The sequence below is a fragment of the Pongo pygmaeus genome, chromosome 13 (genome assembly GCF_028885625.2).
Source record: "Pongo pygmaeus isolate AG05252 chromosome 13, NHGRI_mPonPyg2-v2.0_pri, whole genome shotgun sequence".
Lineage (NCBI taxonomy): Eukaryota > Metazoa > Chordata > Mammalia > Primates > Hominidae > Pongo > Pongo pygmaeus.
The window spans coordinates 17,348,577-17,420,665 of record NC_072386.2 but is presented as its reverse complement, the minus strand read 5'-3'; the positions used below and the strand labels follow the sequence as shown (position 1 = coordinate 17,420,665).

Genomic DNA, 72,089 nt, shown 5'->3' with positions numbered 1-72,089 from the left:
TAAAACTGGAATACTTTCACTGCAAATGTGCTATTTACATTAGCATGACTACAGTGGAAAAAAATCCACTAAGCTTGAATTTTGAACTAGTTGAGTGCAGATAGTGATAATGTAAGACTGTTTTGAGAAATGCAAGTACTAACTATCCCTTAGCAAATATAAAGATGCCACATGTGGTCTAATGTAATATTAGACCTTCCCTCTTCTCAGGAGGCAGAGCCGTTATGTTCCAACCTGAGCCTCTGAGCTACCATTACTTGTTTCTATTCTTAGCCTTCATGAATACAGGTCACTTATCGGGGTTATACTATTCTAACAACAAAAAAATGTGTTTTCCAATGGGAACTACAACAAAAATAGATGAATTCCTTAAGAAACAAATTTTTATTCCTAAACAAATATAATCATATTTGTAAGACATAAGAATAAATGAAAAACAAATTAGTAATTAGGTAAAGAGTACATTTATTTTCAAATTCTGTAGTTCCCCTCAAGATACCACTATTGATGTGGTTGCAAAGCATTATTTGCAATTGTTATGTCAAAGTCGTGTTGTGTCTAAAGAAAGACTACCTGACACTTGTTTCCAAATTGTTCCACTTATAAAATTTGTGCTTTTCCTAGTGTCAAAGGCTTTCCAGCCAGAATGACTCCATCTTGAGTGAAGGCTAAGAAAATAAGGCTGGGACTTGCTGGGCTGCATTCCCAGAAAGTTAGGCATTCCTAGCCTCTAGATGTTTACTGCTAAGGGAACAGATTGATAATGTTTACTAAACAGGCCCAGACTTGGGATTGTCCTGATATCCTGGTATCTTGAGAACAGAAGCATTCCTAATTTTGCTTTAAAGATAATAATATCGATCCTTGCAAAACATAAGAAAATTAATCCTTTATCACAAACCCTTGTAGCATGGCACATCTTCCCATGATCTTTATTTATCCTATATATAAACAAGCTTTGTACCTAGGGTGGACTCATTCCTCTTCTTCCTTTTGGGAACTCCCAGCTCTGTCTATGGAGTAGCTGTTCTTTCACCACTTTACTTTCCCAATAAATTTGCTTTTGCTTTGCACCGTAGACTGGCACTGAATTCTTTCTTTCACGAGATCCAAGAACCCTCTCTTGGGGTCTGTATAGGGACCCCTTTCCTGTAACACTAGCAAGGAAGTCCCTTCCAGAGAGCTCTCTCTGGTTTAGCAGCACACTTATATTGGTGCAGGATGGGAACATTCCATAAAGACATACTCACATTTGTTCAAAGTCTTCTGCATCAACTACCCCCAGACTTTGATGTATTCTGCCTTTAAAATCACGCTATGTCCCAGTCACTTTTTGTTGCCTTCCCTTCCAATCCAGTTGAGGAATCCCTCCGGGAAAGTAAAATCTGTCTACTTGTGCTCTCCGTCCACCTCCTGGCATCTCCTGTCAATTATTTCCCCACTGTCTTGTTCTTTCAATCATTCCCATCCTACTGGAACTTTCCTATCAATGTTTCAAGTTGTTATCTAAATGTCACTTATCTGAAAACAAATAAATCGCCTTTCATGACTCTATTTCAAACTTTTTTTTTTTTTTTGAGACGGTCGGAGTCTTGCTCAGTCACCCAGGCTGGAGTGCAGTGGTGCGATCTTGGCTCACTGCAAGCTCCGCCTCCTGGGTTCACGCCATTCTTCTGCCTCAGCCTCCCGAGTAGCTGGGACTACAGACGCCCGCCACCACGCCCGGCTAATTTTTTTTTTTTTTTTTTTTTTGTATTTTTAGTAGAGACGGGGTTTCACCATGTTAGTCAGGATGGTCTCAATCTCCTGACCTCGTGATCCACCCACCTCGGCCTCCCAAGGCGCTGGGATTACAGGCGTGAGCCACCGCACCCAGCCGACCCTATTTCAATCTTTTTAGCTTTCACTGAATGTTTCTCTACCTGTGCATGAATGAATGGTCTCCATTTATTTTCCATTTATCTTTCATATATTCCAACTTAACATTTATTTCCACAACTGACATTTATTTGACAAAGGTCCTTTGAATACATTTTAGCTCTAGTATGCCTACTGTGTCTTTAATGTGTGACAATTTCACTAATGGAAATACAATCACATGTGCCCTGTAAATCTCCAAAGTTGTCTCAATTCTCCAAAGAATTACATCATGTCTGTCCACACCCACCAACGACAAAACTGAAAAGTGACCAGTTCAGCTTCAGGCTAGTGTTCTTTCATTCCACCAAAGCCACATTATATTTAATTAATGAAACTAACGCCTATAAAGTTAACAATAAAGGAATATAACACATATACCTGAATATACCTCTATTCAAAATTATTTTCCAAGAATGAATAAATGTTTACATTTTATTAGAGAAAATGAAACAATTAATCATAATATCTGAGATTTATTTCAAAACTCTTTTTTTTTACTGACACATGTTCTTGTCCAGAGGCCAATGGAAACAGACATGCATAGCATTATTTAGATGATCAACTGCACTAATTCTTCATATATTAGTCATTGACAATAGACTACAAAGAGAGTATTTCTCATCCTTGATATAAATTACAGTTTTCATCACTGAATTTACTTACTCAACAGTTTTTAGACACATGTGCTTATGGACTTATATGGAATTCCTGAGATTGAACTTGCTGTGTGATAAATCTTCTAGCTTTAAATACAGAGTCTGTTTAAACAGGGTGAGTTGTTAATTATCTGACAAGGAAATGGATTTTATGTGGAAAATGCACATATTCTCACAGGCAGGGCCCATGAAACTCATGGTTTGAATATTTTCAGATGGCAGAGCCTTTGATAAGTAAAAGAAACAAGACTATTGTAAATACTGAGCTTATTCGAAAAGCGTTTTTTAAAAATTTCCACGCTTATCAGATTACATCTATACAAAGCTAACATTTTTGTGAATTTCCAAATATGTATTTGGTTCATTCATTGTTTCTTTTTGTCCACAGATGTACACATTTTTATAATGATTACAACAAAATAATTTAAACCATCCATTAGGTGAAGCATTCCCCTTTTCCCAAGACAGTTGGATAAAATTGAATCAAAATTTAATTCCATGTCTGAAGGAAGTTTAACACCCTCCTCAGAAGTCTGGAAGCCTCCCAGGTACGACTGAGTAAAGCAGATTGCTCTCCGCATTGTAGGTGGACCTCATATCGTCCCTTGAAGGCCTGAATGGAATGAAAGTTTGAGTAATAAATAATTGTTTCTCTATGATAGTCTTTGAACAGGATATCAGTGTCCTTCTGCCTTTGGACTCAGACTGGGACTGGAGCTTACACCATCAGCTCTCCTGGTACTCAGGCCTTTGGATTTGGGCTGGACCTACATTACCAACTTCCCTGGGTCTCTAGCTTGCCAACTGCAAATTTTGGACTCCTCAGTCTCTGTAATCACATAAACCAATTTCTTACAGTAAATGTACCTATGTGTCTACATATCCATCTAAGCATCTAGTTGGTTCTGGGCTGTTTTCTTTTGGAAGGTACGTGACTAATACAGATTAGTACTGAGATTAGCATGATTTAGTACTAACAGTGGTTCTATAGAAACAAAATTTTAAGAATAAATTTCCTGAATTTGTTCTGAAGTTTCCAGAATTGGCTCTCTAATCTAATTAGAATTAAAGATGCTAGTGGTTCTGTTTCCAGTGGTAAAGAAAGCACTCACAGTACCTGGCATGATTTGGCAATAGAAATATGCAAAATATCACCCTTGGATAGTCCTAATCAACTACTTATAAAAAGCATGGATATGGATGACTGTGTATACGGTACTTTCAAACATTTCTGACAAGCTATTGAATATAACAGTTTAGGACTGATTGTTCCTAATGGTGCTGGACAAAGTATAGAAAGAGAAAGATGAGCGTAACGATTAAAATTCCCAGCTCAAATGCTACCTAAATGATCTGAAAGCTTCTATGTGTGCCCTGAATGAGACATTTATCTCCTGTAATTTCAGGTCTAAGACTGCTGAAAATGAAGCCCAGAAACTCATCCTGTGACTGGCTGAATTACAATGTAAGTTTGAACTCCCAGCCTTGTAGAGTATTTACGGGGAAAGTGAGGGCATTGACTGGGAAGGAATGGAATCTGAATATTAGAGTGGGGATGTGATGTGAGGGAAGACCTGGATGAAGCTGGAAACACTGAACCACTAAGTTCTTTTCTGCTGGAAGATGTCTCCCCAGCCCCAGGGGGAGCAGCCTCTCTACCCCCATTTGAAGAGAGTAACCTCTTAGTGACTGATGAAATTCTAGTGGCCTCCCCCGAGGAAGCTGCCATCAAGAAAATGCTGAATATTCTCAGGAACCACGCCTACCATCTTTCTTTGCTTCTAGATCTAGAACTAGACTCATCTCAGCGGGCCCCTAAAGGTGAGGTATAAAGTGTGGCCCATGAGGAGGTGTGCTACACTCTACAATAATTATTTGAGTTTTTAAAATTATACAGACAGAAACCTAAGAAACATGTGAGAATGGATATTAAGTGTGTGAGATATCGGTGGAGGAACACCAACTTCTCTCAGGCTGAAATTATTAATATGTGTTTACTAAGCATAGATTATACATTTAATGTGCATCTCAGAAGTCAGAAAGGGCTCTAACACTTTCTTTGGTTGACTAAAGCCTAGACCAAAAGGTGGCCTACAGTGAGTAAGTTAGAAATGCCAGACCTGCCTTGGTTCAATGTATAGATACTCCTCTACTCACTATAAGGTTACATCCCAATAAAGCTATCATAACTTGAAAATATTGCAAGTCAAACTGCATTTAATACACTTAACCTACCAAACATCATAGCTTAGCCTATCCTACTTTAAACATGCTCAGAACACTTACTTTATTCTATAGTTGAGCAAAATCACCTAACACAAAGCCTATTTTATAATAAAGTAATGAATAGCTGACCTAATTTATTGAATACCATACTGAAAGTGAAAAACAGAATACTTGTATGGGTACTAACCATTAATGTACACAGCTGAAAGTGCACGGAGCCTGAAGAATGTTTGAAACATTGAACTAAAATTAATTGCTGGCTGATTGAGAGGTTATAGTGACAGGGTCATTGGTTTCTTTCTCTTCTGATGAAGCTCGAGAATGCAAAATGATACAATGGGCTTTGGGGACTTGGGGGGAAAAGTGGGAGTGGGGCAAGGGGTGAAAGACTACAAATATGGTGCAGTGTATACTGCTAGGGTGATGCGTACACCAACATCTCACAAATCACCACTAAGGAACTTACTCATGTAACCAAATACCACCTCTACCCCCAATAACTTATGAAAAATAAGAAAAAATTAAAAAATTAAAAGTATAAAAAATAAAAACCACTGGCAACACAGCACACTCACAGTACACAGCTGAGTATTGGTCATTTACCCTTGTGATGGTGTGGGTGGCTGGGATCTGTGACTCACTGCAACTGCCCAGCATTGCAACAGAGTGTCATACAGCAGATCTAGCCAGGGAAAAGATCAAGATTCAAAATTCAAAGTGTGGTTTCTACTAAATGTGCATCACTTTCACACCATTGCAACAGGAACCATCTTAAAGGGGACCATCTGTAGAGGAAAGGATTCAAAGACTTAGGGAGATTGGAATGTTATAATAGATTTGCCATTTCAGATCTAACCACCCTCACTGGGAGAGAACAGAGGATGTACTTCTTTTCACTGCAATTGTGAGAAATCAATTTGTAAGGAGAGCCTCAGCATCTCTGAAGAGCTTTGTGATTGCCAGACCTTACAGTGGAGAATGCAGTCACTGTTTGGGAAATCTAGACAATGGGAGTAATTGGATCCCAGGATGGCAGGAGCCAAGGGGTAGTGCCAAAGTAAGAGTGGGTGTGGATCCTGTAAGGGAGGCAGACTCAAGGCAGCAATCAGAATCATCTCACTCGTGCAGATTTATGGTGTTGGTTAGTTGAGCATGATGTTCCTAGAGGTGAAATACTCTGAAAGACTATTAAATTCTTACTTTCTCTGTATACATAAGGCTGTTCTTGCATTGCTATAAAGAAATAGTTGAGACCGGGTAACTTATAAGGAAAGAAGTTTAATTAGCTCATGGTTCTACAGGAAGCATTAGCACTGACATTTGCTTCTGGGGAGGCCTCAGGATCATGGCGGAAGCCAAAGCAGGAGCTTCCATGTCACATGGTGAAAGCAGGAGCAAAGAGAGAGAGTTAGGTGCCACACTTTTAAACAGCCAGATCTCATGAGAAGGCACCCACTATCATGAGAACAGCACCAAGGGAATGGTGCCAAACCATTCGTGAGAACTCCACCCCCATGATCCAGTCATCTTCCACCAGGCCCCACCCCCAATACTGGGGATTACAGTTCAACCTGAGATTTGACTGGGGATATATATCCAAACTGTATCATTGGGTAAGCAGAGAATTCCTAGGTCAAGTGAATATAAGTTTAACCTAGACCAGAGTCACAACTCCTCAATCAATTCCCAGATTAGAGCCAGTTTATAGCCCCAGAATCCCCTGGAGGGGAGGCCAAGTACTCTTGAGGAAGGAGCACCATACACTGCAAAAAAAAAAATTACACTGTTAAACTTTCTCACAACTTCCCCAAAAGTAAGGTACCATTTAGCAGGGTAACTATGCAATGGGGAAAAGGAAATATTCAGACCTATTAGAAACTACTGGACACTGGCCCTGAACTGATACTAATTCCAGGAGACCTAAACCCTCTCTGTGGGTCACCAGTCAAAGTAAGGACTTTTAATGGAGATCAGGTGATTCAGGGAGTTTTAGCCCATGTCTGTCTCACAGTGGTCCCAGTGAGTCCCGAAATCCATCCTGTGGTTATTTCTTGGTTCCAGAATGCATGATTAGAATAGATATACTCAGAGGCTGGAAGAACCCCACATTGGTTCCCTAACTTGTGTAAGGGACAAGAGTTATTATGGTGAGATAGGCTAAATGGAAGCCGCTAGAACTGTCTCTGCCTTGGAAAGTAGTAAACCAAAGTTAGTACTGCATTCCTGGAGAGGTTGCAAACATTAATGCTACCATTAAGGATTTGAAATATGCAAGGGTGGTGATTCCCACCACATCCCCCATTCAATTCACCTATTTGAACTGTGCAGAAAACAAACGAATTTTGGAGAATGACAGATTACAGTAAGCTTAACTAGATAGTAACTCCAATTGCAGCTGCTGTATCAGATGTGGTTTCATTGAACAAATTAACACATCCTCTGATATGCAGCCATTGACATGACAAATGCTTTTTTCCCTCTGTATCTGTTCATAAGTCTCATTACAAGCAATTTTCTTTCAGCAGACAAGGCCAGCAATCCATCTTCGCTATCCTGCCTCACAGATATGTCAACTTTCTAGGCCGAGGTTAAAATTTAGTTGGCAGGGATCTTGATTACTTTTTACTTCTACAAGATATTACTGGTCCATTACACTGATGGCATTATGATAATTGGACTTAGTGAACAAGAAGTAACAAGTATTCTAGCCTTACTGGTAAGACATACATGTCAGAGAGTGGTAAATAAATCCAACTAAAATTCTGGGGCCTTCTACCTCAGTAAAATATCGAGGGGTCCAGTGATGTTGGGCATATCAAGATATTCCTTTTAAGGTGATGTTGCTTCTGGTATCTCCTACAACCAAAAAAGAGACTCAACACCCTGTGGATCTCTTTGGATTTTGGAGGCATCATATTCCTCATTTGCATGTGTTACTCTGACCCATCTACTGAGTGACCTAGAAAACTGCTACTTTTGAGTGGGACCCAGAATAAGAGAAGGCTCTGTAGCAGTCCAGGCTGCTGTGCAAGCTTCTCTGCTGCTTGGGCCGTATGATCTAGCAGATCCAATGGTGCTTGAAGTGCCAGTGGCAGATAGGATGCTGTTTGGAGACTTTGACAAGCCCTATAAGTGAGTAACAGCACAGGGCCTTAGAATATTGGAGCAAAGTCCTGCCATCTTCTGCGAATAACTTCTCTCCTTTTGAGAAACAACTCTTGGCCTTCTACTAGACCTTAGTAGATACAGAACTCGTAACCATGGGCCACAAAGTTACCATGTGATCTGAGCTGCATGTGATGAGCTGGGTGTTATCTGATTCACCAAGCTATGAAGCTAGGCGTGCAGAGGAGCACTCCAGCATTTAATGGAAGTGGTATACACATGATTAGGTCTGAGCAGGCTCTGAGGCACAAGCAAGTTACACGAAAAAGCGACCCTCAAGCCCATGGTCCCCACATCTGCTACACTGCCTTTTTTCTCCCAGCCTGCACCTATGGTCCCATGGGGAGCTCCCATTATCAGTTGACTAAATAAGAGAAGACTTGGGCCTGGATTACAGAGGGTTTTGCATAATATTCAGGAACCATCTGAAAGTGGATAGCTGCAGCACTGTAGCCCCTCTCTGGGACATCCCTGGACAGTGGTGAAGAGAAGTTGTCCCAGTGGACTCAACTTCAAATAGTGCACCAGGTTGTTCACTTTGCTTGGAAAGAACAAATGGCATAATGTGTAAACATAATTAGAAGACTGGTGACAAGGAAACCTGGGAAAGAGGGATGTGTGGATGGACCTCTCTGAATGAGCGAGAAAACCATGGTGATATTTGTGTCCCATGTGGATGCTCACCAAAGGATGGACTTAGCAGAGAAGAATTTTAAAAATCTTCTTATCAGAAGGATGACCCATTCTGTGGATACCTATCAGCCTCTTTCACCAGCCACTTCTATCATCTCCCAGTAGACTTAGGAACAAAGTATCCATAGCGGCAGGGATGGAGACTTAGCCTACATGGACTCCCACTCACCAAGGCCAACCTGGCCATGGCCACTGCGAGGGGCCAGTATGCCTGCAACACAGACCAACTCTGAATCCTTGATATGCACCTGGGGTCCAGTATGCCTGCAACACAGACCAACTCTGAATCCTTGATATGCACTGGGGTCCAGTATGCCTGCAACACAGACCAACTCTGAATCCTTGATATGCACCTGGGGTCCAGTATGCCTGCAACACAGACCAACTCTGAATCCTTGATATGCACCTGGTGAAATAAGCCAGGTACCTGGTGACAGATTGATTACATTGGACCACTTTCATCATAGAAAGGGCAGTGTTTTATTCTTACTAGAATAGACACTCTGGATATAGAATTGCCTTCCTACATGCAATGTTTCTACCCAAGCTACCATCCATGGACTTACAGAATACTTTAACCACAGTCATTGTTTTCCATACAGCAGTGCTTCTGATCAGGGAATTCAGTTAACGGCAAAAGAAGTGCAGCAATGGGTCCCTGTTCATGGAATTCACCGACTTTACTATGTTTCCTACCATCCTGAAGCAGCTGGTTTGGTAGAATGGTGGAATGGCCTTTTGCAGACTCAGTTACAGTGTCAGCCAGGTGGCAGTACTGAGCTGGGGAAAGATTCCTCAGGAGTCTGTATGCTTTAAATCAGCATCCAAAATATGATGCTGTTTCTCCAAAAGGCAGAATTCACAGGTCCAGGAATCAAGGGAAGAAAGTGGAAGTGGTCTCACTCACTGTTATTCCTAGTGACCTACTAGCAAAATGTTTGCCTCTTGATCCTACAACTTTATGATCTGCTGGCCTAGAAGTCTGTTTCAAATGAAGGATTGCTTCCACCAAGAGACACAGCAGTGCCTTTATAGAACTGGAAATTAAAACTGTTACCCAGTGGCTTTGGATTCCTCATGTCTAAATCAACAGGCAAGGAAGAGAGTTACTGGGCTACTTCTGGTTATTGATCTTAACTGGCAAGGGGAACTTGCCAAATGGAGATAAGGAAGGGCGTGTCTGCAATATATATATCCTTAGGGTGTCCTTGGGTTTATCATATACTGTAATTATGCTCAATGGAAAATGACAGCCACCTAATCCAGGCAGGACAACTAATGGCCCAGACCCTTCAGGAATGAAGCCTTGGGTCATCCCAACAAGTAAATAATCACGACCAGCTGAGGTGCTTAGTGAAAGAAGTGAGGTGGTTAGTGAAAGAAGGTAGCTATAAATACCAGCTATGACCACATGACCAGTTGCAGAAATCAAGATTGAAATTGTTATCAGCATTTCCCCCTTTTTTGTTATGAATACATACAAATGTGTGTGGGTGCATTAAGCAAATATTATTGTTTTTCTGCTATCTTATTCCCTTATAATTTAATGTAGGATGTATTGACTATATCATTGCATTTAAGTGTTGTTGATTTTATATTATAACATTTAAGTTACAGGATATCAAGGAGAAAAATAAACATCATTCAAGGATTATGCCTCCTTTTCTGGGGAAGGGGTAGGTGTGTCTTCAGTTGTACATGGGATCATTATATATTAGACAGAAGCATGACCTTGCTATTTTCTTTATTTGGAGATTAAGTATAGTTTAACGAGATGTGTATGGATGCCAAGTTGACAAGGGGTGGGCTTGTGATGAATAATTTCTTGTGGAAATTTGACTATGTCATGAGGTGCCCAGATATTTAATGAAACATTATCCCAGCTATGTCTGTGATGGGTGCTTCTGGATGAAATTAACATTTGAATCAGTAGACTGAGCAAAGCAGGCTTCTCTCTCTAACAAGAGTAGCCCTCACTCAATCAGTTGAAGCCCTGAATAGGATAAAAATTACTCTGACCTTCCAGTAAGTAAGAGAAAACTCCTGCCTGGCTGTTTGAGCTGGGTCATGAGTTTTTTCTTGTCTTCAGACTAAACTCAAACATTGGTGCTTCTTAGATTTTGAGCCTGCCGGTTTTCAGACTGGCACTTACACCATTGACTCTCCTGGTTCTCAGGCCTTCAGACTCAGACTGGGACTATCCCATTGGCTCTCCTGGGTCTCCAGCTTGCCAACTGCAGAACTTGACTTCTCGGCCTCCAGAATTACATAAGCTAATTCCTTATAGTAAGTCTTTCTCTTTCTCTCTCTCCCTCTGTCTCTCCTATTGGTTCTGTTTCTCAGGATATTCCAGGCACTACAGTCACCTCTGGCTGAGAATTCTGACTTCTTCACTTCATAGATTATTCTTTCTCTGTGATTCAAACATCCTAACTCATAAATTTATAAGAATTATTTCCTCCCTCAACTTTCACAAAAAAATCCACATATACATATATGTGGATACATATAACACATTAGTTTATTTTCAATTACCTTACAGAAGATATTGAGGTGAAATAAAAATTACTGTAAACATAAGCCTTACATTCTTTTTTTTTTTTTTGAGATGGATCTTCGCTCTTGTTGCCCAGGCTGGAGTGCAATGGCATGATCTTGGCTCACTGCAACCTCCGCCTCCTCAGTTCAAGCTATTCTCCTGCCTCAGACTCCCGTGTAGCTGGGATTACAGGCATGTGCCACCATGCCCGGCTAATTTTGTATTTTTAGTAGAGACGGGTTTCTCCATGTTGGTCAGGCTGGTCTCGAACTCCCAACCTCAGGTGATCCACCCGCCTCGGCCTCCCAAAGTGCTGGGATTACAGTCGTGAGCCACCGCACCTGGGCCAAGCCTTATATTCTTTAAAAGTTAATTCCTCACTGCTTGGTCAGCTAATTCCCTCTGAGCATTTCTATTATGACCCTGGCTCTCCTTCCCGCATCTCCCACCTTCCCCTCCCTTCTCTTCTGTCTTTTCTCTTCTCAGGAGCAAAAACTAAATTGGTCTCCTTTTCTCACACAAGATAGTTTTGGTGCCCCTTTGCTGCTTTAACTCTTGCCAGTGGGCATAACTTTGAAGTTTCAATTTTATCCCAAGTAGCTCATCAAGCTAGTACTTCAACATTAGGAATTCTTCTGTAATAGGAATTCTAGTGCCAGCTATTGAAGTTATAAACATCTCAACCTCTGTCACAATCAAAATAACTGCCATTGACTGAGAACTCATGCTCCAATCACTGTTATGATGTGCTTCACTGACATTCTCTCATGTTCTTACAGAAACACCACATAGTCATGCTTTTTCTAACTGTGGCAGATGCTGCTGTGTTTCTAATCAATATCCATTTTCCTCTTCTTTTAAATTAAAGGGTGCTGCTCCATTCAGTCCCACTTTACTAGGCCTCTGCATTGCATCCCCCCCATACTATTAATGTTGGTAGCTAAGGGCTCACAAGTGCCCTGTTCTCTCCTGAGCACTTCTCCAGACTGAAGGGAGCTGCCTCACCTGGACAACCTGTAGCCAGTGACTGACTGACACATGGTATAAAGGGCTATTCCTCTAGCCTCAGTGTCAGGCCAACTCCGTAATGCAATCCATGCTCCAAAACTCTGGGTGTCAGGCTGAGCCAGTCTTGTGTTGAGATCATCCTGGCTTAGGTAGATCTCACCCTTGTCGCACCCTACTTACTATTTCCCTCTCATAAGGTTATTCTCTCAAGAAAAGTGCTCAATAATTGCTACTGCAGGCTCTGCTTCTAGAGAACCCATCCTGACAGACTGACTGCACTGCAGAAAAAACAATGAAGGTAATTAACAGAAGGAAATCAATTAGGGTATCACTGGAGCTTGGGTCAGTGGCGACCTAACAAGAGCTCACTCCAAAATGGTAGCAGTGGACACAGACAGGAGTCAGATTAACCAGTTTATTTGTTTTCCATAATCATATTTTATTTTCTTTGTAGCAATTATCACTCTCTGCTATTATAGCATTTTGTGTCTTTTAAAGTTTCTTTGTTTTTTGTTTTTGAGATGGAGTCTCGCTCTGTCACCTAGGCTAGAGTGCAGTGGCATGATCTCCACTCACTGCAACCTCTGCCTCCCAGGTTCAAGTGAGTCTCCTGCCTCAGCCTCCCAAGTAGCTGGGATTACAGGCTTGTGCCACCACACTCGGCTAATTTTTTTAGGGGCGGGTATTTCTAGTCGAGACAGGGTTTCACCATTTTGCCCAGGCTGGTCTCAAACTCCTGACCTCAAGCAATCCACCCGCTTCTGCCTCCCAAAGTGTTAGGATTACAGGCATGAGTCACCACGCCCGGTCTCCTTTAAAGTATTTTTAAATATTTACCTTGTTAAAAGTTTTTATCTTCCTTTAAAGAGATATAAGAACGAGGGCCTTTCTTAGGTACTATCATATTCTTTCAGCCCCTAAAACAGTGCTGGCAGACAATTCATGCAAAATACATATTTGTAAATAAGTGAATGAAAAATGAATGGAAGAAGAGTGATTGAGATTAGCTTGAGGCCTATGTGGGATTGAGGGAGCTGATTAGGTTATAAGTTGAGAGAGATCTAGAAATATCAAAAGAACTCTGGAGAATGATCTGTTTGGTATAATAAATTATATACTGGGAACTCAGGAGAGATACTATAGGGCCTAAGACGGTATTTGGGTGACTAAGCCCTTCACTTTAAAAGCTCAGTATAGTACTTTATGCAAAACCTTGAAACTTACCGTATTTCTTTTTGGCATTTTGGGTGATGCTTAAGAATGTTAAATAATGAAAGACTCTTTGTGTTACCTGTACTGTGTGTGTATTAGAATTGTAACCTATTTCAGTTTTCGTCTTGTCACCAACAAGCTTTTCAAAGTAGTAGAAACTACTTTTTCAGAAGGTGAAGTAATGCTGTTTTGTCCAGTGGGTGATTACTTGCTGTGAATACTTAGTGATCATCTGGCTTGGAAACATGCGTAGGTGTGTATAATAAATGAGACTGCTACTACCTGTTAATTGTACTTTATAATTGCAGTTTATCTCCTCTATACACCTGCAGAGTCTTGGTTCATATCACAGAGAAAAGGTCGTTACTGTGGCTTGACTGAGAGAGCTCATTTATTAAAGCTCTAAGGGGTTGTATTATTAACTTTGTCTCATGTCTTTCTACATTATCTAATATTCTCCATTCAGATGTACACAAAAAATGTCCATCTTTTAAATGCATAACTGATGTACATATATGCTGTTATTGTTATTGTTAAATAACTTTAGTTATTTAAAGTTAGTAAAATTAAAGTTATTGTTATTGTTATGCTGTTAAAGTTATTGATGGTTAAATCAATAACTTTTAGGCAACAAATTGGTTGATCGCTTATTGTTGATTTTAGGCAGTTGCCAAGCAATACTAATGTCCTAACATTAAGATTAATGGAGTGCATCACTCATTGACTTGATCATTCCCCTCCCATTTCTATTGCCCTGTCACTTGGGGTGCTGGCATTGGGTTCGTATGTGTGCAATCGAATCTTTTCCATGGCAGATGCTGAGGAGCAACTCCTGACAGTGAATAGCCGTGTGTTTAGTCAGGTGTTTACATAGGCTCAAGTAAATGAGAATTTTATGGAAAGTCGATAAGACATCTCAATACTTTCATATTCATTTCAGAAAAGTATAGTATGAGAAGAAGAGCTTCGACAAATATTGTGTCTAAAAAGCTAAAAACATCCCGATCTTCGTAACCGAGTGGCTAACAAATAAACTAAAGAAACTCACACAATGCTCAGTTAAAGGAGTCAAAATAAACTGTCATAGAATCCACATCATGATGAGGTCTTATTTAGCAATATTATATTCCCTTTAATTGCATTTGTAATGTTGACTTAAATGTGAGAATACTGCATTCCTTTGCCTTTTCCTCTCTCTGAAGGTTTTGAGAGAAGAAACAGAAGAAGTTGTAGAAAATCAACTCTGCTTCCTTTTACTAATTGTGAATATAAGCTCACCGTACTCTGGAGTGAAAATAAAAACAATGTTTTAGTTGATTGTGTCTACCAATGCCATCTACTCCCCATTCTTGCTTTAATTGATAACTCATTTTAAGAAAACACTACGACTTGTTTGTAGAAAATGTACTTTAAGATCCCAGAAGCATTTAATTCCTCAGGAAAACTTATCAGGATGTCATATAATGAATAAAAAAGACGTTCAAAATCAGTAATTTTCATCAGCTGATCTGGTTTCTTGGTATTTTGTACTGTAATACCCTTTACTATATATGATCTCTGAATAGATAAGTCAGCTTTCAATGCTCACAGTTTTTAACATAGAGTATTTTTTAAAAACTTTGAGTATTGTATAGATTAGGGACAGTGACTTTCACTGAATAAAAACATACTTAGTTCTGGTATAAAGAGAACATATACTCATCTGCACATGCTCCACTTTGCACTACGGCTGAAGGACTCTGAAAGCACACCGCTCTGGGTTTTAGCTCCAGGGCATCCCGTGGGTGGGTCACTGAGCAAAAGCATTATAGGACACCCCGTTCTACAAGGAATGAGGACAAAGCCCAGGCTTTTCTGGAAAGTTCCTCTATATATCAAGATACTGTATTCTTAGCACATTCTACAGTTACTCTAAAACTGCAAGCCGGGAAATGGGGAAGGGGAGAAGAAAGCTGGGTCCGCTGAGGCCATCTAGGGGCCAGTCCTCCTCCGGAGGCCGTTAAATTGGTCCAGGAAAGAGAAAAATATGGCTTTGATCAGGGTGGTGACGATGGAGTTCTTAATCAGTGGTAGGGTTTTTGATAGGTTTTGTAAGTGTGATAGAACCAATAAGATTTCTTTCCAGACTGGATGTAGAGTGTGAGAGAAGAAGAGTGGTGATCCCAAAGTCATTAGCTTGGGCACCAGATGGAATTGCCATCAACGGAGATTAAGGAAGAAGGATTTGTCCCTTAAATTGCACAGTTGTAGCAATAGATGAGTTTACTAGGAAATAAAACATGTGTTTGCAAAGGACTGGTCTATTTCCTTAAGAAAACAGAAACTAGGCCGGGCGCGGTGGCTCACGCCTGTAATCCCAGCACTTTGGGAGGCTGAGGCGGGCAGATCACGAGGTCAGGAGATCGAGACCATCCTGGCTAACACAGTGAAACCCTGTCCCTACTAAAAATACAAAAAATTAGCCGGGCGTGGGGGCGGGCGCCTGCAGTCCCAGCTACTCGGGAGGCTGAGGCAGGAGAACGGTGTGAACCCGGGAGGCGGAGCTTGCAGTGAGCCGAGATCGCGCCACTGCACTCCAGCCTGGGCGAGACAACGAAACTCCGTCTCAAAAAAAAAAGAAGAAAACAGAAACTAAAATATTAGTGCTCATTTTATGCCTGTCTTTGCCAAAACACTAGGACATTAAAGAACATGTAGGGCAATACAAACCAAAAACGTAATAAGCATGCAATGCCCATATCATCTACCCCAGTAAAATAATTCATGTATTCAGCTTGTATCCAAATTATTTATTATTATTATTCTGCCAAAGTGTTTCACACAGGTTGCCATTTTAAATTTTGTTTTTGATGAAATGTCTGTTGAAATGTACTTTCTCTTGATTCCTTGACTAAATTTTCACAAAATCAGTTGATCGGAAACTATATAGAAATGTGTTCACTATTATCCATTAGAGTTTATTAAGCAATGAAAGAAATGAAGGCATAAGGATTAAATGTCTGCCCAAATTTCTGGGCAGTCACTTTCTCATTAGAGCTCTTGTATTTGGGGACTCTAATGTGGAAATACCGTAAGAATTTAAAGAACAAATAGTACACCCTCCTCCCTTAGAAGGTAGAGACAAAAGAATTCACAATTTTGAAATTCCTTCATATGACATTGTTCTTATCAGGTATCAGAAGTTTTAATTTTTATATTATATTATATTATATTATATTTTAAGACGGAGTCTCGCTCTGTCACCTAGGCTGGAGTGCAGTGGCGCCATCTGGGCTCACTGCAAGCTCCGCCTCCCAGGTTCACGCCATTCTCCTGCCTCAGCCTCCCATGTAGCTGGGACTACAGGAGCCCACCACCACGCCCGGCTAAATTTTTCTGTATTTTTAGTAGAGACGGGGTTTCACCGTGTTAGCCAGGATGGTCTCGATCTCTTGACCTCGTGATCTGCCCGTCTCAGCCTCCCAAAGTGCTGGGATTACAGCTGTGAGCCATTGCGCCCGGCCCAGAAATTTTTTTTTAATGGTGAATCTTAAATGGTGAATTTAGATAATAACCTAAGATAATTTTGTAGAAATGCAAAATTTGCAAAATAATTTCTGATCATAAAAGGATAGGTGAAAGCTTTTCCCAGGTGGTGTCTGACCTGCTCTTGTATCTCTGAATTTTCACACTAGAGTGCAATTATGTGGCATATCCACTCTGATTTTTGCAAGTTTAAGAAGTTACTTTAGACACATCGTAATGTTTCTTTAAGCATATTTCACTCCCGTAAATGGGGCAACAACATTCCATATTAAAGTTAGTAATATATTACAATTAAAGTGTCTAATTCTCAGATCCTTTGTAACACATGGGCTACAATAAATCACATACAGAAAAAGTCTTAAATTATTAGAATCTATTATGTAAAAAGTGACTAAGAGAATCATGGTAGTGTTCAATTTATTGCCTCTGATCTCCAAATGCAGTCTTCAATACATGTTCTGTATTAACGGACAGGCATCTTTAAGCATTTCTGCTTTCCAGTAAGGATACCAGTAAGCAGGAGGAAGGGCTGTTCTGCTCTTTCCAGCTGCTGCATGGTGGGCCAACAGTGTGGGTATGAGAACATCTGGTGTCGTTCTGCCCCAGTGACATGTTCAAAATACACCACTCCTCAGTCCTAGCCTGTCCTAGTGACCACCTTCATGCAGCCCTCTTGAGAGAGACGCTATGTGGTCCAGGTCTCTCGCCCACACTGCCACCCTGATTCCCTCTGCCTGCTTGTCCCTACCTTCCAGAGTTGCCTTTTGAGGTTCCCCTGATGCAGCGGCCCTCCTCTCAGGGTTACCATATGCTCTAAGCTTTGTGCTGCACTGGCATTGCAGGGAAGTTTACATTTTCCCCCTGAAGTTTTGATAATGTAAGCCTATAAAACAAACTGATAATAGGCAGATTAACGGAAGAAAAGGCATACAAATTTATTAACATGCATGTGGGCTTGCGTATCACATACAAAGTATTAATAAACTCAAAGCGAGGGTCAGATGGTTGAAGTTTTTATGCCATCTTGAGGCTACAGAAAGAACTGCAGCTCAGAGCATGGCCAAAACCAGGTTATGGTGGTGAATCAAGTTATGGTGGTGGGACACGTTATGGGAGGGAGAGAAGAGGAGGCCTGGCAGCAAAGCTGGTCTTGTTATGTAGCTGAAACCTCACAGGTAGCAGCCATCACAGCAAATAGATGATAAATGTTTATTTGAGAAGTTTAAAGGTGTCAGACTAGACTCAGATGAGGAAGGGCCCCAGAGAAACCTGGCTGTATCAAGGCAGATTCTCTACGGATGCAAACCTCCCTCCTGAGGAAAGACAGCTTTTCAGGGCTACTTCTATTTGCAGGCCCTCTGAACAGCCATCTCAAAAGATGTCAAAGAAGGATATTTGGGGGTGAAATATTTTGATTTTCTTCACAGGCATACATTTTACATGGCAGAATCATAATACAAGTATAATTAAATAAAACTAAAGTACAAGTATAATTAAAGTGAATACCTAGTCCTATAACAGATATATTCCACAAAAATGTAATGATTAACACCAGGGGCAGTTATATTTCAAGCTCATGCTTCTCAGCTTGTCTGTTCTTGTAGCAGTGTAGGTCAAATCAGGAGATAAAAACCATAGAGTGATTTCAACAGAAATTTAATATAAAGAATTATACCATGATAAAAGATTATAGGATATAAGTGAACTCTGTAAGTTAATCTAGAGCTGAGGGAAGATATTCATGGCAGAACGAACTTGGAAAGATAAGCCCTTCCCCAAAGCTGTGGTTAAGACTTTATTGGAGAAGGTGTTTTATCCTACTGAATTACAGAGAAATCTATCTGTTTACCTGGGTGAGAGCGGGCCTGGAGTCACAGGTGAAGCCGAGCTATGGACTGAATTGCAGTCCATCCCAATTCATATGTTAAATCCCTAACCTCCAATTTGGCTACATTTGGAGATACAGTCAAATTGTACGTTAGGGATTTAACATGTGAATTCGGACGGGCTGCAATTCAGTCCACAGCTCAGCTTCACCTGTGACTGCGGACCAGGTTAAGCCAAGCTAGGGACTGATTGCTATGAACTGAATTCATTTAGACTACATTTGGAAGTAATTAAAGTGACATTAGGTAATTAAAGTTACACCCCATCAGATTAGGTTGGGCCCCTAATCTGACAGGATTGGTGGCTTTTTATGAAGCCTATAAAACAAACTGATTATAGGTAGATTTTTTAAAAGGCATACACATTTATTAATGTGCATATGGATTTGGGAGTCACATGCAAAGTATGAGGCTCAAAGTAGGGGTCAGATGGTTGACGTTCTCTCTCCCTCTCTCTCTTTCTCTCTCCTTATACACACAGTTAAACAAGGCCATGTGAGAACACAGCTAGAAGGTGACCAGCTACAAGCCAGGAAAAGATCCCTCACCAGAAACCAGAAACCAATTGGCCAAAACAACATAACTTTGGACTTCCCAGCCTGCTGAACTGTGAGAAAATAAATTTCTGTGGTTTAGGCCACCTAGTCTACGGTACATCGTTATGGCAGTTCAAGGAAACATATACAAGCAGGAAATAACCCTCTGGAATGAGGATGGGGTGCAGGTGAGCAATAGCGAGTGGCTGGGTGCCTGATATACAAAAGGAGTAAAGGTATACAAACCTTACCTTTGCTAAAGGAAACCAAAAATATTTCACCCCTATAGTTCTTTGATGTGTCTTGAGGTGGCTATTCAGAGGGCCAGCAGACAGGAATAGAGCAGAAAAGCCGACTTTCGTGGACTAGATTTGCGTCTGTGGAGAAAATCTATAAAGGTGAAATAAACAGCCAGGTTTTCTCTGAGATTCCCCTTCCGCAACATGGCATAGAGGCTTCTGAACCCCACTAAGGTATTGACAATCACTCTGTGATTCTCTTTGTGCACACTAATAAATTTGCATGCCATTTCTCCTGTTAATTTACCTTTTTTGAGTTGATTTTTCAGCAAACCTTCAGAGGGCAAAGGGGAAGCTTTTCATTGGCCTCTACACCTGGTTTCCACTTGATTAATTGGCCTCCTGAAACTGCCCAGCTGTTCACAATGATTTATGCATCTATGTGGCATGGATCACTTCACCACGTCCAGTACTAACCTAAGCAATGCAGGCTCTTGCCCATTCGAGATGAGACTCTAATAAAGCATGAACGTTGTCTAAGCCACCTAAAACTTTCATAGAGAAGATAGTCGTTGATTTCACATATTGGTTCACAGAAAAAAAAGAATGAGATTAACCTTACCATTGTCATCTGAGAAGTCTTTTTCTATATTTTAAAGTAAATGTCAATTTAGATTGTGAGAACTATAAACTACATTAAGTTGAAATGAAAATGCTGACCATATGTTAACAACTTCATGTTAAGGAAATATATGCACTTGCTGAGAAGGTCTATCATTTTATGACATCATGAGCAATTAAACATTTTGAATTATTTTTCATTTTATATATATACTATTTGCATTTTTTGGTTTGCTTATAATATTCTCTTTATATACAACCCCCAAAATAAAAATAATTTGGAAAGACATGAAGAAGAACTACCTACCACCAAGAAACTACCACCAAGATATCAAAGATATACAGAACCAATATTTTGCTGAGCAGTCTTCCATATATTTACATGTCCATATACATGGACTTAGGACTAAATAAATTGTCATTAGTGGAATCACACTGAATCCTTGCTAGATCATGCTAGGCCATGAGTGCAGGACTTATATATTGAGAAATAAAGAGAATCCTAAGCTCCCCACTTGACTGAACAGACTTCCTCTTGGTCAAAGGGACCAGAGGTTTTTAATGTTTCTCTAGAGAATGGCTAACCACCATAAGGCTTTCTTCCCTAAGGGTGAAGGCAGAAAGCAGCCCTTTCAAAAGTCTTGCCCAGTGATTTCAACCAACTGCCTGACACTTCTCCTCTCTCTTGCAGCTTTAACACAGAAACTGACCAGCATTCCTTCCCAATAAGAGACCACCCAGCACAGCATGGCTCTGGCCGGTCTACAAAGGCTGTGTACTAAGCGCCTTCGTATCCTCCACTTCACCTTTTGATGTACAAGGCCTAACTGAAATACATTTAAATGCTATGTCTCCACCCCAAAGTGAACATGGGACACATGTTACATACATGTTAGCCTTTCTTATTCCTCCCTCCCTGGAAACACTTATTTTCTGCTCAGTTCAGAGGTTCAGAGTTTCTGCGTCCTGCCTGCGGGTTGTGGTAACCTGCTTTAGAAATATGGCCCTCTTCCCAAATGTATGAACCATGATTCTTCAAGTGGACAGAATGATTTATGGACTTCCATAAGCATGTGCATGGTGGGCTCACAGTATATATTTCTGGAATCACTGAGTAAATGCTACCTACAAACTATATTTTTTCAGATTAATATTATGTCATGGAGACTTCCCAATTCATCAAGGTGGCTGGCTAAGATAACTTAAAAACAACACCTAACTTTTGTAATTAAAAACACCTAGAGACACTAGATAATACATAACAATTCTCCTTTCCATTCTCTGTATTTAGAGTTTGGGGTGTTGATAGCATTGCAGATATCAGAGATAAAGCCTTTGACTTTTGTGATATAATGAATGGGAATAGAGATGCCTGCACTCAGCCAGCACATAGAAAATAGGGCACATTCAAACAGTAGACTGATTTTTTTAAAGACAGAAAGGATAGGGAACTTTGCTATTCTCTAGGTGAAAACAGAAATTTCTCCTTAGAAATAAAGCACTATACTTATTCCTTGCAGGTATTTAGAGACTAAATATACATAATCAGCTTTGTAAGTACTTAAAATGCTTAAAATAATACATTATTATAAAGTAAGAAGTAATAATAAAATTCACCTTTATGCATATAAAAAGCCTCAATACATATGATGTAAAAGTTGACAAAATCATGATAAGTGAACAGATATTCCAGACAGACAGTTTAAAATACCTCTCTCACTGTGGGGAGGGGACAAGTTATTTAATGGATGTAGTTTCTGTTTCACAAGATGAAAAAGTTGTGGAGACTGTGTTCTGAAGGCGAATACGCTTAACACTACTGAATTGTATTTAAAAATGGTTAAAATTGTAATTTTATGTTGTATTTTGCCACAATTAAATAAAACTTCCCTCAGATACTGGTTGAGCAATAAACCAAAAACAAAATCTCAAAATAAGGATATTTGAAAACACTATTTATGAAAATTTTATAAAAAGGGTATTAACAGACCCTAATACTCAAAAATGACAAAATATACTTTCCTTTCAAGTTGATATGAAACACTTATAAAAATTGCTGTGTACTAGGCCACAGCAAGTATCAATAAATAATAATCATCGGGCCAGGCGCAGTGGCTCACCCCTGTAATCCCAGAACTTTGGGACGCCTAGGTGGTCAGATCACGAGGTCAGGAAATTGAGACCATCCTGGCCAACACGGTGAAACCCTGTCTCTACTAAAAATACAAAAATTAGCTGGGTGTGGTGACACGTGCCTGTAATCCCAGCTACTCGGGAGGCTGAGGCAGGAGAATTGCTTGAATCCAGGAGGCAGAGGTTGCAGTCTGCTGAGATGGCGCCATTGCACTCCAGCCTGGCAATAGAGTGAGACTCCGTCTCAAAAAAAAATAGTAATAATAATAATTAATATGATCATATTCTTAGACCACAATTTGACAACACAGATTTTGTTAACCAGAAGATCACAATACACTATACTTGGCGAAATTTAAAAATACATTTGAAATAAGAAAATAAAGTTATGTTTAGAACAGAAAGGCAATAAAAACACTACATATCAAAGCTTGAGGGTGCAACTAAAGCATTCTTTAGAAGGTGATTTGTATTTGTAAATATATTTATTAGTAAAGAGAAAGCCTAAAAAAAAAAATCAGTGGGGTAGGTAACTCCATCAGAAGGGAGACTCCTTACATGACTACAGAGTTGTATAAGAAAGACAAACAGCTCAAAATGTAGAAATAGCCAAATTATAAGGGAACCCAGTGCATGAGATCTTCTGCTTCAGGTCCATTGGGAAAGAATGGGCAACTCTAAATATTAATAGTACTGGGACATTAGTTACAGATGAGAAAAAATATAAAATTGGACCCCTGCCTGTCACTTGACACAAAAAAACAAATGTAAGTTCTAATGAGTTAAAATAAAAAATAAAAAACTTTAAAATTCAGAAAATATGAAGAAATAGTTTATGCCTTCCAGTGGACAAGGATTTCATACCCAAAACACAAAACAGTAAACTATGAAGTAAAACGTTTGTTCATTTTACAACAATAATATTAAAATTTTAGTTTATCAAAAGACTTTATAAAAAGGGAATAGAAGCCATTAGCAGAAAGAAGATGATTTGCAACACCTATGACAAAGGAGTAGTGTTTATGGAATATGAAGAATTTATACAAATCAGAAGAGAAACGAATACAAAACTGGACAAAGGAAACATATAACCTGGCATTTCATAAACAAAGAAAATCACATTACTTATAAATTTAACAAAGATGCTCCACCTCCACATGTGGAAGTCAAGAACAACTGAAGTTCAGCAGAACACCCTGAAGTCAAGATTTTGTCATGTGTGTATGTGTGTGAGAGTGTGTGTGTATTTTTTATGTTCTGAGTCTGCATACTTTATTGTATACTTTATGGACATTTTCCCATGTCATTAAGTTAAGAAAAAAGCATTGATGACTCATTCAACATATATTTAGAGAGTTGTTACCATGTGCAGTATAGTTTTCTAATTACTGGAGCTAGATGAATGAACGAAATATAAACAAAAATCTCTGCCTTCATGAAGATTCTATTCTGGGAAAGGCAGACCATAAACAAGAAAAATATAGTATATTAGACAGAGATGAGTGTTAAGAAGCAAAGTAAAATAGAAGGCTAAAAAGCACTGGTCGGGGGAGTGAAAATTTTGAAGTTCAATATGTGAGTAAAGTTCTAACTGAATCAATCAGCCATACATAGGAATATTGTACAATTCAATCATCTCTCCATAGTTCAATATTTAGGTATTTCTATACTTTGACATTGTAAAAAAAGAAAGTGAAAACACTGTCACATGTCTTTGCTAGTGTCTCCAATTATTACCTTAGAAAGGTTTCTTTTTTTTTTTTAATCTTTTTTATTTCTTTCTTGAGACAGTCTTACTCTTGTCGACCAGTCTGTGATGCAGTGGCATGATCTGAAGGAAGTTGCCAATGACAATAAGACAGTTCACTCAAATGTTACCTCTAGAGGCAGACAGTAATTCCTGCCACAAATATATTTTAAAATCCTAAATTTATTGTTAAAGATCTGGTAATGGTTAGTACAGTAACAGAGATGGAAGGGGAAAGAAACATATCAATGAGAAGAGATGTTTTTCTATAAACCATATAGACAAAGAGAATCAAATGTTCTGTTATATTAGACAACACAGCCACTCATGTAATCTCAATGTATGATTCTATACGGAAAGAGCAGCTGATTTTGGAAAACACATCCCCCCAAAAAGCTGTCTAAAGCAGTAGAAAGGAAATCTTTTAGCCACCAAGTTGTAAACTGAAGAGCTCCCCAAAGGCTCATGACATGTGACACTGTATCTGGTCCTAAGTCCAGCAGCTTGCCACCTAAAAGCCAGAGTCAAGAGACATGGATGGGTGGAAGGAAAAAATGGTTTTAATCAAGGTGTGAGAAGGGCAGGAAGGAAGATAAAGAGAGTGGATGACTAAAGTATATTTTTAAAACTGAGGTCCTTAGGTACAATACCCTTGAGAGTGTGGGGGAATAAGGCTGGAGGGATGACCAGCTTCAAAGGAGGCTGCTCACAGGGTTTCCTATGTGAGCACTACAATCTGCAGTTATGTAACTTGGAGGATTAAGGGGGGCTGGAAACAGGAGGATTTATTGAATGTCTGTTTTAGTGTTTTAGGAGTGGTTGAACACGGCCCCAGATGTCCATTTCTGGATAAAGGACAAAATGTTCATTTTCCGTAGAGGATAAAACAGAGAGTCTCTGGACTGGAGACCACTGAGACCAATTGAGGAAAGGGTACAATATTGAAAACAAAGCACACACTGAAAATTGAGATTCCCAGCTTTTCTCATTTCCAGCTTTTAGGATGCTGACAACAGGGCTTCCTTCCTCCAAAAAGAGAAATAAATAAATCAATAAATATTCATCTGTGGGGATTAGACCAGGTCAGTAAAGATAAGCCAAAAAATCCTGACATTGGCCTGGCACAGTGGCTCACGCCTATAATCCCAGCACTTTGGGAGGCTGAAGCGGGCAGATCACGAGGTCAAGAGATCGAAACCATCCTGGCCAACATGGTGAAACCCTGTCTCTACTAAAAATACAATAATTAGCTGGGCATAGTGGCACGTGCCTGTAGTCCTAGCTACTCGGGAGGCTGAGGCAGGAGAATCAGTTGAACCCGGGAGGTGAAGGTTGCAGTAAGCCGAGATCACGTCACTGTACTCCAGCCTGGTGACTGAGCAAGACTCTGTCTCAAAAAAAAAATATCCTGACATTAGGCATTTCCCCCAAAAATAGATCTAACAGCAAAATAATGGTCCTAGTGGTGAGTTTCTAACACTAAATAACTAGAGGGATTTCAGGGCAAGCATGTGGGGCTTTGACTAGTAAGTAAAGATATTTGATTTAAATCCTGGATTTAAATCACAATGTGAGTTCTGGAGATCTCACAGTGTGAGTTCTGGAGAGCTCTGAGCAGTGGAGAGATGGAAAGGGCTTCATGGGAGACTCATCCAGCAAGGAAAGAGGACTTTAGGAGTTGAGCCTGAAAGCAGGGAGCTCACTGCGGAGGTGAGAGGGGTTGGGGGTTGGGGGTCGGAGGGGCAGGGGGGATGGAGGGGAGGTTGGCATTCAGTCCACAGGGCTCCTGGGTTTTTCTGAACCTAGAGACTTCCTAAAATATTTAGTATTCCTGGGATTAATGTCTATTACCTATTTTCTGAATGGCATGCTTTGTAGTTCTTCTTATAGGAAAGTTCTTGTTCATTATAAGACAATTACGAACTTCCTGAAACTCTAAAGAAAGCTGAATGTTGCAAAGTAAGCTCATGGCTGAAAATACTCTTCCATTTTCAACAACCTTGTTATAAAACTCGGCAAAGAGAAGACTCTTAGTGAACACACAAAGGGGACCTGAATCAGGAGAAGCTCAGGCTCTCCCAGGAGCTCCCCTAAAGCTCCTGTAGTTTATGTAAGTCTCATAAACTTGTAGTTTATGTAAGTCCTGTAGTTTATGTAAGTCTCATAAGCTCCCCTAAAGTTTATGTAAGTCTCAGAGGAGCTTCCACAAAATGGAGTTCTCCTAGAAACAATCACTGACTAGTTGTTTTCTCTTAAAATATCAATTTCCTAACAGTAAGAGAAAAATTAAAACACATTTAAATTTTATAGAGTTTATTTGAGCATTTGGAGATTCTTTTTGTTTTCTTTTTTCTTTTCTTTTCTTTTTTTCTTTCTTTTGAACAGAGTTTCCCTCTTGTTTTCCAGGCTGGAGTGCAATGGCTCCATCTCGGCTCACTGCAACTTCTGCCTCCTGGGTTCAAGCAATTCTCCTGCCTCAGCCTCCTGAGTAGCTGGGATTACAGGTGCCTGCCACCACGCCTGGCTAATTTTTGTATTTTTCGTAGAGACGGGGGTTCACCATATTGAACAGGCTGGTCTCGAACTCCTGACCTCAGGTGATCCACCCGCCTCGGCCTCCCAAAGTGCTGGGAATACAGGTGTGAGCCACGACCCCCGGCCCATTTGCCCTAGCAGATTATTCTCTACTCATGTAAGGGTGGAAAGTATATGTCGTTCGTTTACTGTGACTCCTCCAGTTTCTTTTTTACAGAGAACCCACAAAGCTAGAAGATGGCTACTATATGAATTATGTGGGCTCTCCAGAGTTGCAAGTAACTATACCATAAAAAATTGAAATGCATGCTTTTCATTTAAATTGTCAAATTTCTTGCCATAAAGTTGTTCAGCATATATATTATTATAATCCTTGTAGTATCTCTAGGGTCTATAATAATGTCCCATTTTATATTCTTGATATTGGTGATGTTTTCCTTTTGCTAGGTGTTTTGCAGTTTTTAATAATCTTTTCAAAGCATCAGCTTTTGGCAGCACAGATTTTATTATTGGTCTGTGTTCCATTTCATTGGCTTTCATTTTATTTTTAATTTTTTCTATTTACTTTTAATGCTTAATATTTTATTTTCAAATTGTTAAAATTTTATAAAAATCAAAGGTGCATATAAGGCTTTGACTTTAACAAATTAAAGCAAAATGAGATTTTTACAACTTCTGCAATGCTAATTTAGTAATAAAATGTTTTTTATTAGCTAAAATATTTCTGCTTTTTTCAAGATGAATGATTTCCCAATGAAGGAGCTTTGATTCTAAGAAATTGTTCTTGCCTCTTCTTGACTAAGATTTTTAAATGATGAAATCAAGCACCATTCTTTAAATGTCTCATGTAATATTTACTATAGACTGCTGATAATCTTTTAAAGCAGCTAAGGATGTTAAAATGCTGCCTTTGAGGTAACCAGCCATTTTACAGGAAGTATGATACTATTTGATGTTTTAAGGATGTTAAAATTAATTTCAGTCCTTGAAAATATGTATATAGATATGTATATAATTTACATGAGAAAATAGCCTTGGTATTTCAAGAGGAAATAAAAATTGTGGTGCCAAACTGTGCTGGGTTTATTATCTATATTCCAGTTATGAATTCATGTTATTAAGGTCTTTTAATTCAAGAGATGAAGAAATAGTTTAAATATTTCACTCCAAGTGAATGCTCTGTCTCTTAGATGATTAAAGAAACAGAATAGTTCTTCTCTACTTTTTATCATAGTGACTAATACTAGCAAAGCACTTCAGTCCTTCTCTAGGAAAATCACACCTTGTTTTTCTACACGATTTATCTCTCAGTTATGCACATGTTCTATTTCCTGGGCAGGGGTGGAAGAGGAGTTGCTCTGGAGAGTCTCTGGTCTCACGGCAGACCCTGTGAGCAAGAAATAAACTTTGAGGAGGCCAGCCACTGAGACTCGGAGGGTTTATTTGCCATTACAGCACAGCGCATCTTATCCTGGAAAATGTACCACATGAACACAAACATAAAAAACAAGACATTTTGTATTTTAAAGATATAACTCAAATTAAAAACAACAAGCTTTTCTAACCTGATGTTAGTATAATCATTTGCAAATAGTACTGGAGATTGTGCTAGCGGCTGTAGTTGGGATGAGGGTCACAGCTGTGCTGCAGAAATATGACCTGGACCTTGGGTCAGGAGAAATCTTTGGCCTTAAGTCTCTTGGCCATCAGAGGCAACCGCAAAATCAAAGTGCACCAAATACTCCCATTCCTGCTGCACTTTGTGATGAGCTATAGAAATTCAGAAAACGCCAGCCACCCAGGATGTTGGTTGGACCTTTGCCTTCAGAAGGTTTGCCCATCTGGGTCATCATAGAGGAGATGGTGGCTGGACTGAGGCTCTGATAATCTGCTCCTAATGTTCATCTTTCTGGTGCAATGCCCATTCATCAGGACAAAGAGAGAAGGAGCCCTTTACTGCCTCTCCCTCCTGAGGGCCATGGGCTGTTAGGGCTGGCCTCCGTCATCGATGCAGTGTGCAGGTTATTATGGATGATCATCTTGGTACTGGGCCTCTCCTGCCTGCTGGGTCAGGCTTGGTGGATAAAGAGACTGGTTCACCACTGCAAGAGTCTTCTGGGCTGACATATGGTGAGTGAGGCATTTGATGGGTGTAATTCTGGTCTGCGGGACTTATTGCCATAAGTTGGTCAGTGCTGCCTGGTGGTGAATGTCTGCATCATTGCAGACATGATATTCTATATCTTTTCTGGTGCTGACCCTCTTCATACCCTGCAACAAGTTCCAGAAGTGGAAACAGTAAAACATCTGCCTCTCTGTCACCACCTTTTTTCTCTGTGATCATCTGAAGAGACTGTATGACATGAGCCTCTTCATCAGAGCTGAGCTGAGGCATGGAGACCTGTGAGGTCACCACATTGTGCTCATCTTCCTATCATTACTGGGCAGGACTTTCTCCTCTCCCTTTTCATCTTCCATGTCATCTTCAGTTTTCAGTGAGCCATCATGCCACCCTGCGGGCAAACACCCAGGAACGGAGGACATGGAGTTAGAAGTCAGTGCATGGACAGCAAGACCTTCCAGATGCATGAGCACAACGCAGCTCTCTGAACGGCACGATTTCCCAAAGGCGCTTTAGGATAACTTACCTGATTTTCCTCTTAGAAGAAACAGGTATCGGCCAGCTGGGATAGCGGTGGTGCTCCACGAAGAGACTATCCCACATGCTACATCAAGTTATACTGGAAACAGCTCCAGTGAAAGACTTTAGCTCCATAAGGAGAACTTATTAGTGGGATACATAGCATAGTTCTTCCCTGGGAGTCTCTAACCTGGTCAGCCCATTCGCACATTTAAAATTAGTTTACTAAAGACTGCGGGAATAAACCTCAGAAAACCAGTAGGTGCAGGAGAGGGGCTGAGGAAAGGGAGTTAGTTAAGGATAAAAGAAACAATCATTTGGACTCTCTCACACACATTCCATTTCCTGGTTTTATCTTTTTTGGTGATGAAATCAATGATAGCTGAATAAGGCTCACAGCTGGAGGCCTGAAATTCTAGATAAGAAATTTCATGCCAATTTTAATACAACTGGATAGAAAAACTAACACCAGGTGCCTCAAGCTTCACCTACACACACACACACACACACACACACACACACACATCAACTAGCTTACAATCCTTGCAACTAAAGCAAATCCAATTGCAGACAGTGCTGGACTCACTGGAAAAGAGCTGGTGATTGTTTCTCCACTGGGTGTCAGAAAGAAGCAAATTTGCACCCTTTGGGCTGGGCTGGTATTGGTTGATGGGTGTGGAGTCCTCTCCCAGGTCTCCTTTAGAAAAGCTTTGGATTCCAGGTATCACCTCGGACAGCATTTCTTCATAGAGGATGCTGTGTTTCCTTCTTACCTGATCACCTGTGGTAAGAAAGCCAAAGACTCCACCCTCTTCACCCCAGAACAGCCATAGAAATTCTCTGAGGCAGCAGGCTGACATTTCTAGTTAGCAGTTGCTTCTGCTTTGACTCAAGAAAGGTAAGTATTTCACTAGAGCTTATATTAGAAAATCTGGAGTTTGGGATTTTCTTGTTTTTCTTTCAGGGATGTGAGCACATACTACAGGAGAGCTGACTTTGAAGCTTCTTAGGTTTGTTTTTGTACTCAGGCCAAGCTGGGTCCCCTGAGCACTTTTCCATTGCTGGTAAGGAAGGCGAGTGCAAGCCTCTCTCTCACACACAGATGGACTTCATCGTGATGCTATAGAAATCTCCTAAAGGCTACAGTAACCAAAACAGCATGGTACTGGTACCAAAACAGAGATACAGATCAATGGAACAGAACAGAGCCGTCAGAAATAACGCCACATATCTGCAACTATCTGATCTTTGACAAACCTGAGAAAAACAAGCAATGGGGAAAGGATTCCCTATTTAATAAATGGTGCTGGGAAAACTGGCTAGCCATATGTAGAAAGCTGAAACTGGATCCCTTCCTTACACCTTATACAAAAATTAATTCAAGATGGATTAAAGACTTAAACGTTAGACCCAAAACCATAAAAACCCTAGAAGAAAACCTAGGCAATACCATTCAGGACATAGGCATGGGCAAGGATTTCATGTCTAAAACACCAAAAGCAATGGCAACAAAAGCCAAAATTGACAAATGGGATCTCATTAAACTAAAGAGCTTCTGCACAGCAAAAGAAACTACCATCAGAGTGAACAGGCAACCTACAAAATGAGAGAAAATTTTCGCAACCTACTCATCTGACAAAGGGCTAATATCCAGAATCTACAATGAACTCCAACAAATTTACAAGAAAAAAACAAACAACCCCATCAAAAAGTGGGCAGAGGACATGAACAGACACTTCTCAAAAGAAGACATTTATGTAGCCAAAAAACACATGAAAAAATGCTCACCATCACTGGCCATCAGAGAAATGCAAATCAAAACCACAATGAGATACTATCTCACACCAGTTAGCATGGCAATCATTAAAAAGTCAGGAAACAACAAGTGCTGGAGAGGATGTGGAGAAATAGGAACACTTTTACACTGTTGGTGGGACTGTAAACTAGTTCAACCATTGTGGAAGTCAGTGTGGTGATTCCTCAGGGATCTAGAACTAGAAATGCCATTTGACCCAGCCATCCCATTACTGGGTATATACCCAAAGGACTATAAATCATGCTGCTATCGAGACACATGCACACATATGTTTATTGGGGCACTATTCACAATAGCAAAGACTTGGAACCAACCCAAATGTCCAACAATGATAGACTAGATTAAGAAAATGTGGCACATATACACCATGGAATACTATGCAGCCATAAAAAATGATGAGTTCATGTCCTTTGTAGGGACATGGATGAAATTGGAAATCATCATTCTCAGTAGACTGTCGCAAGGACAAAAAACCAAACACCGCATGTTCTCACTCATAGGTGGGAATTGAACAATGAGAACACATGGACACAGGAAGGGGAACATCACACTCTGGGGACTGTTGTGGGGTGGGGGGAGGGGGGAGGGATAGCATTGGGAGACATACCTAATGCTAAATGACGAGTTAATGGGTGCAGCACACCAGCATGGCACATGTATACATATGTAACTAACCTGCACATTGTGCACATGTACCCTAAAACTTAAAGTATAATAATAAAAAAAAAAAAAAAGAAATCTCCTAAAGGACGCAGTGGCAGGACATACCCATCGTAGTAACACTACCCTTCACATTGGTCATTTGGCATAATTTCAACATTCATACTAGTGTATTTAAGACATTTTATAGTTATCAAGCAAATTTTACACTTTAATGCTAATAAATAATTTATCCTTCAAAATCTTATGTATACATGGGATAGATTAAATATGTAAGAAAGCATGATATATGTATGCTGTTCAACTATAATTAATCAGCACGTCTGACTAGACCTGAATATAGATAACCACTCATTTCAGTCATGAAGCTCCAGGTGGAGTAGAATTATGTGAAGAGCTTGCAGAAAAAGGATTTTGTTTGTTCGAATTTCTCTATTCAGCCAGATGCCAGCATTCATCTTGCCTGCACAGTCTGGTCTTACCTTCATGGTTTTTGTCATGCCCTCCAGCCATCTTATCTGAGGGCGCTCTGGTGTTTCTTCCATCCTCAAGGCATGGTCATGGACCCAGGTCAGGGCAAACCATAGCCTGCACATTCGTAGTCATGTCCTTATCTGCATCATGGCAATCTTCACATGACATGAGTTAGGACACCTCTGCATTTCTGTAATAACAGATCTCCCAGAACCCTCATTTTCTGGGCTTATACAGTTTGTTTAATGTCCATCAAGTTAATTGAATGAAATCAACTTTGACCACAGCCTTTGTCATCCATAGTGAGAGATAACTCAAGAGATACCATGTTTGATTTGGGTCCTTCCAGTTAAATTTCATTTTTACTTAAAAGCATGTGAAAGTACTGGTTCATTTAACAAAAGTGTCATCAACTAGTTTCCCCTGATATCTCCAGGGCACCCAGATCCCAGAGCAGGGTCCTGCTCCCTTCCTTCTCTCCCCGACTATGGAGGCGCTCTCCTTTCCTTCTCCCTCTGCCTGGGGAGCTAGCCTGAGCACCACATTGAATTCCATCAGACCCCAAGAAAGAAATCAAGAATGGCAACTGAAATTAGTCATGCTTGAAGCAGCACCTCCTGGAAGACCTATGAGTTTTGCTCAAGAAACTTTTGGGAACCAATAAAACTAAACTATAGTGGTGAATATATATACATATTTTTGAGCAGGATAACATTGCCAGGAAACTTGAATGTTACTCTTCAAGTATGGGATGTAGGGGGTGCATACAATAGGCGGCAAGAAGGTGGGTGCATTTATCTATGGACCACAGAGAATCCTCTTGTTACAAATTAGCAAAGCTTGGAGAATTTAAAAGATCGGTACATTGTACTGAAGAAAGGGAGCGAAGAGTCAGAAGCTTTGCTACTGGTTGCCTTGGTGTGCAATAAAATTGATTTGGTGCACATGGAAACAGTAAAACCTGAAAAACACTTGTGGTTTTGCCAGGAAAATGGTTTTAGTAGCCACTTTATCTCAGCCAAGACAGGAGACTGTGTCTTCCTGTATTTTCAGAAAGTTGCTAATGAAATCCTTGGAATCAAATTAAACAAAGCAGAAAAATAGAAGAGTCGCAGAGGGTGGGGAAGGCAGATATTGGAAACTACAACCAGGCCCCCAGAACTGTTACTCTTCCTGCAAGCTCTATGTCTGCATCTGTGAGAGCAGTTTTTTTTTAATTGATGGTTCTGGCTGCACCCCACCTCTGTGTGGGCCTGAGCGTGTTTGGAAACTTGTTTTACAGGCAACCATCTCTGTAGTTCAGTTAACACTTTCCTTTAGCTCACTTCATCATCAAGTGTTGCCTCACAGGCAAAGGCAGCTCCTAGGACTGGTAAGAATTCAATTTGGGGACCACAGTCTTTGAGTTCAAAATGGAAAGCTCATTCTCTGGAATTAGGCTGCTTCATCCAAATAGAATACTGGCTCTGTTTGTATCCTCCCCTCTTTTCTCCTTCATGTAAATACACAAAATATTGAATGGCTGCATGAAAGATGAAAAGTTTCCGAGTCTTCATCATCAGCCAGGATTTTGCTACAGCAGCTTCATTGTCCTAACTGAACTCATACATGGCAAGTCATACTTCAGAATGCAAGCATTTAAACACATAATATATTTTACCTACAGAAGGTCTTTTGCTATTTTGAGTGAAAATATATAAACCTGTATCTAACTGAAAATGCTTGAAATAAAGTTGTAATCAAATTTCTTTTATTTTTTTAAAAAGAGCCTAAATTGTTTACACCGTAGCTTGTAAAAATAGTATCAGATATTGTATTTTTACTATTGTATGATGGTCACTATGTACTATCTAACACTCAGGTTAAATGGCTTTATGAATTTTGATAAATGTTCCCCTATAGCTCCACATGTGATTTCTCTTGCAAACTGTGTAAGAATACTCCTAGAATGAGTTATGACAGATTGTTGGATCATTATGGATCAGACCATACCTGATGTTCAGATATTTTTTCTTCCACAAAAAAATTTATTTAAATGACTTTTTAAAAGTGACATAAACTAATTGGGCACACTGTAATAATCTCAGGCACACTGCCTGAGAACTGATGTTTCTGCTGCTTTTCCCTTATCTTGACCTATTTTTCAGCTATATGCCCTTTTTCATCTATAATTCAAGTGTATTCCTTTCTCTGGGCTAACATGGTTATTATTTCTTTCCATTTGTTTTCAGAAAACAAATTTTACTTCCTTACAATGAACTGAGCATGCTTATTTATTTTAATAAGTTGTCCCTGTATAATTTCATTGTGCTACCTTTTTTACTATCCATGTCTTCAGAAAATATTATTTATGTAAGAAAGATACTCATAATACTGATGTATCATTATATTAATCTTATTTGTAATCCAATCATTTTCTTTTCTATTTCTTAAATAAACTACACTAGAATTATGTCACAAGTAAAGTTTTGTAGATCACCATCTTCTTACTGTTACTTTGTAACTGGGGTATTCTGAAATAACAACATTATTGTAGCTTAAATTATTTTTCTGTTAATCAAAGATACATTTAATTAGAATTTTTTCCTTTTTGTACTCAAGTTCTACCACTCTTCTATTTTGCATTAGAGAGTTCTTAAAGAAAGCTGTTGATTGGATATAGTAAATAATTTAAAAATCAATGTTTAATATATAAGGTTTTTCTTACTAAAAAAAAATCACCCAATTAAAAGTGGGCTAAAGATGGGAATGGACATTTTGCAGAAATAAATAAACCACAAATGACCCATAAATTTTTTTTTCTTTTTTTTGAGACCGAGTGTCACTCTTGTCACCCAGGCTGGAGTACAGTGGCACAAGCTCGGCTTACTGCAACCTCCACCTCCCAGGTTCAAGCAATTCTTATGCCTCAGGCTCTCGAGTAGCTAGGACTACAGGCACACACCACCACACCTGGCTAATTTTTGTTTTTGTTTTTGTTTTTAGTAGAGACAGGGGTTTCACCATGTCAGCCAGGCTGGTCTCGAACTGACCTCAAGTGATCCGCTGGCCTCGGCCTCCCAAAGTGCTGGGATTACAGGCGTGAGCCACCAGACCTGGCCGATCTATAAACTCTTTTTTTTTCTTCTTATTCCTTGAAACTGCTCGTATTGCAAGTTTTTCATAGATGAAATATCGAATTGAGCAGATTCTTTTTTTCTACAAAATTATGGTATAAACTTGCTCAATTTTCTATCTTATTGCTAATACACCTTACAGGCACACAGTTTGTAAAATAAACCCCTTAAGGGCTGAATGCATACAGTGTGCTGCAAGGTACAAGAAATAAGCTAAAAATGAGCATATAAACCTACATCTGGACCAACACGATACTGAATGCTGGAGTCTGAGCAAAGAGGGAGTGATGAAAACAGCAAAGCTGGAAAAAAATGCTACTAATAATAATTTCTGAAAAGTCTATTAATGAAAACTTTTTCAAAACAGCCCAGGAAACCAGAAAGACAATGTTCTGTATGGAAACACTGTAGGAAGTTACAGTTTTGCATTCATAAGGTACTGTGGCTCCTGTTTTATGGGACAGTAAAAGCTTACCACAATCTAGAGGTAGTTTTTACTCTAAGAAGGATGATTGTATTACTAGACTGTGCCATGTAATATTATGCATGTGGTTCCTGTACTAAATGTAGCCCAAAGAGTCTGCTGCAATTTCGAAGAATCCAAACAAAAGCATAACCAAAGTTCAGGAATGAAAGCAAGGTACAACTGGCGAGTTTCGCATGCAAGGCCAACATACAAACCTGAATGCAACCAAATCTCAACTGAAAGGAAAAGAAACATTTTCTGAGTTAGGAGAAATTTGTGGAGATGCTCAGTATTGGAGAAGAGAAAACAAACAAAAAAGGCAGAGAAAAGAAAAATAAAAACACAAGTTACATTTGCATTTTATAATCTTACAACTGTCTGTTTCTAAAGTACTGTCTTCCAGCTAATAAAAGCATCTTATGTTTTAAGATTACAATGATGTTCTGGCCTAGGCTACCCCCTCCAACACCCCCAAAAAGTAAAGTTAATAAAACATGATTTTGCTGAGATCTTCCTCATGCTACCATAAGAGCACCATCTCCCAACTGGTAGCAGATGCTTCTCACGATATTTTTTGTCACTTGCCAACAAGGCAGAAAATACTCTGCCGAATGAAATCACTGGGAACATTCCAAGTTCAAAATTAAATGTTTAACTTATACGTAATACAAGTTATGTACAAGATCAGGAGAGGGGAAAAACCTGAACAAATCCTGGAACACACATAATGTATTTATGTTATGGGAAAAGGGGAGAGAACACTTCAAATATCAACATGTTCTGCGCCATTAACTCGTTCATGGCTAAACGGCCACACCAAATTGCATGTGAATGTTCGAACCTCTTGGATAACCGCTATAAATACTTTTTTTTAAAAAAAAGGAAAATGCAGAAATAACTACCAACAGTGTCTGAGAAGAGAGACTAAGTTAACATACATTGCATGTATTGCAGGCAAGGCAGAGGCAGCTTTTTAAAGCTTTTGCACAGACTTCACATAATCTTAAAAAAAAATGTAGGCCTTCACAAGATTTGACTTGCTGAAATCCAAACAATTTTGACTCACGAAAAGTCGTAAGACTTCAGCTGGAAAAAAAAAAAAAGCTCTAGCCTCAGACCAAAAAAAAACTTGGAAGAACATGATAATTAGATTAAACGAGCATGGCCAGGCTTGGAACCTGAATGTATTTTAAAGCAAAAGCTCAAAGGTGAGTGGGGAAGAGAACAACCTCTTTGGTAACAAGATGTACTATAATACCATGATATAAAAAAGGGTATGGTGAATATGTGAAAATGTACCTTTTACTAAAGCTTATACAATATACAAGTTCCTTGGTCCATAAAAACTATGTTAGATTTATGTCTTCTAGTTTGTTCAACTTGTATTCCAGCCACATTATTTACTTGTTGCCCACTTAAACAAAACCAAACAAAAACCAACCAACCAACCAACCAACCAACAAAACAGCTGAAAAAATTAATTTCTAATAGTTTGTACATTTTGATGTTTTTTTGTTTTGCTGTGGCTTCTGCATTTCATATCAGCACTTGCAGATAGATAGTGGGGTTTTAGAATAGTATCACCTGGTATGAAAAGTTTTCCCAATAAACCACAAAAGACTGTTCATTTTTTTCTCCTTTTTTGTCAACTTTCTGCTGCACTCAAGTCCGTTTAAGTCCTAGCAAAAAGACGGTAGTTAGGATACCACTGTTGGTGTAGATGATGTGACACTGGTTGAATTTGTGCTAGCGTTTGTGTAACTTCCCTCGCTGTTTGTGTTTAATTTATTAGGGGGCACGTGGCTTGAACTGGCTTGAAGGATTGCGCCTGCTACACTGCAATGTGGCCGCGGCCCTGCTTCTGGTGGGTAGGTAAAGGTAAGGCTGGTGGAATATATGATTCCATCATTTTGGACCAAAGTTACTGAAACCTGGACTGGTTGCTGGACCTATCTCCAACCTTCTCAGAATGCAGACACGTCTGGGACAACACGGAGCATACTCTCTCCACACCTGTACATAGCTTCAGCTTCTACATCCCCAAACCACACTCTTAAATTTGGAGTGATTCTGTCCTGTAGGTTCAAGCATTGCTTCATCCCCACCACCATTCAACTTAAGGCTCTCTACGACAGGTGTAGGCGTGACCAGGGCAAGGACAGGACCCATTCTCTCGTAAAATGTATACTTCGTCTTATGTGTGCTAATGATTGCCCAGGAAGCACCATCATTTATCATCTCTTTATTTGGTTCTTTTGGGCATGGAGTGGCCTGAAATTGAATTATTCTTTCTTGAGAAAGGCATAAGTACTTTCTTTCTGTATCCTCAAAGTAAAATGCACATTTATGGAGTTGTGACACAGGATCATCTGCATCCAATAATGTGGTCTGCTTATCAACTTTCCTAATTATCAATCTTGGGAGTGTCATGCCAGTAACTGAGCAAACAAGTTTGACTGTTTGTCCACAATGAATGTAGCCATCTCAGACTGTGAATTCTTCTCCTTCTGATCCATCATCACCCAAGAATAATGTAAAATGCTCCCCATTGCTGTGAACTAGCATGAAAATTACCTCTTTCTACGTGCAAGTATCTGGTACTAACTGTCTGGGATCGTAGTCGATTAAACAGAGCCACCTTTGTTCCTGAGGCAATGCATAAGTCAGCATTTTTCAATGACTGCTTCTTTTTGGAAGGTTTGGACGACTTGCTGAGGAATACACCAACGTCATCACCGTTGCCATAGAACATCTTTACAGACAACATGAAGTGCTTTTGCTTGTCTGAATCAGATATGCACAATGTTTTGGCTGTGCAATAGTTCTTTCCTTCCAAGTTTAGCTGCTGCATTTCTTGGTCACTATTTCCTATCCCAATAAATGCACATGGTTGAGACTCCTGTTCAGAACAACCATCGCATTTCATTTGTTATTTTATTTTCTTCCATCCACTGCCCATAAGATATACACAAGCGGGAGGGCAAAAAAAACTTTTTTCATTTCCATATGACTTCTGTACAACTTTTGCATGAAGGATAAGTACTATTTGATCTCCTTACCCTTTTAAATAATTTCACATAGCTTCCCTAGTAAGTCGTTTAAGTGGAGGCCGCTCACCAAATTTCCTTTTAATCCATGCCATGGTACCTCAAGAACATGTTAAGGTAAATAACAGCTTGGAACATTTCAATGCACCTCAAAACACCTCAGCCAGTGTATCTGTATCATTCTCCTTCGTTCTGAGACTGTAATCGTTCCAAAGAACTATAATGCTTCCATTTGAATGATAGTCTTATAATTTCAATGACGTTCCACAGGCTGTACAGGAAGCATGGCAGCATCTGCTTCTGGGGAGTCTTCAGGGGGCTTTTACTCGTGGCAGACAGCAAAGCAGGAGCAAGCAACTTACATCCCCACAAACTCTTAAATGATTAGTAATCAGAGACCATGATAACATACTAATTTTTATGTACTGGAACAACTAAAATTAAGAAGTCTGATAAGAGAAAGAAAATCCGATGTTACAAGCCTCTGAATATGATTCAATAGGAAGCACACTGCACCACCTTTGAAGTATTCTTGCCAAAAAAATATAAAACTAAAAGAACTTAAATCAACTTCTTGTTCTATCAGTTTATATGTGTTAAATTATACCATAAGGCTGCACTAAGCCAAACATAAAATGTGGGAAATTCTACAGGCAAATGACCTAGTTTTATCTGCAAATACATGGAGTCGGGTGGGAAGAAGATATTGTGATCGATTAAAACTGTAAAAGTTAAAGAAAGAGAAAAGAAACATGAAAAGTGGCTTAACAGTCAAAGACAGGTTTATTTTGGAGAATAAACCTGAGAGGGGCTTCTGGCCGATTTCGGTCAGGAACACTCTCTCTTACAGAGTAAGAGTATTTATTAGTGAGAGAGCTTATTACAGGCTTGGAATGTTTCTGTATGGGGGAGAAGTTTATGGCGGGGTTGGAATGTCTATGGTCAGAGGAGAGGTTTTCTTGGGGCTGGCATCTCTCCAGCTGGAGGGGAGATTATCTGGGGGCTGGCATGTCTCTGGTCAGGGAGGGGTTTATCCTATGGTTGGAATGTTTCTGGTTGGAAATGTCATTTGTGGTTTATGGTCATGCTGACCTTAGCCATTAGGCTGATTCCCTTTGGATTTAGGTGGTTTTTGATCAAGGGGAACTTTACAATGGTGGTACTTGTCCATGATGGTGATGCTCCTGCTCTGTCAAAAACCTCTGTCAACTGAATGCAGTGTGCATGGACTTGATTGGATTCTGATTGAAAAAGAGATCTGTGAGACAATCATGAAAATTTGAACACCAAACATTAGATGATATTAAGGAATTACTGTTAATTTATTTAGTTGTGTTAATGGTAGTACTATTATGTATTTTAAAAGTCCTTTCCCTTAAAGATACATAGCTATATATTTAAAAATGATATAATATGATGTCTGGGGTTTGTGCTAAAATTATGCTTGAGTGCGTGTTTGTGGGAGGGATATATATGAAATTTTAAGACTACTCCATATAGTTATAATTATTGAAGTAGAGTGTAAGGAATACATTGGGTTTTATTACTTTTGTCTCTACTTTCGTGTATGTTTGAAAATTTTCATAATAAAAATTGTAAATAAAAGTCTAATAAAAATCATAGTTTTAAAAATTAGGATGAAAAATCATAAATAACAAATAAGATCTAATAAAAATATTGTACAGTGTCATAGTGTAAAAGTATTTTATGAAGACACATATTGGTAACTGTATTTTAAAACTCCATAAATTGAAAAGTTCAACAACCATACTGTAACCTCCTGATGGGTTCTTCCTGCCTGCTGCACAAAAAAAATCAATTCACAGAGACCAGGGCATTGCAGTAAAGGAACAATTTAATTGATGCGAAGCCAGCCACACCACACAGAATATGGAGTTATTAAATCAAACTCATCGAAAGCTTGTAGGTTAGGGTTCTTTCAAAGGTAATTTGGGGGAAGGGATGAGGGTGGCTAGCAATGGACGCTTTCTGTTGATTGTTTGGGGGGTGCAATCTTAACGTGGGAAAAGATCCTGCTCTGTGCTGAATGGCTTCTGCTTCTGCATGGGGCCACATGAGCAGTTGGTGGGTTCAGAAGGCGCCGTAATTGGTGCCAAACATGCAAAATAACTGAAAGGCTATCTCAAAAGGCCAATCTTGGGTTCTACAGTAGTGATGTTATCTGCAGGAGTAATTGGAAAAGTTGTATATCTCGTGACCTCTGGAATAATGGCTGGCAGTCTTTTATGTCTACACCTTTGCTGAATTCAGGCTCTTCTCCTAGCCTGGTGGTCTCTCATTAGCTTTATAAAGGTGGTTGAGTTTTGGAGAAGGAATATTATCGTTTAAACTGTAAACTACATGTCTCCCAAAGCTAGCCCATCCTAAGCCCAGTAATAATTAAGGCAACATGAAGGTAAAATATAAAAGGGAATTTGGCTATATTAGATCTTCCCTACTGCCACGATTTTCTCACAGTTATAATTATTGCAAACACAGTTTCAATACGAGTTGTTTTTCAATTCAACCTCTGGCTTTCTAATTAAAAACGATTAGTTAAACACATGTGCATCTTCCTATTCTACCAACATCCTACTGAAATGACCATGTGATGGACAAAAGCGAAGATACGTGTCCATGCTGAGAACAGGATGAAAAACCTTCAGCAGACTAGAGGGCAGGAGATGTGAACACACCGTGATGTGTAGCCCGAACGATGCAAAGAACAGAGTTGAGGGTGAGATAGAAACCCCTCACAAAAGAAAGACACAAACCTCGAATCCCAGGCATCACAAGCAACTGCAGTGCTATTAAAACAAACCTAGAATCCCAGGCATGCATCACAAGCAACCGCAGTGCTATTAAAACAAACCTAGAATCCCAGGCACGCATCACAAGCAACCGCAGTGCTATTAAAACAAACCTAGAATCCCAGGCACGCATCACAAGCAACCGCAGTGCTATTAAAATAAACCTAGAATCCCAGGCACGCATCACAAGCAACCGCAGTGCTATTAAAACAAACCTAGAATCCCAGGCACGCATCACAAGCAACCGCAGTGCTATTAAAACAAACCTAGAATCCCAGGCATGCATCACAAGCAACCGCAGTGCTATTAAAGGGCTGTTTATGGATCAGCTGGGCCAGTCAGCTTCCCTACCTCCCGTCCTGCAACTCCTGGCAGTAGCTGGCAGCAGTTATTTAAAAGAGACCAGCCAAGCCGGTTCCTGAGTGAGTCCAACCACAGTCAGCCCACGACCAGCCTCGTGGCTCCCAATCTATGGTACTGAGGGTCACGTTCATTAATTACATTTCCAATGAAACAATAATTGCCTTTAGTAAACTACAGGAGCATAAGTAGAAACGATATTGTAGTAAATGTCTCATATCATTACTTCTGCCAGAAATACCTCTGCCCTTGCATTTTCAAAAGATATTTGCTGCATCCTTTTCTGAAATATATTTTTATAATCCCAATTCCTTCAAAACCTAACTTTATTTTATTTATTTATTTATTTGAGACAGGGTCTCTTTCTGTCACCCAGGCTGGAGTGCAATGGTGCCATCTCTTGCTCACTGCAACCTCGGCCTCCCAGGTTCAAGCGATTCTCCTGCCTCAGCCTCCTGAGTAGCTGAGATTACAGGCACCCGTCACCACACCCAGCTAATTTTGGTATTTTTAGTAGAGACGGGGTTTCACTGTGTTGGCCAGGCTGATCTCGAACTCCTGACCTCAGGTGATCCAACAGCCTCGGCCTCTCACAGTGCTGGGATTATAGGCGTCAGCCACCTTGTCCGGCCCAAAAACCTAACTTTAATTATTTCCCTAGCCACTATACTGATTATTTTATTTAGTGCTTTTTTACACCATTACATATACATATAACGAAAACTGGCATCTTTTACATATTTATTTATTTTTATCCTATTTTCCTCTAAAAACTATTAAGGCAACTTCCAAAATATATTCTACATAATGAGATTAATAAACAAGCAAAGTAACTAAATCAGTAAGAAAATCTAGCTTGGATTGGTATGAGTTAAAAAATAAATACACAAAATATATCATGATATTTGGTGTAATATCCAACCCCCGCCCGAGAGGACACGGATGCCCGGGTCTGAAGCCATGGCTGGGCAGCTGCGGTTGCGCCTGGGACTGCAGGGCTCCTTCCCCACCAGCTCAGAGGCGGGCAGGGCTCCTTCCTGCCTGTTCTCAGCTCCCGCCGGCTCCACAAAGCGCGCGGCTCTGCGGCGCCTCCCCTGCTGCAGCCGGCATCTTGGCAGCAGCCTCTCCAGATGGGCGGCTGCGGCCATCAACACCACCCAAACCAGTAATGTGGTTCAGCCAGTTCTGCCATCCCACCCAGGAACAGAAGGCAGCAAGGAAACCTCACTTTGATCCACCTGTGATTCCATCTCCAACCTGACCAATCAGCACTCCCCGCTTCCTGAGCCCGTGCCATATTATCCTTAAAAACTCTGATCCCTAAACGCTCGGGGAGACTGATTTGAGCAATAATAAAACTCCAGTCTCCCGCCCAGCTGGCTCTGCAAGAATGACTCTTTCTCTATTGCAATTCCCCTCTCTTGATAAATCAGCTCTGTCTAGGCAGCGGGCAAGGGGAACTTGTTGGGTGTCTGTGTGTATATATATTATATATTATAATATATATTATATATATATAATATAAATTATATATATATAAGCACTCACATACACAAATATATGTAATATTTGCAACTGGAAGTAGAACAGGACCTCCTAATCCAGAGACCAGCTCCTACAGCATCAGGAGTCAGCAGCTCCCTGCCAGGTGGAGCCTCCGTTGTGGTCATACTATTGAGGGGGCCCCCACCTGAACACCAGATCCCACCCCTGATTCAGCCATTCCGCAGATATTTATTCAGATGTTCCAGGAACTATTCTAAGGGCATCAAGTGCTGTTCTTGTCACAGGCAAAGAAAGTCCCAAAGGGAAGGTGTCTCTTCCCGCGGTGCCTGCCCCACCTCCAAGCCTGGCACCTTTCGAAATTTATCTTAGGATATTTCCAACAGGTGTTGCTCTTCTTCAGCTTTGTCCTGGCATAATTTTATCTCCCAGGAGCCTTCATTTTCTTCCTTCATTGATCCTACATGTGCTGTCGCTAACAGGAATTCCTCAGAGTTCGTAGCCTTTGGATAGTGTGGTTTCACGGTTGTCAACACTGATATGTTTATCTATACTTTGAGCTTCGTGTAGTTTTCATTAAGATTTTGTGAAATGCACAGGATGATGTAGGCTAGAATGGTAGGTTCGATTAGCTATGTTCCTTGATGATTTCACAGTGTTATATTTAAATAACCAAACTATTCAGATTTATGCTTCTATGATAAGAGATTTCAGTATTTTTGAATCAAACCATTTTAAGGGTATTTTTTTTAAATGAAACACTTATTTACTTAAAATGATTACATAACTCTCCCCTTGCATGGCACATTTTAGGCAAAATTAACAGCATATTCCTAAAACCCAGCTTACTAAATTGCTTCTCTTTATAGCTTTTTTTTTTTTTAACCCAGGAAGAATTTCTAATTGGAAGCTTTAATCGTAGTGAAGTGTGTACTAGCCAAGGAAGGCAATAAATTGAAAATATGCTGTTTAATTTTGTTGTTGTTTGTGTGGCTGGAGAACACTACAGTTTTATTTCTATTCATAAACCAGTGCTTGCCAGCCAGGGCTGTTTTTGCCTCCAGGGAAGAAAATGTCTAGAGACATCTTGGGTTGTCAAAACTGGGGGTTGCTACTGGCACTTAATGAGTACAGGCTATGGATGCTGCTAAACATGCCATCGTGCACAGAACAGCCTATACCCTCTCTTCTCCTCTGCAAGAAGAATTAAAAATTATCTGACTCAAAAGGTTAATACTGCTAAGATTAAGAAACCCTGCCATCGACCAGTGGAAGTAAAAATTGTAAAGATTTATTATTTCAAATCTATACAGCTTTACCTCACGAGTTTTACTTTTTCTAATTCTCTTTAGGGAAGTTTCTCTTCCCTCTCATTTTCCAAACCAAGTTGTGATTTTTGGCATGAACTACTCCACCCCCACAGCCCAGATTCTGTGCTATAAGATGTTGTAGATATGGGCTCCATGCTTGTAGTGGCGAACTTCGAGCCCTGTCACATGTCCTGCTACCCCAGACCACTCCACCACATGACCTGTGCATACACTCTTCCAGAATATAAAACATCTTCCTTGCATAAATACTTCCAAGGAAAAGCTGGCCACACTCTGACTACTTAAATCCCTTGAAGTTTTGTTCTATAAAAAACATAAATGGTGGTTCAGCTGGCAGCATCCTCAGTAACACTCTTGATATTTTCTACCCTCTAATTTTCTCCGTCTGTTTGAGAGAACACACTTTGGGTTATCTAGGGCCTATGCCAAAGGAGGCATTATGGGTAAGTGTGGCTCAGCCTTCCTCAACAAAAAATTACCTTTCAATTCAGGACAGAAGCTTATGATATTAAAACTCATGTGGTTCCTCGAGAATCTCCTCAATACACTTTCCTCGTGAGCCAGGGGTGAGGGTAACTGGCAAAGCAATCAGGTCTTGGCGCCAACAAAATCCCATTTCATCCCCGAAATACAAAGCCCATCAGGACATGATATCTGTCTGTATTACTTCCTACTATATAATCCCCAGTAACTAGAACAAAGCAGTTAAACAATATTCAACAGTCAGAAGTATATTTATCATATGCTGCTAAAAATGCCCTCCATTTTCTAGCTCTCTGATCAGTTAATATGTGCACATTTAAACTACTTCACAGCATTGGATTTGTTCTATCTGTCTGTATGGACACAATTGTGCTGCTGACAATTTAGTCAAGTGTTTCATCTCTATGTAGACAACAGTCATGTAAGAATTAATGAGAATTCCCTAACATCATGGCGGCAGCTGGCAGCCATTGTTCTGAAAATTTCTAGCTCTGAAAAATTTTAGGCCAACCTGTTTACGGTAATGTTTTAGTTTAAAGAGCTTGGAAATGGGGTTTCCTGGGATGTATTGGAATAAACCATGTATTTTATTCTCAGTTTTGGGAGACATCTGCTTTCCTTACATTCCCCAGGCTACCACCATCCAAAAGCAGAAAAGCCATTTAGGGAACCAAGAGTTTTAGTCAAGGTATTTAACTGTCATCAGAAATAAAGAAAACAAATCACCTCTACAGCCTTCTGGGTTGATTTTTATAAGGTGGTTTGTCTTCATTCAGTAGAAAAGAATAATCTTAACTTCAGGTCACTGGCAGGTCAATAAAAGCTCTAAAGCTAAATTTTCACCAAAATCTCAGTTGAGATAAGTAATATTTAAGGATTATTTGGAAGAATAGTCTCCACTGATTTCTGTAATAACCAGAGATTTAATACTTGATTAATCCAGACCATCATATAACTCCATACTCAAGCCATATTGTCTTGATTGCCCAAGAAATTGCTTTTAAGAAATTGTCATATATTTATTGTCCAAAACGTGTTTATTATAGGGTTATTGTTGAAGACAATGTCCCCTTTATCGCTTGGTGACTCCAATTAAAGGCCCCAATAAACATTGCTCTCAGACTTGATTTTGACAACAAAACCTCTCACATAAAATACTGAAAGTATGAATGTTAGAATTCTTTTTTATTTCCAGGAAGCTGAGATACAAATATAGAACCAAAAATTCAGTGACATAGATCTTTATCATATCTTGCATAGTCCTCTGAAATAGGAAGAAAACATTAAATTTTAACTTTTGACTTTAGGGTAAAAAATCACTTTTATACAAATCAAAAACAAACAAGAAAAGAACCCCATTCAAATTATAAAGATAAAGGCTGACAAAATTGACCATAATAAAATAAAATTTCTGTGCAACAAGACACTGGGAATAAGTTTGTAAGAAAAGCTAGTGGGAACAAAAAGATATTTACAACATTATTGAAGATATAAAGATTGATATCCAAAATAAAAACCTCTTATTAAACAGGAAAGAAAAAGTAAACGAAAGTACAAACAGATTAAGAAGAGAAAACATGGCTGGGCGCCATGGCTCACGCCTGTAATCCCAGCATTCTGGGAGGCCGAGGCAGATGGATCACGAGGTCAGGAGTTTGAGACCAGCCTGGCCAACATGGTGAAACCCCGTCTCTACTAAAAATACAAAAATTAGCTGGGTGTGGTGGGGGGCACCTGTAGCCCCAGCTACTCGGGAGGCTGAGGCAGGAGAATCACTTGAACCCAGGAGGCAGAGGTTGCAGTGAGCCGAGATCATGCCACTCCAGCCTGGGCAACAGAGCAAGACTCCATCTCAAAAAACAGAAAAAGGAGAGAGAGAAAACATTAATGACTAACAAATGTATCTAAAGATTCTCAGACTCATTAGTAGTCAAAAAAGTGTACATTATAGCAATGATGAGAGTGCAATTCTCTTTATCTGAACTGGTAAACATAAAAAAGTCAGACAAAATCAAGCATTACTGAAGTGACGATAAAGGAGTTATCTGGTGATGCTGGTGGGAAGATACAGTGGCTGTGCGAGGTGATTCTACAACATGACTTACAGGCGAGTACTCATGCGCACCCTCTGCCCCAACGACCTGACAGCTCTTCCCCTGCCGTCTTCCATGGTCCACACAAACATGCATGAGTGTGTCCTGAGCAGCTGCACCCTCACCTTTGTGCATCACAGCAGGGTCCATCTGCTCTGAGTTCTTATGACATGACGCTATTCTCAGTGTCCTGGTGTGTTCCCGACACTGTACAATGGCTCCAGTCAGTCCTACTGCTGCCTGGAACAAAGGGAAACTTTGGTTATATAGTGTGTATTTGCATAAAGACCGTTTTCAAAGAGCAAGAAGAATATAAAAGAAATAAATCTGTGCCTGTATATAGACTCCCTAAAGCTGTCCCTGGCCTCCAATTTAAAAACATCTAGAATCTAGCCAGGCCCTTGCCTTTCCTTGAAGCACACTTATCTGCCTAGAATTGGGTGTAAATAATTTTGCTCTATTTCCTGCCCCACGATTCTGAAGAGCTGGCTCAAATGTACCCAAACTCTGGTACACATTTTTCAATGCTGCCTGTTACAGGACAAAAAAACTGAGTATTTTCTTTCAGACCCTCATACACTTTCCACATTGAAAATGTGGGATATTCTGTATTTCCACAAGCAGTTCTTTCTGTCTCCTCTGTCTCTCTCCTATTGTTCTTGAAACCCCTACTCTCTCACTCTGTGATTTGTCTAAATATAATAAAGATATAGGTACAAGAAATATTTTACTTTCCTCTTAATTCTACTATGAGAAGAAAGCATTAAGTTCAATGATAAAGGGCAGTTGGTAATTGACATTAGGTGTAGGGAGAAAGGCACTGGTAGGGATGAGGCAAACAAGAAAGTCTGTTTTCCATATAAAGGGTGGAACAGTTTCTCAGCAATTGCTGAGATCAAGGATAAGCCCTACGGGTTTGGGCAGGAAAGAGGACTCCTATTACTCTGAGAGAATGCAGAAATCTCTCCGTTTTGTTGTTGTTTGTTTTCTCTGAGCCCTTGTGATCTGGCCCCCAAGAATTCTTCTGGTGGCAGCACTAGGTGGTGCCTAGGAGAAACAAAACCCTGAGGCCAGGGCATCTTCCTCTCCAGTTGGTGTAGTTGTGATCCCAAGAGGGTGATGCAAACTTTTTTAAGTCTTTTCTCATTTTGCCACCTGTCACCTGGCTCCAAACATGGGTGCAGCCATGAAAAACTGTAGCAGAGTACAGTAATCAAAGACCCAGCATTCTGGCCAGAAAACAGAAAAGAGGAGCTCCAGGGAACCAGAAAATATTGGAGACATTGTGGAGAGGAAGGAGTATGAGAAAGTGACACCATAAAGTTTTTAATGAACTGAGCACATCCTCAAGCTGCATGTGTGTGGATCTGCTCCTAATTAGTTAACCAAACATTTTGAGAACGAAGCTAGCAGATTATCATCCAAGTTCCACACTGACCACCAGGACATATCTGAAGAAAACTGGAAAGGCTTTGAAAACTCAACTGATTGTTGGAACCACAGCTCACAAAACAGAGATTGGAACTTGCAGCTTGAATGTAACAAGGTCAATTGCTTCTAAAACAAAAATAGCATCAATCCGCCTAATATTTTATGAAGACCCAGAGCCTAAAAACTTAATGTGCATGACACCATCCAAAATTACAAAAAACCAGATAAACTGCACCCCACATGAGAAAAGACAATCAGTACTAAGTAGCTACCAATACTGAGAAGAAACAGAAATTTGAATTACATCACAAGGATTTTAAAGCAGCTTTTATAAAAATGTTCCAACAAGTGGTCGCAAACACTTTTTTTTTTTCCCTTGGGACGGAGTCTCACTCTGTTGCCCAGGCTACAGCGCAGTGGCGCAATCTAGGCTCACTGCAACCGCAGCCTCCTGGGTTCAAACGATTCTCCTGCCTCAGCCTCCCAAGTAGCTGGAACTACATGCATGCACCACCACATCCAGCTAATTTTTGTATTTTTAGTAGAGACAGAGTTTCACCATGTTGGCCAAGATGGTCTCGATCTCTTGACCTCATGATCTGCCTGCCTCAGCCTCCCAAAGTGCTGGGATTACAGGCGTGAGCCACCATGCCCGGCTGCAAACACTTTTATACCAATGGAAAACTAGAAGTATCAGAAAATAAATAGAAGATGTAAAAAGGAACAAAATGAACATATTAGGACCAAAAAATACAATAACTGACATAGAAAATTCTAAGTAAGCTTTTTATTACAGTAAAACTAAATAGGTAAGAATCTGTTATCGTAAATATAAATCAAGAGAAATTATCTAATCTGAACAATAGAGAGAAAGAAAGATGAAAAAGTCTTGATTAGAGCCTTAGAGACTTGAGGAACAATGACTAAAGTTCCAACATACATGTCATCTGAGTCTCAGAAGGAGACAAGGAAAAGGAGCGCAGTGCTGAAAGAATTTTGAAAACCTAACAGGAAAAATTACCCAAATTTGGCAAAAGGCAAACATTAATTGAACTAAAAGGAGAAATCAACAAATGTACAATTATGATTGGATAACTCAACACTCCTCTCTCGCTAATAATTAGTGAACATTTGAAATTAATTGATGGTAAGTTTGATTAAGTCTGAGATTTTTTAGCAGTATTGTTTATCACATAGAATTAACAGATCATTTCCGTATAGCAGACAAAAATGCATTCTGAGCCATATGTAATAGTTCATCACACAAAATGTTGAGTTAATGCCAGTCAGAATGTCTTTCTTCTTCCAGTACAGGGATTACAAAATAATGGCAAGACCTAAGGTCATGTATGCAGTGATGCACCAAGTACCTTAAATAATAGGACATGAGATTGCAAGCACAATGCAGTCACTATGAATGAGAAAATTATGTAAGAGCTCAAATTCATGTGTTGAGGAGGCTTCTGAGAAGCCTTGAAGGATATCTGGCCAATTCAGCTCTTACTGGGTTAGACTGTTAATTGTCTTATTGCCTTAACTCTCATCAAAAAAAAGCTGCTCTGCAGGCTTTTTTTTACTGTGGGAAAGTGATTAACAACACCCCAGCTAGAAAATTCTTCCTGATGTCTGTCCTGAGTCTCTCCTGATCTAACAAGCAAGGATGTACAAGAACTTATCAACTCCATCATCAATTACAAAAAAAATTAAGTTGTCATAATCATGGTATATGATTTAAGGATTTACTAAAATGAAATGGTAGTCAAGCTATCAGAGGATGGAGGAACCTCCGTTTCACCATCTGGTTGTTCCTCTTTGTTCCCTTTAGGTTAGTCTGAGCCAAAAGACCCAACACTAATCACAATGCTTTGTCCATTTCAGTAGGCATAATTCCTTACAACAACAAATAAAATAATTCCTAAGCATTTATTTCATAAAATAAATGTATTAGATATTTTGTCCTCACAAAAATAAGAGATAGAGTCTACTCAAAACAGTGTTTTGTGTACCATTTTCATAAATTTCAAATTAGAATGTAAAGTTTATCATATGTCTTCCATTTGTTAGGATAGTGTTAGTAACATTTACAAAATCATTTTCTTTCTCCTGTACTTATTTGACATAAAATGTATCATTCTCTGAGAATATAAGATGAAATCATTCCACAGAAGAATTACTTATATCCAGAGTTATTTATGTGTAATAGTACTCCATAAATTCCCTTTGAGGGCCTTGTTCCATTCAGCAAGAAGAATGTCTCGATGCTAGGCAAAATTGTATGTAAGTTAAAAGCATGAAATTTGAGGCTGGGCGCGGTGGCTCATGCCTGTAATCCCAGCACTTTGGGAGGCCGAGGCGGGCAGATCACGAGGTCAGTAGCTCAAGACCAATCTGGCTAACACGGTGAAACCACATGTCTGGCTAGACATGTGCCAGGCATTGTCTAGGTGTTGGAGAAACTAAGACTGACTTGAAGGAGATATTTACTTAAAAGAAATAGCTGTAATGGGTATAATTTGCAGACAGGGAGAACCCTGTGTCAAAGAGAGTAATTGGAAAACTTCATTTTGAATATAAAGGGAAAAAACTTTTCTGAGTTCATAAAAGAATTATTGATATCATCAACAATAAAGAGCATTTGCTAATATTTATATTTCCTATTATACATACATATATTTATATAGATTTCAGCTAACAACTGGGCCTTGGTTCTACTATGACATGTTGCTAAAAGCATTGATTATGTAAGTTCCTGTTATATGCAGTGTTTGCATGAGATAAAACTTTAAGACAAAAAAATCTGCTCAAAAAAGTGCCTTGGTCTTCGTAGCTTATTCAAGACATTTATTTTATATTCTGCAGACTGTGGAACATCTGTTTATTAATGCAGCTTTATGATATGTTGTAAATTGCCTTAACATAAAATATGAAATTGCACATTCGAGCCCAGATTTTCCTTTCATCCCCTTGTGTTCAGCTTGGCAAAAGGCTGATACTGCCAAAAAAAGAAAGAAAACTTTGTTCAAAATTGAAGTTAATACTTTCTTGGAGAAATAACTACTAACTAAAGGCAAATACTTGATGAGACTATTTTAATGTATCTATTGTCCTCGTTATGTAGGATACAATTTCTTTCTTTAACATATGATGATTTTATTTCAAAGCCATTTTGACTGAATGACTTTCAAGGTTATTTTGCAAATCATAGTAATTTAAATACTTAAGGAAGCTAGTCAAAAATTTGAAATTAATTGATGGTAAGTTTGATTAATTCTGAGACTTTTAGCTGTATTATTTATCACACAGAAGAGAAGGTCATTTCTATATAGCAAACAAAAATGCGTTCTGAGCCATATGTAATAGTCCATCACACAAAATGTTGAGTTAATGCCAGTCAGAATGTCTCTCTTCTTCAAGTACAGGGATAACAAAATAATGGCAAGACCCAAGATCGTGTGTGCAGTGATGCACTAAAATACCTTGAATAATAACAGATGGGGCCGGACGCAGTGGCTCACGCCTGTAATCCCAATACTTTGAGAGGCCAAGATGGGCAGATCACAAAGTCAGGAGATCGAGACCATCCTGGCCAACGTGGTGAAACCCCGTCTCTACTAAAAACACAAAAATTAGCTGGGTGAGGTGGCAAGCACTTGTAATCCCAGCTACTTGGCAGGCTGAGGCAGGAGAATCGCTTGAACCCAGGAGGCGGAGGTTGCAATGAGCCGAGATCATGCCACTGCAGTCCAGCCTGGCGACAGAGTGAGACTCCATCTAAAATACTACTACTAATAATAATAACACATGAGATTGCAGGCACAATGCAGTCTGTGAATGAGAACATTATGTAAGAGCTCAAGTCCATGTGCTGAGGAAGTCTCTGAGAAGTCTTGAAGGATATCTGGTCAATTCAGCTGTTACTGGGTTAGACTCTTAATTGTCTTATTGCCTTAACTCTCGTCAAAAAAAAAAAAAAAAAAAAAAAAAAAAAAAAGGCTGCTCTGCAGGCTTTTTACTGTGGGAAAGTGATTAACAACACCCCAGCTAGAAAATTCTTCCTAATGTCTGTCCTGAATCTCTCCTGATCTAACATGTGTATTCCTAGTTCAGCTTCCCTCAATGGAAACAAAGAAGAATTGCTTAAAAGGGAAATTATTCTATGGCTTTTGTTTCCACAACAAAACAGGAGATAATGTGCCCTATTTTGTAAAACAAATTATTTCACTGAAAACTCTTTTTGAAACCTCTACTCTGAGCTATGTTAAGTTGTTTAGTGAAATTAAACCCGCTTCTTTGTAGATCTTCTGACTACAAAATTCTGGCTAAGTTGATTCATTTATTCTCTGCCTCTTTCTTTCCCCTCCTCTCTTAGTTCCAGCTGTATTGCCGAGCCCTACGAAGGTGCTGTCCTGGGCTGCTGAGTTCTCCTGAGCTGCAGCAAGGATGGGCCAGACTCAGGGCAGGTACTGCCGAATGACAGTGAGCCCTACTTTCTGGGGGTTCTCTGTTTAATTAGGTGAGGCTGCCTTTAGTCATATTATCACACCAGGGAACTGAGGCTCTCAGTCTGATGGAAAATAGCAGAAGTCTACAGGATGGTTATGTAAAGAGGCAGGACTGAAGGGTGAGGGAAGGCTGCCCTGAGATTTAACTGTTGAGCCTTGCAAGACAGGACAAGGACAAGATCAGCATAAAGAGGTGGGTGGAGGGGGGAGGGTGGGTAGAGAATTCTAAACCAAGGTCAACACAGTAGTTCTTGTGAAGAGAGGAAGCAGGGAGTGAATGAACAACTGAAAGAGGGCCCACAAGACTGGGATGCCAAGCAAGGGAGAGGAACAATACCTGGCCCCGCACTGGAGGGCACAGTGAACCAGATTCCACTGGCCAAGAGTCACTCGTGTAGGTGTCTCTGAGCTAGGAGATGTGTACTAATTCCTAACAGGAAAGAGTTTAGGCCAGCCTTGGCCATCAGAGAGGATGAAAGAAAAAATTTGTCTTATTTATGGAGCTAGCATAAGAGGAAGCTAGAGCTTTACTAAATGTGAAAATTTAAGTTGATGCATATTCTACATCCTGAACACCCAGTGACAAACTGATGTTCCAATATCTGTTTATACAATGTGTGTGTTATCATTACATTGGCAAAATGGATGATATGTTTGCCTTATTTCAAATCACTAAGTTTTGTATTATGGTGATATACTCATACTGCTTTCTTATCAACTCAGAAATCCATTATACAAAATCCATTTTTTATGGCCATCTAAATCCTTTATTCAATATCATCAGCCTGGGACATGTTAATATATTTCTGCTAGACATACCACCCAGACTTCAAATGCATAGGACACTAAGCATATAGTGTTAGCAGCATGTTTTCCTTTAATAAAAAGACATTATTTTTGGAGGCAGTTTTACATTTACAAGAAAATTGAGCAGACAATACAGAGAGTTCCTTAAACCCTCCCTAGCTCATCATGCCTATTATTAAGATATCTTGCATTCGTCTGGTATATTTGTTACAATTAAGGAGCCAATATTGATACATTATTATTATTAACTAAAATTAACAGTTTCATTAAGGTGCACTGTTTGTGTTGTACATTCTATGGGTTTGGAAAATGTGTAATGTCATATATCCACCATGACATTTTACAGAATGGTTTCACTGTCCTAAAAATCCCCTGTGCTCCACCTATTCATCCCTCCTTCTCCCCGCAAATCCCTGGCAACAACTGTACTTTTCATTGTCTTCATCATTCTGCCTTTTAAAGAATGTCATATAGTTCGGCTTACACAGTATGTAGTCTTTTCAGATCGGCTTCTTTCACTTACTGATGGGCATTTAAGGATTTTTTTTCCATGTCTTCTCATAGTTAAATAGTGTGTACCTTTTTATCACTTAATAACATTCTATTGTATGAGTGTACCACAGTTTGTTTATCCATTCACTTACTGAAGTTGCTTCCACCTTTGGGCAATTATGAATAAAACTCCTATAAACATCAATGTGCAGATTTTTGTGTTGACCTCAGTTTTCCATGTCTTTGGTTAAATGCCAAGACACAATTACTGGGTCTTATGGTGACAGTATACTTAGTTTTGTGAGAAACCACTTCCCTTCCAAAGTGGCTGTATGGGGCTGTATGGGAAATATTTGCATTAACATCCAAATCACATAATCTTTTTGTTACACTTTAAGCATTAAGAGATTCGTTGTCATAGTTACCTTGGGAGTTAATTGCTTCTGAGGAGTTGACAAGGGCTCTCGGTAATGTGGTGCATATTAACACAGGTTATATTAATGAATAAACAATGCATGAACTATGAAATGTAAGTCCATGCAGAGTATATTATTAATAAATAAATAATGATTATGTACTACTTATTTATCTTTTGACAGAGAGGTGCGCAACAAAAACAAATGTTGTTGTTCTTGAAAATTTTGAAGTCGAGCCTCAACAATTAAATATAAATTTTGTCTTTTCATGTAAGTGATAGACTAATGAATCTACAGATTTGCAAGTTTATAAGCCAAAGTGAATGAATGCCTCCTTCTGAAAATTATTATTGGGCTTATGAGTTTATAAGCGCATGCATTTCACCCTGGTTGGCCTAAGCTGGCAATTTCCTCCAAGTGGGCATATTAGGAATACCAAATGTCACGAACAGACTGCAAAGAGAGAGAGGAAGGGAACATTTAGCTTCTGACAGCTGAACACAAGAAAAGGGTCCAACCAGTTTCCTGGGAAAGCTGAGAGCTGGAGGTTACAACCATCAGATGACCAGTGACCAGCTTCTCTTGCTTATTTTAATTCTTCTGTTTTAATAGATAATATTTCATTTTGACATTTTAAGGAACATTTCTGTGTCTCTGTTCTGGCCCCTGATGTTACCTTTGGAGACTAGGGGGAAGAGAGAGGGAGTAATTAATATATTTATAAGAACATATTTTTGAATAAGAAGAATATGCATGAGTTAATATTTATTAATATTTTTTATTAACAAAATATATTCACAAGAAATTATTTATATTTAAGAATATACTCAATAATATATATGTAAGATATGTTATTCAGGAGTGCATTCTTAATTCACATGTTCTTTGTGCCACATGTCCACTGATCTCTGTGGAAGATTCATAAAAATGATATGTAAGGTATCCAAATTGCTGAAAACCACAGACAATGAGAAAAATCTTGAAGGCAGCTAGAGGAAAAATTAAGCATTTACATCAAGCATTTATCAATGAGAAGAATATATTCATCGGAAGAATTGTATTAGTCCATTCTCACGCTGCTAATAAAGGCATACCCGAGACTGGGTAATTTGTAAAAGGGAGGTTTAATTGACTCACAGTTCAGCATGGCTGGGGAGGCCTCAGGAAACTTAAAATCATGCCAGAAGGGGAAGCAAACATGTCCTTCTTCACATGATGGCAGAAAGGAGAAGTGCTGAGCAAGTGGGGGAAAAGCCCCTTATAAAACCATCAGTTCTCGTGAGAACTCACTCACCATTATGAGAACAGCAGCATGGAAGTAACCGCCCCCATGATTCAATTACCTCCCAGTGGGTCCTTCCCACAACATATGGGGATTATGGGAACTACACGTTAAGATGAGATTTGGGTGGGGACACAGCCAAATCATATCAAGAATATATTTTAAAAATAAATCATTTTATTCAAGAATAAACTCATATAAATATGTTTATCTTTTTCACCATCAGTTTTTCCTTTTTTCTTTTAGCTTCCATCTGTCAAAGCAGAAAGCCAGGTCAGAGATAGACCAGACATCCCTTCACATTTGCTGTGACTATGACACAAGAAAATTAGTCAATCTTAAATAGTTAGCAGAAACAAATTTAACAAAATAGTCATCAGCAAATTGGCCACTCAGCAAAGTGGCTTTGTCGGTGGACCTGGTCGAGAGAGCTAGGACCTGCTGCCACAGAAACTGCCTTGGTCAGGTGAAACAACCCCAAAGCAGAAAGTGTAGGTAGAAAATCAGGACTGAAGCAGTTACACATGTTGTCAATGATCTTCCCATCTACAGGGGATAATGCAGTGAAACCCTGCCACTTTTCCACAGGCTAACTCTCAGAGGAATAAAAAAAAAAAAAGTCATGTGCAGGTTGATTTGGGCTCATGAATACTCTTTCATCATTCAACTTTTGATGTTCAAAAGTGTATGTTATTATATTTGTGCACATGTGAAATGAAAGAGAAAGGAGCTTGGACACATGAAAACTAAGGAAAGAAAAACCTAATTTGTCTTACTAATAAAGAATAACAGAAAAAAGGGTAATACCAATTTCACTTGCTTCTATGTCTCTTTTCTATGCCCTCAGGAAGTACAATTTACCACTTTGGGAAGCTTAGGAGGGAGCATCACTTAAGACCAGGAGTTCAAGACCAGCCTGTGCATCATATTGATGTCTCTTCTAAAAGCACTACTAATGCAATAAAATGTATTCTCATTGAAAATTACATCTGCAGAGAATAAAACAGGAAAAAAACTGCTGTCTTTCACACTCAATTGTTTATCTTCTGATCTGATTCATCTTGCCATTGTATGTTGCATATAAGTTGTAATAAACTAAAATGTAACATATTGTGGTACGTATACACCATGGAATAATAGAATACTATGCAACTATAAAAAAGAATGAGATCATGTCCTTTTCAGGAACATGATGAAGCTGGAGGCCATTATCCCTAGCAAGCTAACACAGGAACTGAAAACCAAATACCGCATCTTCTCACCTACAAGTGGGAGTTAAACGATGAAAACACATGGATACATAGAGGGGAACGACACACACTGGGGCCTACCTGAGAGTGGAGGGTGGGAGGAGGGAAAGGGGTACAAAAAATAACTATTGGGTATTAGGCTTAATACCTGAGTGATGAAATAATCTGTACAACAAACCCCTATGACACGAATTTACCTATATAACCAACCTCCACATGTAACCCAAGCTTAAAAGAAAAGTTTAATATATAAATATATGTATAGTGGCATTTTGGACAGACATTTACATATAGAGATGCATGAATACATAGATCAATAGATGTATGTATTCATGGGTTATTATGAATGCAAATATGCATTTCAAACTAGGGTTTCCAGCACTTTGGGAGGCCGAGGCGGGCAGATCACGAGATCAGGAGATCGAGACCATCCTGGCTAACACAGTGAAACCCTGTATCTATAAAAATACAAAAAAAAATATAGCCAGGCATGGTGGTGGGCGCTTGTAGTTCCAGCTGCTCAGGAGGCTGAGGTAGGAGAACTGCTTGAACCTGGGAGGCGGAGGTTGCAGTGAGCTGAGATCGGGCCACTGCACTCCAGCCTGGGTGACAGAATGAGACTCCATCTCAAAAAAAAAAAAAAAAAAGGATTTCTGGACATTTTTGGTTGTCATTTTGTCTGTTTTCTTTTTATCTATTGACACTAGCAGGAAGGCTTACTTTTTTATAGTAGGTATATATTTCAAACCATAGTCTTAGGTCTTATGAGATGGTTAAAGGAAACATCATATAAGAGCTCAGAGATGTAAAATAGAGCCATTTATGATGGTTTTGAGAACCTGTAATGATACATCTATGTTAATTTTTAATATGTTAATTTAATTTAGGTTTTCTGCGTTTGGAACTGTGTACAGGTAAGATGCTCTAAGCTACCATATAGCAACATTTAAATGAAAATTACCATTACACTTATTTAGCGCCAAATAATTTAATATCTATTACTGGGTTGTTACTAGAAAGAAAAACAGCTCACTGTACTTGTTAACGAAGTAAAGCAGTCCCAGTCAAATCTTGCATTGCTCTGACACGTGTTTTGCTAAAGGAGAGGGAGAGGCATTTTGTTGTATTTCCCGCTGGCTTCCTGGGGAAACAGAACACATTTGGAGAATGTGTTCCCCTTTGTTAATTGTGACACATGTGTCCAGTGATGCCTGATAAGAACTCTTAAAGTGATATGGAATGTGTTCAAATTGCTGAAAACCAGAGACAAAGAGAAATCAACACAAAAACTGAAAATCTCTCATTTTTCTCAAAACAGAAACATCTTGAAGAAGCTAGAGGAAAAAAGACATTATCAACCAAGAAACAAGGTTAAGAATGGGAGCTGACTTCATATCAGAAACCGTGCAAGCAAGAAACGAAGTGACATGAAGTCATAAAAGAATTTTTAAAAACCTATCAACCCAGAATTCTATAACCAATGAAAAATTATTTAAATATTTGTTAATTACTGTGGTGATTTTGAATGATGGTGAAGTTGAATTCCCCTCATGTGGCTTGCAAGTTAGTCTTGTTTTTGTGGTTTTGGTTTTTGTTTTTGAGATAAGGTCTTCTCTGTCATCCAGGCTGAAGTGCATTGGCACAATCACAGCTCACTGCAACCCCAACATCCCAGACTCAAGTGATCCTCCCACCTCAGCCTCCCTCATTGCTGAGACTACAGGTGCACTCCACCACACCTGGCTAATTTTTGTAACTTTTGTAGAGATGAGGTTTCACCATGTTGCCCAGGCTGGTTTTGAACTTCTGGGCTCAAGCAATCTGCCCACCTTGGTCTCTCAAAGTCCTGGAATTACAGACATGAGCCACTGTGCCCAGTCTTGCAGGTTGGTCTTAATGACTGACTTTTAAGAAATGGAATATGGAAAAGTAAAAACTGTAATTTTGTAGTGGAGGAAACCATCAAGTCACCAACATAGCCAAGTAATCAAGGTTAACATCAACAGTGAAAAGTCATATGGCTACCTCACACCACCGTGACACAATGGGAAGTTCACTTCAACTATGTGAAATTCTTCCTCAAAATTTACACCCCACTTTAATCAAGAGAAAACATCAGATGAACCCAAATCATTTGATGCACATTCTAAAAAATATCTGATTGGTAGTCTTCAAAGTGTCAAAGCCAGGAAAGACAGAGAGATTGTCCCTAATTGAAGTAGACTAAGGAGACATGAAGACTAAACACAATATGAGATCCTGGATGGTACCTGGGAACAAAGAGAAGAAATTAGTTAAAAAACAACAACAACAACAACAAAAACAAAAACTGGTGAAATGTGGGCCGGGCACGGTGGCTCACTCCTGTAATCCCAGCACTTTGGGAGGCCGAGGCAGGTGGATCACCTGAGGTCAGGAGTCTGAGATCAGCCTGGCCAACGTGGTGAAATCTCGTCTCTACTAAAGATACAAAAATTAGCCGGACGTGGTGTTGGGCACCTGTAATCCCAGCTGCTTGGGTGGCTGAGGAATGAAAACCACTTGAAACCAGGAGGTTGAGGTTACAGTGAGCCAAGATCGCACCACTGCACTCCAGCCTAGGCATTAGAGTGAGACTTCCTCTCAAAAATGAAAAACTGGTTAAATATAGCCTGTCATTTAGGTAATAGTATTGTACAATGTTAATTTCTTATTTTTAATAAATGTGCCATGGTAATGTAAGAGGTTAACATCAGAAGAAACTAAGTGAAGAGTGTATAGAAACTGTCTTTACCATCTTTGCAACTCTATGTAAATCTAAAATTATTCCAGAGAATGACTTCACAAGGTGGCAGAATAGAATTTCTCCAGCTCCACACCCCCACACGGAAATCCAACTAGCAACTATCCACAGGCAAGAATACCTTTCTGAATATCCCAGAACTCAGGAGTGAGACTGAGACACCCAATTGTACTGCAGAACGAAGAAAAGCTGTGCTTTGAAGGGTAAGAGGAACAGTTCATTTTGAGCATGCCACCCCTCCACCAAGCTGGCACAGCACGACACACAGAGGATTTCACCGGACCCACAATTTCTACAGTGGGAAAAGAAAGTTGGAGGTGGACGTTCAGCTTGCCCACCATTCTAGGACCCTTCACAGGAGGCTCACTCTTGTCTTATACCACAGGAAACATTAGGAGTGCCATCGGGGCTAGACCACCTGGGGTCAGCTAGAAACAAAGAATGGGAGTAGATCTCACAGAGACTAGCATGTAGTTAGTCTGCATTCTGGCTAATGGAGGCATCATATGAGAGAGACTAGTCAACAGCATTGTACCACAGGAAGTACAGCTCACAGGTGTACCCAGCTCGAATCCCTCACCAGCTTTCCTACATAGACCTGGTGCTTTCTACAGCATTGCCCAGGCTAGAAGGCAAGTGAAAGTCAGTACTTCTCTGCAGAGGGTGCATCTGGCCCCCACCCAGCACCAGCAGCTGACCAGGGACTCCACTAAGCTTCATTTAAGCCTACCGTAGGCCAGGAGACAAGATCAAGTCCACACATATGTGTGGGGCATAATGGCTTCTAGCCCTGATCAGCCCTGTGTAGCTGAGCAACAATACCAGAGTCTTTAGTTGACCATAGAGCTCAACCCAGAGGCCTGCTCAACTATAGATTCTAAACAACAATACCATCCAACCAGCGGAGACAGCCTACAATCCTGCCTGCTCAGAGTGAATTGCAGGGTCCAGTTAGCAGTACCATTCAACCTTAGGGCTCAGGAAGTGACACAGCCCAACTAGAGAACCTGACACCAAGCTCTGCCCATCCAGGGTCATTGCCAGCTAATGCATCTAGAATCCCTTCCTTCAAAGTAGTAAAGATCTGTCAAAGCCTGGAAGAGGTGGCCGTCTCCTCAAACACAGAAGCATCAATGCAAGACAGAAGTATTATGAAAAGTCAGGGAAATATAACACCACTAAAAGAAAATAATAAAGATCTGATAATAGATCTGGAATATAAGGTGATCTATAAAATGACTGACAAAGAGTTCAGGATAACCCCCTTAAAGAAGTTCAGGGAACTCCAATTAAATAAAATTAAGTTTGAAACCAATTCATGAACAAAATGAGAATTTGCCAAAGAACTAGAGATGATAAATAGAAACCAAATAGAAATCTGAGACATAAAGAATACAAAAATTTAACTGAAAATGTCAATGGAAAGCTTCGACAGCAGACTTGATCAAGCAAAAGAAAGGGTCACTGAATTCAAAGAAAGGTAACTTGAAATTATCCAGTCTGAAGAGCAAAAAGAAAAAGAATAAAGAAGGCCTACAGGAATTATGAGATACCATCAGGCAAACTAATATTCACATAATCGGAGATTCCGAAGAAGATAGAGAAGAAGACCCAAAAAGGATATTTAAGAAAATGGCTGAACATTTCCCCAATCTGGAGAAAGATGACAACATCTAAAATACAGGAAGCTCAAAAGTCTCCAATCAAATTCAACTCAAAAAGGAATTTACCAAGATAAAACATAATCAATTTATCAAAAATCAAAGACAAAGAAACAAAACTGAAAGCAGCAAGAGATAAGAAACCTATCACATTCAAGGGAACCACAATATGACTTTCAGTTGACTTCTTAGCAGAAACTCTGCAGGCCAAGAGAGATTGGGGTGATATATTCAAAGTGCTGAAGAAAAAGAACTGCCAACCAGGAATTTTTTACTTGGCAAAGTTGTCCTTAAAAAATAAGAGAGAATTGGCTGGGCGGGGTGGCTCATGCCTGTAATCCCAGCACTTTGGGAGGCCAAGGTGGGTAGATCATGAGGTCAGGAGATTGAGACCATTCCGGCCAACACAGTGAAACCCCATCTCTACTAAAGATACAAAAATTAGCTGGGTGTGGTGGCATGCACCTGTATTCCCAGCTACTTGGGAGCCTGAGACAGGAGAATCACTTGAACTTGGGAGGGAGAGGTTGCAGTGAGCCAAGACCGCACCACTGCACTCCAGTCTGACGACAGAGCAAGAGTCCATCTCAAAAAAAAAAAAAAAAAGATAAAAAAAGAAATAAGAGAGGATTCCAACTTCCCCAGACAAACAAATCCTAAGGGAGTCTATTACATTATCCCTGCTTTACAGGAATGGCTAAAGGCAGTTCTTTAAGCTGAAATGGAAGGTTTCTACTTAATAAAAAAAAAAAATGCATGTAAAAAACTCAATAACTCGATGGTATTAAGTAATACATAATCAAACTCATTCTCTAACACTGTATGGGTGATATGTAAAGCAATTGTAGCCTTACTGTGATGATTAAAAGGAAAAACTATTAAAAGCAATCATAGCTGCAATTGTTAAGGAATACAAATTACCAAAACAAATAAAAAATTTTACATCAAAATTGTAAAAGGGGGGAGTGAAGGTATGAGATTAAAGTTCAATTGTTATCAGCTTAATGTAGCGTATTATAAAGCTCAGATATTTTATGTAAGCCTCATGGTAACCACAAAGCAAAAAGAAAACAACAAGAGAGAAATAAAGAAACAGGGACTTACAAAAAATTCAGAAAATGAATGACAAAACAGCAGTAGCAAGTGCTTACCTATCAATAATTACTTTGAATGTAAACAGATTAAATTCTCCAACCAAGAGACTCAGGACAGCTGAATAAATTTCTTTTTTTTTAAAGAACAATATGCTGCCTACAAGAGACTCACTCTACTAGTGAGGACACATACAGGCTGAAACTGCAGGTATGGAAAAAGATACTCAATGCAAATAGACACCAACAGAGACCAGGAGTATCTATATTTATATCAATCAAAATCATCTTTAAATCAAAAACTGTAAAAAGAGATAAAGAAGGTCATCAAATAATGAGAAAGGGGTCAATTCACCAAGAGGACATAACAATTGTAATTATATATGCACCCAACATCAGAGCACCTAAATATGTAAAGCAATTATTAAATACATGAAGGGAGAAATAAATGGCAATACTACAATATTATGGAACCTCAACACCCCTCTTTCAAAAATGTCCATACTACCCAAAATGATCTACAGTGTCAATGTAATCTCTCTCAAAATTCCAATGTCATTTTTTGCAGAAATAAAAAATAACCTTAAATTTGTGTGGAATTACAAAAGACCCTAAAGAGTCAAAACGATCTTGGGCAAAAGGAAAAAAACTGGTGTCATTACACTCCCTAATTTCAAAATATCTTATAAAGTTATTGTAATGAAAATAGCATGGCACTGGCATAAAAATAAACTGACTGATGAAACAGGATGGAAAGCCCAGAAATCAACCCATGCATGTATGATCAATTGATTTTTGACCAAGGTGCCAAGAACACACAATGGGGAAAGGACAGTATCTTCAATAAATAGTGTGGGGAAAACTAGCTATCCACATGAAGGAGAATGAAATCAGATCCATATTTTATACCACATACAAAAATCAACCCAAATGGATTAAAAATCTAAACATAATACCTGAAACTGTGAAACTACTAAAAGAAAACAGAGAAAAATCCCCACAACATTGGCTGGGGCAATGATTATTTGGATATGACCCCAAAAGCACAGGCAACAAAAGCAAAAAGCAAAAAGCACAGGCAACAAAAGCAAAAAGCAAAAAGAGAGAAGTAAAATGGCATCAAACTAAAAAGCTTCTTCACAGCAAACCTTTAAAGTGAAGGGACAGCCCACAGAACAGGAAAAAATATTTGCAAACTATACAGCTAATAAAGGGTCAATATCCAAAACATATAAGAAACTCAAACAACACAAATAACATCAGTCTAAATTGGTGAGCCCTTTCAAACTGCAGCTCACTTTATTTATTTATTTATCTTTTTTGAGATGGAGTCTCGCTCTGTCGCCCAGGCTGGAGTGCAGTGGTGTGATCTCGGCTCACTGCAAGCTCCACCTCCCGGGTTCACGCCATTCTCCTGCCTCAGCCTCCGGAGTAGCTGGGACTACAGGCACTCGCCACCACGGCCCAGCTAATTTTTTGTATTTTTAGTAGAGACGGGGTTTCACCGTGTTAGCCAGGATGGTGTCGATCTCCTGACCTCGTGATCTGCCCGTCTCGGCCTCTGAAAGTGCTGGGATTACAGGCGTGAGCCACCGCGCCCGGCCTTTTTTTTTTTTTACTTTAAGTTCTGGCATACGTGTGTAGAAAGTGCACGTTTGTTACATAGGTATACATGTTCCATGGTGGTTTCCTGCACCTATCAACCCGTCATCTAGATTTTTTTTTTTTTTTTTTTTTTTTTTTTTTGAGACGGAGTCTCGCACTGTCATCCAGGCTGGAGTGCAGTGGCCCGATCTTGGCTCACTGCAAGCTCCGCCTCCCAGGTTCACGCTGTTCTCCTGCCTCTGCCTCCAGAGTAGCTGGGACTACAGGTGCCCACCACCACGCCCGACTAATTTTTTGTATTTTTAGTAGAGATGGGGTTTCACCGTGTTAGCCAGGATGGTCTCAATATCCTGACCTCGTGATCCGCCCGCCTTAGCCTCCCAAAGTGCTGGGATTACGGGGCGTGAGCCACCGCACCCGGCCCCATCATCTAGGTTTTAAGCCCCACAGGCATTAGGTATTTCCCCTAATACCCCCTCCCCTTGCCCCCCAACCCCGTAACAGGCCCCAGTGTGTGATATTCCCCTCCTTGTGTCCATGTGTTCTCGTTGTTCAGCTCCCACTTAGGAGTGAGAACATGCAGTGTTTGATTTTGTGTTCCTGTGTTAGTTTGCTGAGAATGATGACTTCCAGCTTCATCCAAGTCCCTGCAAAGAACATGAACTCATCCTTTTTTATGACTGCATAGTATTCCATGGTGTATATGTGCCACATTTTCTTTATCCAGTCTGTCATTGATGGGCATTTGGGTTGGTTCCAAGTCTTTGCTATTGTAAATAGTGTTGCAATAAACATACATGTGTATGTGTCTTTATAGTAGAATGATTTATAATCCCTTGGGTATATACCCAGTAATCGGAATGTGCAGCTCACATTTTTAATTTGCTCAGAGTTTTCTTCTCTTTGGATGCATATTCATTGTCTCTGCTTCTTTTTCTTTTTCAGAATTTTCAGATTTGTGTAAATTTCCTCTATCGATTACCACGTCACTTTTATTTTCCATCCCAACTTGTCTCTTAGTATTTTTGCTCTGAGACTTGAAATGGTCCATCTTTTCCTTTGCTGGTCTCCAAGCACTCCTCTAGCTTTGAGGTAGGAAAGCCCACTATAGCTCTCCTACCACTCTCAGGCCTTCATCTGCCTGCTGATGGTCCAAAAACGTCTTGCTTCAGGAGCACAGGTTGGAGTTAGAAGTGAAATTAGAGGCAAATTAGAAGATTTTAAACTATTATTTCCCCAGAACCGCACAAAATCGGCAGCTACATTAAATTTCTTACCCACAGAGCTGATTTTAGAAATACATAACTGCAAACATTTTTAATGGTGACTGTCCCAAGAAAGGTAATGGGGATGCATGTGTGTGTGTGTACGTGTGTGTGTACATGTGTTTGTGTTATTATCCATCAAAAAGCAGCAAAAGTTTTTTATATATATTTTACAGAAAACAACAGGAGAAGGGTTTTGTCATACTATACTTAGAATTCTGAACATCATAACTTTTATTACAATGTATGTTTTAAGGTTAAAAACAGTATTATTTAATGTGGAAAACCTTGGTAAATGACATTCTACTTATAATATATATTTTATATTCATAATTATGTTATATTCTTATATGCAATATTCAACACTAATATAATTTGTTTTATGGTACACCTGGCATGTAATTCTCTCATATCTTGGAGATGTTTCACATACATTTTTCTAATTCTGTCCTGACTAGTCTTCCTATTAACTGTTTAAAGAACTTTATACTCCACTATGGAAATCCTTCTTTTTAATAAATAAATGTGCTTTATGTAATGTCTCCCATAAATAGTTTTAAATGACACCTGGACCATGATTGATACAGAAATATGTACATACACACATATCTATATCTATATTTATATGTATAAACATATGTACACATATCTATATAGAGAAATGTATTTCTATCTGTCTTTCCTATTGGATGTCTTGAAACTCCATCTTTGGGTTCCTTTCTTTTAACTTAAAACCTATTTTTCCTACTAAAATGTAATGAAAAAAAATAAAACCAACTGGGAGAACTAATAGTTGGCATTTTCTTACTCATTTATGCCTCAGTGGGACAATATTTTATCAACTGTTAGCATGGAAAAACAAATATACTTTGTTTTGACAGAAAAAAGAGAAAAAACATTAAGCATCTCAGGCAAGAAAGGGATTGGAAAAGCGTGATTTGGGTGAAGCTGAGTAGTGAAGTAAATGTCAAATGGTAGCCTAAGAAGCTGAGGACAATTTTCACTTGCATCGCAATTTTTAGTAGAGTTGCTTAGTCACTTTAAAAACAGATTTAATACATGTTTTCTCTTAAAAAATCTACAGCAAGAAATCTAGAAACCAATCAAATTTCTATCATTTCAAGCCAGAATTCTTTCAATTGTTTCAGGTTATGGAGGCATTTGCCCATAAAATATTTTGCCTGATAATGTTTTCCAAAAAGGGAAATATTTTCTGCTCTCATCAACAACAAAATGTCTGGAAGAAAAAGGAAATATTAAGGAATAAAAATTTGGCTGAAGAGCCTCTCTACTTAAAGGAATGAAAGGTGTTTCAAAAAGTTACTAACAATAAGCACAAAAACAATTAAACATTAAATATAGAAACAATTAAAAGAAATATTTCATGATTTTCTGTAGCTCTTATTGGCAATCAAAAACCAGAAAACAAAAGCAGCAGGGGGGAATGCAAGAATAAATGAAGTGCAGAGAAAGGGCAAACATGAGTAAATAGTAATGAAAGCTATTTAAAACTACAATAATAATAATATCTTGTAGAAATATAAGATGCAATAAAAAGTGTATTACAACAATGGCACAAGGGTGAGAGATACACAAATACATGGAAGTAAACTTGTAAGGATCTTGCATTCTTTGGGAAGTGGCCAAAGTACTAATAACTTAAGAGAACGTATTGTGATCTTGAGGGAAATGACTAAAAGTTTCATTACAGCTGCAAAGCTAATACAGGAGATTCATAGCCAACAATTGGAAATTACCCAAAAATTTGTCAATAAAAGAATGGATAAACAAATCCCATGTTAATATAATGGAAGAGTACATAACAATGGAAAGGAATGAACTAAAAATATCTACCAAAAATTGGAGGAATATCAAAACATTTTGCAAAGGGAAACGAGAGAGACACAAGATGACATACTGTATGATTCCATTTATATGTTCAGGAAGAGGCAAAACTAATCAATGTTGATAACAGATTGTTTTGGAAAGGACACAGGAAACTTCCTAGGTAATGGAAATGTTCTATATGTTGATCCGAATGAGGGTAAAGAGAGAGAAGGAGGAAGAGAGAAAGAGAGAGTCATTGACCAATATGGAAGATCTGAGCTAAGAGTCCTTAATGGATATAAAAATATTAAAAGGAGGCTTCTTAAATTGTACCACACACTTTAACCTGGATTCATAAAGCATCAAAAGTAGAAAGGATATAGAGGGATCATTTATTCCAATCTCCTCAATTTTACAGATGAAAAAACAGACAAAGAAGAATAGATGCTCTATTAGTCTGTTCTCACACTTCTATAAAGAACTGCCTGAGACTGGGGAATTTTTTTTTTTTTTTTTTTTTTTTTTTTTTTTTTTTTTTTTGAGATGGAGTCTCATTCTGTAGCCAGCCTGAAGAGCAGTAGCACAGTCTTGGCTCACTGCAACCTCTGCCTTCTGGGTTCAAGTAATTCTCCTGCCTCCGCTGCCTGAGTAGCTGGGAGTGCTGGCACATGCCAACACACCCAGCTAATTTTTGTATTTTTAGTAGACACAGGTTTTCACCATGTTGGCCAGGATGGTCTCAATCTCTTGACCTCATGATCCACCCACCTTAGCCTCCCAAAGTGCTGGGATTACAGGCATGAGCCACTGCACCCAGTGAGACTGGGTAATTTATGAAGAAAAGAGGTTTAATTGACTCACAGTTCCACAGGCTGTACAGGAAGCATAACTACGAAGCCTCAGGAAACTTACAATCATGGTAGAAGGTGAAGGGGAAGCAAGCATGTCTTACCATAGCAGAGCAGGAGAGAAAGAGTGAAGGGGGAAGCGCCACACATTTTTAAAACATCAGGTCTCATGATAACTCACTCATTATCACAAGAACAGCAAGGGGGAATCTGCTCCCATGATTCAATCAGCTCCCACCAGGTCCCAATTCAACGTGAGATTTGGGTGGCAACACATAGCCAAACCACATTATGCCACACCTAGTCCCTGCCAAATCTCATGTCCTTCTCACATTTCAAAACACAAGCATGCCTCTCAAAAGTCCAAGTCCAAAGTGTCTTCTGGAACAAGGCAAGCCCTTTCTGCCTATGAGCCTATAAAACCAAAAACAAATTAGGTACTTCCAAGATACAGTAAGGGTACAGTCATTGTGTAAATGTTCCCATTCCAAATGAGAGAAATTGGCCAAAACAAAGGGGCTACACGTCCCATGCTAGTCTGAAATCCAGCAGGGGAGTCATTATATTTTAAAGCTTCAAAATAATCTCCTTTGACTTCGTCTCACATCCAGGATACACTAATGCAATGGGTGGCCTCCCAAGGCCTTGGAAAGTTCTGCTCCTGTAGCTTTGCAGCATACAGCCCCCATGGCTGCTTTCACAGGCTGGAATTGAATGCCTGTGGCTTTTCCAAGCACATGGTGCAAACTGTCAGCAGACCTACCATTCTGGGATCTGGAGGACAGTGGCCCTCTTCTCATAGCTTCACTAGGCAGTGCCCCAGTGGGGACTCTGTGTGGGGCCTCCAACCCACATTTCCCCCCTGCACTGCCCTAGTAGATGATCTCCATGAGGTCTCCACCCCTGCAGCAGACTTCTGCCTGGACATCCACACATCCTCTTAAACCTAGGTAGAGGCTCCCAAACCTCAACTCTTGCCTTCTGCACCCCTGCAGGCCCAACACAATGTGGAAGTCACCAAGGCTTGGGGCTTACACCCTCTGAAGCAATGGACAAGCTGTATCTTGGCCTCTTTTAGCCAAGGCTGGAGTTGAAGTGACCATGATGCAGGGTGCCATGTCCCTAGGCTGCACAAAGCAGTGGGTCCCTGAGCCTGGCCTACAAAACCATTTTTGCCTCCAGGCTGTGATGGGAGGAGTTGCCTTGAAGTTCTCTGAAATATCTTGGAGGCATTTTCCCTCTTGTCTTGGCTATTAACATTCGGCTCCTCTTTACTTATGCAAATTTTTGCAGCCTTCTTGAGTTACTCCCCAGAAGATGGGTTTTCTTTTCTACCACATGGACAGGCTGCAAATTTTCCGAACTTTTATGCTCTGCTTCCCTTTTAAATGTAAGTCCTAGTTGCAGGTCATTTCTTTGTTTATGCAAATAAGCATAGGCTTTTAGAAGCAGCCAGACCACCTCTTGAATGCTTTGCTGCTTAGAAATTTTTTCCAACAGATACCCTAAACCACCTCTCTCAAGTTCAAAGTTCCATAGATCCCTAGAGCAGGGGCACAATGCCATCAGTCTCTTTGCTAAAGCATAGCAAGAGTGACCTTTACTCCAGTTCCCAATAAGTTCCTCATCTCTATCTGTGATCACTTCAGCCTGGACTTCACTGTCCATATCACTATCAGCATTTTGGTCACAACCATGAAACAAGTCTCTAGGAAGTTCCAAACTTTCCCTTATCTTCCTGTCTTCTTCTGATCCCTGCAAACTGTTTCAACCTCTGCCTGTTGCCCGGTTCCAAAGTCACTTCCATATTTTCAGGGTCTTTATTGCAATGTCCCACTTCTCTGCTACCAATTTTCTGTATTAGTTCATTGCTATAAAGAACTACGTGAGACTGGGCAATTTATTTTTAAAAAGAGGCTTAATTGACTCTCAGTTCCATAGGCTGTGCAGGAGGCATGGCTGGGGAGGCCTCAGGAAACTTACAATCATGGCATAAGGTGAAGAGGAAGCAAGCACATATTCACTTGGCCAGCAGGAGAGAGAGTGAAGGGGGTGGTGCTACACACTTTTAAACAACTAGATCTTGAGAGAACTCATTATCACAAGAAAAGCAAGGGCAAAATCTTCCCCCAGGATCCAGTTACCTCCCACCAGTTCCCTCCCCTAACATTGGGGATTACAATTCAACATGAGATTTGGGTGGGGACACAGAGAAGAGCCAAACCATATCAGATGCCTTGTCACAGTCTATGGTGCAACTTGTAAATGGAAGAGCCAGTGCTAGGATCCAGTTATCTTGTATCCACTGCAGCACTTGCTCAGAACCATTTTTTATGAAAAATTCAAATCCCATAAGAATTAAATGAAGGCAGAAGACAAATAATATAGCATTCTAAAATTAATTGATACAGTTCATAAGTCAGAAGACAAATAATATAGCATTCTATTTTAATTCATACCGTTCTTTTATTCCAAACTTAATCTTAGTTGTCTCATTAAATGAAAGTTTCTGGGTTGACCACTGATGAAGACACAGACAGAAGCTGTGAATTTTACACATACTTTGATCACATTTTTTCTTGCCTGAATGATTAGAGAAATAACACATTTCATTGTGCTTGATTGCTAAGTGAGACAGATAAGTGTAAGATTATTTTTCAAGCAATACACTTGCTCATCTTTCAGGAAGCACTTTACTCATGATTACATGTGCACTTAGATAAAAGTATAGTTTTTATCTTGATTGTCACTCATGATGTAATTATTCATAAACTTAAGAAAAGAAGTTTCTTTCAGCATGACAAATGGTTCTCATGCTTGTGACATGACACTTTTGATCTGTTATATGAAGGGAAAGGTTTTTTTTCCACCTACCTAAAATTTTCCCCAGTACTAGAAATTTGACAGCACTGAACTCTGTACCTGACAGGATGACTTGTCTCCTTGCATTCTGTTAACCTAGCAATTTGTTCCAACAGAAGCATTCAAATGAAGAGTAACTTTGTGATAAAAAGACAGGAAGCAAAGGGAAACCAAGGGAAAAAAATCATAAAATAAACCACCTGTTAGTGCTACCAAAAAGGTTAAGAGATCAATTCCAAGATTTATAAACTAAGAGGAAAATATTTTTAACCAACTTATAGAATGTCATAAGCTGCCACTCTATCTGCTATCTCCTTTCCCAATTTACTTTGCTTCATAGGATATCTATAACTGGGAGGACCTACAAAGAAATACAATGCATTACTTTATACTTCAAACCTTTTAACTAAGAATAAAATATTACATGAGGCAGAGAAATGTTCTATCTATAGATTTAATATCTAAATGATTTTCTTCAAAAGCCAGTAACTAAGTAAAGTTTATTTTGTGGTAACTTTACATTATTT

General features: G+C 39.4%; 1 long non-coding RNA gene and 2 pseudogenes across 1 annotated transcript; 1 reads left to right on the top strand and 2 right to left on the bottom strand.

Moving 5' to 3' along the window:
- Positions 1 to 32,719: 32,719 nt before the first annotated feature.
- LOC129044429 (ras-related protein Rab-28-like) lies at positions 32,720 to 33,449 on the top strand (annotated as a pseudogene).
- Positions 33,450 to 37,511: 4,062 nt separating this feature from the next.
- On the bottom strand, positions 37,512 to 38,956 carry LOC129044588 (recombining binding protein suppressor of hairless-like; annotated as a pseudogene).
- Positions 38,957 to 46,389: 7,433 nt separating this feature from the next.
- LOC129044587 (uncharacterized) lies at positions 46,390 to 58,783 on the bottom strand. Its single transcript, XR_008504711.1, has 3 exons — positions 58,660 to 58,783; positions 47,567 to 47,681; positions 46,390 to 46,612 (listed from the first exon to the last, which is right to left on the bottom strand). It is a non-coding gene; the product is annotated as an uncharacterized LOC129044587 (long non-coding RNA).
- Positions 58,784 to 72,089: the final 13,306 nt, after the last annotated feature.